We start from the raw sequence: 72089 nt of genomic DNA, 5'->3' as shown, positions 1-72089 counted from the left end.
TAAGTACTAACATTACTATTGAGGGTGTTCTAAGCTCTAAGTTTATTTGCACAAAGCCAATTTTATTTCATAAACACTTTTGTAAACAACTCCCCGAATGCTAACTAACTCAAGTGGGAACATTAGTGTCATTCCCACAACTCAGTTGTGATTCAAATTCAAAGTCACCATTCAAGTTCAAAAAGATATAAATTCTGATGACGAAAACAGAATGGCCTTTCCAATTGTCCATATCCGCGGACGCGGCTATTCGAATAGTTCTACACTCTGCAGAGATCGCACACTTGTGCCACAACATTTGATTTCATCCGTCAGGGATAAAACCCTGAATAATCGTAACTCAGTACGCGGATCATCAACCATTAACCTTTCACTTACGCACCCTAGTATAGGCACCTCTCCCCATGAGCTTGGCCTCCCGGTGAAAAACCAACTGTTAACCCGGAACTGCACAGGGCTTGGGCCGGACATTCACCTCATATTCACGTCATATCATATCATCTCTTTTGTTGTAGAGGCAGCTTTCGCATAACCCCGATGACGCTTGTTTAGAGGGAACCCATACTAAGACACATAAACTTCCGCTTAAGCCCTACCCATAATCAGGTATTGTGGGGGTACTTAATATTGGGAAGGTATCGCATCCAACTCAATCATCAGTTTTTAACCAAAGTCACCAAGTCAAACTTCAGTGTCATATTCACCTTCAAAATCTTTCAATGGAAATGACTAATCATTCCAAGGTTTTCACCATCATCATTTCATCAACACATGTTCCCATCTAGAGTAGTCATTTTAAATTTAGCACTAGCAACTATGTATGAGGGGTGCTAAGTATTTGCTTTGCTTCTAGGCTAAGTTTGATACTCTTGTACTAACTCCATACTAACCTAGTAAATCATAAATCAAAAAGTACTTTGATAAAACGAAAGTAAATAAAGCTTGTAAAGTAAAACTGGGGAATAGGCTCATAAGCATAAAGTAAATGGGGTAATGCCTTGCTCATGGTGAGCTTTGCACTTTGCAAGAGTATTATCTTGCCTTGGTTGGGAAACTGGTCAAAGTGGTCTTCTTCTTCCTGGAAGTAGACCTCCTCCTCCTCCTGATACTCCTCGGTACTAGCGTCTAAAATACGAATATGGAGTACACAATCATCACACCAAACTAATCTACTAAGCTATGCACAATCATGGTTCACACACTTAAACTAGCATCACATATTACTATTAAATTGGTGGATGGTTTCTTCTTATCAATTAAGAAAAATAATTTCCTCTCATTATCTTATTAAGATTTAATTTCTCTTATGCATAATATGTGACCTAGGTTGACCCAAGTCAACCTCTTCACACTTATCATTTGGAGAAAAGATTTAAATGAGGTGAGCACCTCATACCATTTAATTCTAGCATAACAAGGATTTAATATCACCAACAATTCCTATGGGACCTAAATAACCAGAGTCTCCACTTCACTTGGAATTGGTGGTGACAAGATTTAAATGAGGGAAACTCCCACATAAGATTTATTAATAGTTTTGGACAATATCTTTGACTAGAAAATAGCCATAAGGGCATTTAAATCAACTCAACCATGATCATTCAAAGTAAGCATGGCATATTTTTGTAGAAACAATTAGTATAAGTGAAATGTGAATTATTGGAGGTGGAATTAACTGAAAAGCATTTATGGTTGATTTTTAAGAATTATTATAAGGCAGAAAAGTCCCTGCCTTGTTTATTTTGTCATTTTAATTCTACAAAAGATCTAGGGTTCTATCCAGTGGCATTGTGTAGATAATTTCATAAGGTTTCCAGAAATATAAAGTTTGTAAAATTTGGCCGAGTAGATTTGTCACAATTGAATTTCAAAGTTTGCATCAGATTGGATATTTCATATACTCTGGAAAATTTGAATTCAAACTGGTGGGCTTGCGCGGGAAAAAGGAGTTGGGCCGGCCCACTTCGCGTCCAGCGCGAGCAGGCCGTCTGACGGCGGGTCCCACGCATCAGTGGGTTTTACCCCAGCGAAACGGTATGTGGAATGTGAGCCGCACGATTAGAAGAGGATCGCACGGCCCAGAGACGTCATCGTCTCCGGCGAGAGAGGAGCTTACGGGCGGCGACGGTGGACGGTGGGCGAGGTCGTCGGAGCTCCGGGGGTCGTCGGAGGGGTGCGCCGCGTCGTTGTCGAGGATGGGGAGGCGCCTGGAAGCAGCGGCGTCTCCAATGGTGGCCTCCTGCTCCGGCGGCGTCCGTGTACTGGCGGCGGCGTCGATCTTGCGATTGGCGGTCTCCGGCGGCTTTTCTATGAAATTGAGGTGGCAGGGGGAGTTCTGAGGAAGAGTGGAGGCGATTGGCGTGCTCAGTTTGGACGGAGGGGTCCTCCTTTTATAGCGGCGAGAGGTGGCTGTGGCGCCCGGCTAGGTTTGCCATGGTCGCCGTCGGTCCAGGGCCGCGAAGAGCCAAGTGATGGGCGCGGAGTGTTGGCGACGTTCATGCGGTGCTGACGCGCTTGACGGTGATGAAAACGAGGCACTACAGCGGCGGTGAGCTTGACGGGAGCTCGCGGGCAGTGGCGGATGGGCGTCGACGCGTTCGTCACCTGCGGCGTTCCCGCGGGCCAGCGAGCGTGTCCAGGCGTGTCACGGTGAGGTGAGGCGTCGATCGGCGGTGAGCGTGAGGGCTGAGGTGATGCGTGGACGCGGGCGTCGTCACGCTCGGGCGTCCAGGGTGCTCGCCATGCGCGCTCGGCGCGGCATGGGCGTTGCCTCGGCGCCACCGGGCGCGCTGTTTCCGGCGTGTGCGTGCGTCGTGTTGACCAGGGGATGGTACGGGCGTGTCCAGAGAGTGAGGGGAGGCTAGTGGACACGGTGGTGCAGGCCAGAATCGACCAGGTGAGGAGATGGCAAGGTGAGGCCATGCCATGCCACGGCATGGCATGTTTGAGGTGATTTAATCTAACCATGGCCAGTGCAAGTGGTGAAGTGATGTGGTGAGGTGAGAGGGAGACTCCAGGGTGCAGGGAGGTCCAAGTTGGACCAAGTCCAAGTAGAAAAATGAGGCATGGGCTCAAGATTTTACCCTGCCTGCAATGTGTTCGACAAAATGCCCGCAAGAAAATTATTTTCGAAATTTGAAATTCTTTTTGGTGGGTTGAAATCATATATTAAGTGGAGCATTTTGGTGGTGGTGGTTGTCAAAATGAATTTGATATGCAAAATCACATTTTGCATATGATCTTAAATCTGTTTCAAAGTCCTGACTTTGCTTGCTTGTCATTTCAAATTGGTGATGAATTTGGGGTGGTGACTTTGGGCAAAGTTGAAGTGCTTGATGTTGTCTTGGATGAGGTGTGAAGAGTTGACAAAGTTTAGAAGTGGAAAGAAGAAAACCAGGGGCTCAAAGTGGGCATCAGACTAAAAATGGCACAAGTGACCATATTTCATGTGACTTGGAAATTGAATTTGATTTTGGTTTGATTTGAGTTTCTTCACTTCCAATAGTGTTTAAAAGTGTTTAGTAACCATTTACACACAAAGGTGCAAGCCAAAGTGGGCTAGGTTAAGTATTAGCAAAAATGGCATAGGCCTTATGTGAGAGGTAAATGGATTTTTGGAATTTCTTTATATTTCCATTTTATTTGGCTAGGGGTGATCAAGTGATCATTGCTAGGTTTTTAGAGTGAGAGTAACACACAACAAGCATCATGGCAATTGCACACTCAAAATAATTAATAAGGTGATCTATATGCATAAACCTATATGATAAGAAAAAGTTTTTGTTAACCCTGATTTTTGGATTCTTGAAAATCTCCCTTGTTCATTTTATTGAAAAGTGGGATGTTACATAAAGAATCTTCATAAATTTTTTAACAATCATGACATTCCTTGGGTGCACCTGGTCAGAGAGTCTTATTACTCAAGTGGCAATTTACCCACTAATAACATGGGAGCTTCCTTCTGGTGGAGAGCACATATCAAATTATTGGATCTGTACAAAGCTATGGCTAGTTGTAATATTGGAAATGGTAAAACTGCTAGTTTCTGGACAGATCTGTGGGAAGAGAATTGCATGCACCAAAATTTTCCTCATCTAGTATCTTTTGCTAAACATACTGACTGGTCTGTTGAAAGAGTGATTCATACTGAATATCTGGAGGATCTTTTTCACTTACCCCTCTCACAACAAGCCTTTGGAGAATTCCAGGACCTTGAGGTTGTCTGTCAGAATGCTCTTACAGTGGTACAGGAAGGAAATTCAGATATTGGTCTTACATCTGGGGAAATGCAGAATTCTCTTCCCAGAAAGCATATCAAGCTATGATTGGCTTCTCTCCAGCTCCTAAGATATTCTCCATATTATGGAAATCTTCATGTCAAGCAAAACATAAGTTCTTCTTCTGGTTGCTTCTCCATGATAGACTTAACACAAGGAATTTATTGAGAAGGAAGAATTTCGTGTTGCAGTCATACCAGTGTGTATTCCAATGTTGTAATGAAGAAGAAACTCTAGTACACTTATTCTGGGCCTGCCCTTTTGCAAAGAATTGCTGGGACTTCATTTGTCCACAAAGAGACACAAGGTTATCTATCATTGAAGCGCTTGAGGATATGAGATTTAAAATGAAGTTGCCTTTTGCCATGGAAGTCATAATTTTGTCAGCATGGGGAATTTGGATAGTCAGAAACAACAAGATATTCAAAGATCAAAATACAGAGTTCAATAACTGGAAAGCAATCTTTTTTCAAGAACTGAGGTTGCTAGTGCATAGAATGAAAAAGAAACATGTAAATTCTTTGAAAGAATGGATCCAGTCTTTAAGCTAGTTCTAGGTTTTCTTTTCTTGAGAGTTTCTCACTCTCTCCTTTTGTAATACTGTATGATGTTATTTTAATTTAATAAAAATTGCAGGGGGCTTTTTGCCCACTGTTTTACCTCAAAAAAAGTCTAGGCAGCCCTCAACTCTCATGTTTCTGCAGCCTCCAAGTCTCGAGTGCAACAGCTCCGTGGTGCACTCAATGACACCAAGAAAAATGACCTTTCTGCCGAGAAGTACTTTGCGAAGATGAAAACCCTCGCTTCTGAACTTGCTGCTGCGGGAAAACCATTGGATGACGATGAACTTATATGGTATGTACTTAATGGTCTTGGCACCCCGTACAACAACCTTATCACCGCCGGTCGAGCAAACCCGGCCACTTCCCTGTCCGACCTCTTTGACCAGGTCCAATCATATGATCGCCTTCACAAAACCGATGACATCGGATTCTCATCTTCTGCCAATGTGGCACGCCGTGGTGGACCTTCCCCTCACGGCCAGGAACCTCCTCACCGTGGACAAGAGCGCTGGCGTGATGATCGTGGGCAGGATCGTTGGCGTGACAATGACCGTGGTCAAGATCGTTGGCGGGATGATCTCTTCAGGCAAGGCTATGATGATCGTGATCGTGGGTGTGGTGATGATCGCACTCGGCAAAAAGATCGTCGTGATGACCGTGACCGCGGTCGTCGTGATGGAGGAGGCTATCAAGGTCGGAGATATGACGATGACCGCCCACGCCATCGCAATGACGGGGACAGCAATGGGTGTCCTTGATGTCTACGGGTGCTTCTATTCTTGTAGACAGTGTTGGGCCTCCAAGAGCAGAGGTTTGTAGAACAGCAGCAAGTTTCCCTTAAGTGGATCACCCAAGGTTTATCGATCTCAGGGAGGAAGAGGTCAAAGATATCCCTCTCATGCAACCCTGCAACCACAAAGCAAGAAGTCTCTTGTGTCCCCAACACACCTAATAGGTGCACTAGTTCGGCGAAGAGATAGTGAAATACAGGTGGTATGAATAAGTAGTAGCAACGGCACCAGAAAAGTGCTTTGCCCAGGACAGTAAACAAGCAGTAGTAACGCAGCAAGAGTAACGATAAAAACAGTAAACAAGCAGCGATAGCAGTATTTAGGAACAAGGCCTAGGGATCATACTTTCACTAGTGGACACTCTCAACATTGATCACATAACAGAATAAATAAATGCATACTCTACACTCTTGTTGGATGATGAACACCATTGCGTAGGATTACACGAACCCTCAATGCCGGAGTTAACAAGCTCCACAATTCAATGTTCATATTTAAATAACCTTAGAGTGCATGAAAGATCAACACGACTAAACCAAGTACTAACATAGCATGCACACTGTCACCTTCACACTATGTAGGAGGAATAGATCACATCAATACCATCATAGCAATAGTTAACTTCATAATCTACAAGAGATCGCAATCATAGCCTACGCCAAGTACAAACACGGATGCACACACTGTCACCATTACACCGTGCAGGAGGAATAAAACTACTTTAATAACATCACTAGAGTAGCACATAGATGAATAGTGATACAAAACTCATATGAATCTCAATCATGTAAGGCAGCTCATGAGATTATTGTATTGAAGTACATAGGAGAGAGATGAACCACATAGCTACCGGTACAGCCCCGAGCCTCGATGGAAAACTACTCCCTCCTCATGGGAGACAGCAGCGTTGATGGAGATGGCGGTGGTGTCGATGGAGGAGCCTTCCGGGGGCACTTCCCCGTCCCGGCAGCGTGCCGGAACAGAGAGTCATGTCCCCCAGATCTTGGCTTCGCGATGGCGGCGGCTCTGGAAGGTTTCTCGTACCGTGGCTTTTTCGTATCGAGGTTTTAGGTCGAGGGGGCTTAAATAGGCGAAGAGGCGGCGTCAGAAGGTCAACGAGGCGACGACACCATAAGGCGGCGCGGCCAGGGCCTGGGCCGCGCCGGCCTATCATCTCTGGGCCCCCGTGGCCCCTCTGGCGGCTCTCGGGTGTTCTGGATGCTTCCGGGGATTCTAAGATGCTGGGCGTTGATTTCGTCCGATTCCGAGAATATTTCCTTACTAGGATTTCTGAAACCAAAAATAGCAGAAAACAGGAACTGGCCCTTCGGCATCTCGTCAATAGGTTAGTTCCGGAAAATGCATAATAATGACATAAAGTATGCATAAAATATGTAGATATCATCAATAATGTGGCATGGAACATAAGAAATTATCGATACGTCGGAGACGTATCAGCATCCCCAAGCTTAGTTTCTGCTCGTCCCAGTGTAAACGATAACAAAGATAATTTCTGGAGTGACATGCCATCATAACCTTGATCATACTATTGTAAGCATATGTAATGAATGCAGCGATCAAAACAATGTAAATGACATGAGTAAACAACTGAATCATATAGCAAAGACTTTTCATGAATAGTACTTTCAAGACAAGCATCAATAAGTCTTGCATAAGAGTTAACTCATAAAGCAATAATTCAAAGTAAAGGTATTGAAGCTACACAAAGGAAGATTAAGTTTCAGCGGTCGTTTTCAACTTGTAACATGTATATCTCATGGATATTGTCAACATATAGTAATATAACAAGTGCGATATGCAAGTATGTAGGAATCAATGCACAGTTCACACAAGTGTTTGCTTCTTGAGATGGAGAGAAATAGGTGAACTGACTCAACACAAAAGTAAAAGAAAGGCCCTTCAAAGAGGAAAGCATCGATTGCTATATTTGTGCTAGAGCTTTGATTTTGAAAACAAGAAACAATTTTGTCAACGGTAGTAATAAAGCATATGTATCATGTAAATTATATCTTACAAGTTGCAAGCCTCATGCATAGTATACTAATAGTGCCCACACCTTGTCCTAATTAGCTCGGATTACCTGGATTATCATCGCAATGCACATGTTTTAACCAAGTGTCACAAAGGGGTACCTCTATGCCACCTGTACAAAGGTCTAAGGAGAAAGCTCGCATTGGATTTCTCGCTATTGATTATTCTCAACTTAGACATCCATACCGGGACAACATAGACAACAGATAATGGACTCCTCTTGTATGCATAAGCATGTAGCAACAATTAATTTTCTCATATGAGATTGAGGATATTTGTCCAAAACTGAAACTTCCACCATGGATCATGGCTTTAGTTAGCGGCCCAATGTTCCTCTCTAACATTATGCATGCTCTAACCATTCTAGCGGTAAATCTCCCTTACTTCAGACAAGACGGACATGCATAGCAACTCACATGATATTCAACAAAGAGTAGTTGATGGCGTCCCCAGGAACATGGTTATCGCACAACAAGCAATTTAATAAGAGATAAAGTGCATAAGTACATATTTAATACCACAATAGTTTTTAGGCTATTTGTCCCATGAGCTATATATTGTAAAGGTGGAGAATGGAAATTTAAATGTAGCACTCAAGCAATTTACTTTGGAATGGCGGAGAAATACCATGTAGTAGGTAGGTATGGTGGACACAAATGGCATAGTGGTTGGCTCAAGGATTTTGGATGCATGAGAAGTATTCCCTCTCGATACAAGGCTTAGGCTAGCAAGGCTATTTGAAACAAACACAAGGATGAACCGGTGCAGCAAAACTCACATAAAAGTCATATTGTAAACATTATAAGACTCTACACCGTCTTCCTTGTTGTTCAAACTCTTTACTAGAAATTATCTAGACCTTAGAGAGACCAATTATGCAAACCAAATTTTAGCAAGCTCTATGTATTTCTTCATTAATAGGTGCAAAGTATATGATGCAAGAGCTTAAACATTAGCACAACAATTGCCAAGTATCACATTATCCAAGACATTTTTAGAATTACTACATGTATCATTTTCCGATTCCAACCATATAACAATTTAACGAAGCAGTTTCAACCTTCGCCATGAAAATTAAAAGCTAAGAACACATGTGTTCATACGAACCAGCGGAGCGTGTCTCTCTCCCACACAAGCATTTATTCAAACAAAAACAAAAACAAAAACGTACAGACGCTCCAAGTAAAGTACATAAGATGTGGCCGAATAAAAATATAGTTTCAAGAGAAGGAATCTGATAATTTGTCGATGAAGAAAGGGATGCCTTGAGCATCCCCAAGCTTAGATGCTTGAGTCTTCTTGAAATATGCAGGGATGAACCACCGGGGCATCCCCAAGCTTAAACTTTTCACTCTTCTTGATCATATTGTATCATCCTCCTCTCTTGACCCTTGAAAACTTCCTCCACACCAAACTCGAAACAAACTCATTAGAGGGTTAGTGCATAATCAAAAATTCACATGTTCAGAGGTGACACAATCATTCTTAACACTTCTGGACATTGCCCAAAGCTACTGAAAGTCAATGGAATCGAAATATCCATCGAACATAATAAAACAGGCAATGCGAAATAAAAGGCAGAATCTGTCAAAACAGAACTGTTCGTATTGACGAATTTTATTGAGGCACCATACTTGCTCAAATGAAAATGCTCAAATTTAATGAAAGTTGCGTACATATCTGAGGATCACTCACGTAAATTGGCATAATTTTCTGAGTTACCTACAGAGAATTTTGCCCAGATTCGTGACAGCAAAGAAATCTGTTTCTGCGCAGTAATCCAAATCTAGTATGAACTTTACTATCAAAGACTTTACTTGGCACAACAAAACACAAAACTAAGATAAGGAGAGGTTGCTACAGTAGTAAACAACTTCCAAGACACAAATATAAAATAAAATACTGTAGCAAAATAACACATGGGTTATCTCCCAAGAAGTTCTTTCTTTTTAGCCATTAAGATGGGCTCAGCAGTTTTAATGATGCACTCGCAAGAAATAGTATTTGAAGCAAAAGAGAGCATCAAGAGGCAAATTCAAAACAACTTTAAGCCTAACATGCTTCCTATGAAAAGGAATCTTGTAAATAAACAAGTTATGTAGGCATAATGCAATAAGCATAGGAAAACTAGACAAGCTCAATTTCAAAATTTTAAGCATATAGAGAGGTGTTTTAGTAACATGAAAATTTCTACAACCATATTTTCCTCTCTCATAATAACTTTCAGTAGTATCATGAGAAAACTCAACAATATAACTATCACATAAAGCATTCTTATCATGAGTCTCATGCATAAAATTATTACTCTCCACATAAGCATAATCAATTTTAGTAGTAATAGTGGGAGCAAATTCAACAAAGTGGCTATCATCAAATATAGGAGGCATATTGTAATCATAATCAAATTCACTCTCCATAGTAGGTGGAACCAAAAGACCACTATCATTATAATCATCATAAATAGGAGGTAAAGTATCATCAAAGAAAATTTCCTCCTCAATGCTTGCGGGACTAAAAAGATCATGCTCATCAAAACCAGCTTCCCCAAGCTTAGAATTTTCCATAGCATTAGCAACAATAGTGTTCAAAGCATTCATATTAATAACATTCCCATTAGCATGCATATAAAGTTCCATGGGTTTTTTAATTCTCTCTTCAAACACATCATGTCCTAATTCAAGATAAAGTTCATAAAGATCTCTCATATTTTTGTTGTTTTCCATTATGCCTAACTAGTGTAAACAAGAAACAAAAAGATGCAATTGCAGGATCTAAAGGAAATAGCTTCGAGCACACACACAATGGCGACAGAAAAGTACTATTACCTGGAACCGAAGTATGAGTGCCTTTTACCTTTCCTCCCCGGCAACGGCGCCAGAAAAGTGCTTGATGTCTACGGGTGCTTCTATTCTTGTAGACAGTGTTGGGCCTCCAAGAGCAGAGGTTTGTAGAACAGCAACAAGTTTCCCTTAAGTGGATCACCCAAGGTTTATCGATCTCAGGGAGGAAGAGGTCAAAGATATCCCTCTCATGCAACCCTGCAACCACAAAGCAAGAAGTCTCTTGTGTCCCCAACACACCTAATAGGTGCACTAGTTCGGCGAAGAGATAGTGAAATACAGGTGGTATGAATAAGTAGTAGCAACGGCACCAGAAAAGTGCTTTGCCCAGGACAGTAAACAAGCAGTAGTAACGCAGCAGTAGTAACGCAAAGAAACAAGAAACAAGCAGCGATAGCAGTATTTAGGAACAAGGCCTAGGGATCATACTTTCACTAGTGGACACTCTCAACATTGATCACATAACAGAATAAATAAATGCATACTCTACACTCTTGTTGGATGATGAACACCATTGCGTAGGATTACACGAACCCTCAATGCCGGAGTTAACAAGCTCCACAATTCAATGTTCATATTTAAATAACCTTAGAGTGCATGAAAGATCAACACGACTAAACCAAGTACTAACATAGCATGCACACTGTCACCTTCACACTATGTAGGAGGAATAGATCACATCAATACCATCATAGCAATAGTTAACTTCATAATCTACAAGAGATTACAATCATAGCCTACGCCAAGTACTAACACGGATGCACACACTGTCACCATTACACCGTGCAGGAGGAATAAAACTACTTTAATAACATCACTAGAGTAGCACATAGATGAATAGTGATACAAAACTCATATGAATCTCAATCATGTAAGGCAGCTCATGAGATTATTGTATTGAAGTACATAGGAGAGAGATGAACCACATAGCTACCGGTACAGCCCCGAGCCTCGATGGAGAACTACTCCCTCCTCATGGGAGACAGCAGCGTTGATGGAGATGGCGGTGGTGTCGATGGAGGAGCCTTCCGGGGGCACTTCCCCGTCCCGGCAGCGTGCCGGAACAGAGAGTCATGTCCCCCAGATCTTGGCTTCGCGATGGCGGCGGCTCTGGAAGGTTTCTCGTACCGTGGCTTTTTCGTATCGAGATTTTAGGTCGAGGGGGCTTAAATAGGCGAAGAGGCGGCGTCAGAAGGTCAACGAGGCGACGACACCATAAGGCGGCGCGGCCAGGGCCTGGGCTGCGCCGGCCTATCATCTGGGGGCCCTGTGGCCCCCCTCTGGCGGCTCTCGGGTGTTCTGGATGCTTCCGGGGATTCTAAGATGCTGGGCGTTGATTTCGTCCGATTCCGAGAATATTTCCTTACTAGGATTTCTGAAACCAAAAATAGCAGAAAATAGGAACTGGCCCTTCGGCATCTCGTCAATAGGTTAGTTCCGGAAAATGCATAATAATGACATAAAGTATGCATAAAACATGTAGATATCATCAATAATGTGGCATGGAACATAAGAAATTATCGATACGTCGGAGACGTATCAGTCCTCGGCGTCAGCCTACTCCCTTCGTCGACACTATCTGTCAAATCTGTACTATCCATGGACATCATGCAAAAGAGTCCTGGTGGCGCTATGGTGATGACCGTGGTGATAATGGTGACCGTAGAAATAAGGGCGCGAACTTTGCCTCTCATGGAGTTGATACAAATTGGTATTATGACACGGGAGCCATTGATCATATCACAGGAGAGTTAAACAAGCTCACTACCCATGACGCCTACAATGGACACGATCGTGTTCGTACAGCGGAAGGAACAGGTATGCATATTAGTAACATTGGTCATTCAGTTTTGCGCACTCCTCATAATTCCTTCACTCCTAATGACATCCTTAATGTTCCAAGTGCATCAAAAAATCTTTTATCAGTGCATAGGTTTACTCTTGATAACCATGTCTATATTGAATTTCATCCTTTCTTATTTTTGATCAAGGACCAAGCAACACGAAGAATTCTGTTTAGAGGTCCCTGCCATGGAGGTCTTTATCCCTTGATGCCCATCTTCAATGAGTCCTCCAAGCATGCCTTCATCACAATAAAGCCATCGCCCTCTACATGGCATCGTCGTTTACGACATCCGTCTTCATTTGTCATTCAACAAGTTCTTAGGAAAAAATAAGATAGCTTACACCCCAGAGATCACCCCATATGTTTGTGATTCCTGTCAGCTAGCCAAGAGTCATCAGTTACCATATTCTACTTCCACTAGTAGATCAACTGTTCCTTTAGAACAAGTTTTTTCTGATGTATGGGGTCCTGCTCCCCTCTCTGTTGGGAAACATTCCTATTATGTAAGCTTTATTGATGATTTTAGCAAGTTTACTTGGATATATTTGCTTAAGAAGCGTTCTGATGTTCATCAAGCTTTTGTTCAGTTTCAGAAATATGTTGAGCGCAAATTTGATAGAAAAATTATCACTATGCAAAATGATTGGGGAGGGGAATATGAAAAACTTAACACCTTCTTTAAGAAAGTTGGTATCTCTCATCATGTATCATGCCCTCATGCTCATCAACAAAATGGCTCCGCTGAAAGAAAACACCGTCACATAGTTGAAGTTGGCCTTGCTTTACTTGCCAATGCATCCATGCCATTGAAATATTGGGATGAAGCTTTCCTCACGGCCACTTTTCTTATAAATCTTCTTCCTAATAAAGTCATCAATTATGATACTCCTGTTGAATGGCTTCTTCATACTACACCAAACTACGATGCTCTTCGAATGTTTGGTTGTGCATGTTGGCCAAATCTTCGACCATACAATACACGCAAACTTGCTTTTCGTTCAAAGCGATGTGTTTTTTCTAGGCTACAGTCCTCTTCACAAAGGCGTCAAGTGCCTTGATATATCTACAGGTCGTGTCTACATCTCACGAGATGTTGTTTTTTATGAAAACGTATTTCCCTTTGCTTCCCTTCATCCAAATGCCGGTGCACTCCTTCGGAAAGAAATTCTTCTTCTACCTTCCGATTCATCCGTATTGTCTGAGGGTGTGCCACAAACTGATGATCATATATTTTCTATTGTGCCTGTTACTGATGCTTTACATGCAAAAGAACAAACAGAAAAAAAAATCGGGTGAAAACGGTGAAGAAATGATCTCAAATGAGCAAGAATCAAGTTCTGGGGAAGAAGACGAACTGGGCACGCACTTTCATGTAGATTTACCTCGTACCTCTTATGTCATGCAAACTGATCTCGAGGAGGATCCTCGCCCTGCCCCTGATGCCTCTCCATCCACTCTAGCGCGCTCCCGCCCGTTGCGTGTCTACACGCGCAGGCCCCGGTCCCTGCTGCGGGACCCGCCCCAGGACCACGACCGCGACAAGCTCTCCCCCACCGGCCATGTGGGCGACAGCAGCGGCTAGCTTTCTGCCGACATCAGCAGGGACAGCGTCAGCGCCAGCACCGAGTCAGCTACAGCCACGTCACCGCAATCATCAGGGCAATCATTGCCTCTGGATGGTCCCGAGGAAGATCCTGATGCACATGATTCTGATGTTGTTTTGTCTGGATCTTCTGTGCCGTCCTCCACTACTGCACCTCATGTGGCTCGTATGCAAACTAGGCTCCAAAAAGGTATCAAACACCCCCAAAATTTATACGGATGGTACTGTGCGATATGGTTTACTTGTATCTACAGATGAACCACGTTCTTTGGCTGAGGCTCTTGGTGATTCTCACTGGCGCAAAGCAATGGAGGAAGAGCATGATGCTTTACTGAGAAATAATACATGGCATTTAGTTCCTTCAAGTTCCAGTCGAAATCTGATAGATTGCAAGTGGGTTTATCGTGTCAAGAAACGTGCAGATGGCACTATTGACAGGTACAAAGCTTGTCTTCTTGCAAAAGGGTTTAAACAACGGTATGGTATTGACTATGAAGATACTTTTAGTCCTGTTGTGAAGGCTGCTACTATTCGAACAGTATTAGCAATTTCAGTTTCTAGAGGTTAGAATTTGAGACAGCTAGATGTCAAGAACGCGTTTTTGCATGGTGTTCTGGAGGAGGAAGTCTATATGAAGCAACCACCTGGTTTTGAAGATCCTAATGCTCCTGACTATGTTTGCAAACTTGACAAAGCTTTGTATGGTTTGAAGTAAGCTCCACGAGTATGGTACTCTCGCCTCGGTTCAAAACTACATGATCTTGGCTTTGTTCCTTCAAAAGCAGATACCTCTTTGTTTCTATTTCACAGAGGAGGGATTACTATTTACATTCTGATCTATGTTGATGATATACTAGTTACCCAACTCCTCTGATGGTGCTATTTCTGCTCTTCTTCGATAGTTGAATGAAAATTTTGCTATCAAAGATCTTGGTGAGCTACATTATTTTCTAGGCATTGAAGTGAAGAGATCACCTAATGGTTTGTTGTTAACACAAGAAAAGTATGCGTCTGATTTGCTTGGCAAGCTTGATATGACAGATTGCAAACCGGATCCTACACCATTGTCCACTACTGATCCTCTGTCTCTTGTTGTTGGGGATCCTCTTGGCACAGAAGATAATACTAAATACAGAAGTATTGTTGGAGGTATGCAATATCTTACTCTTACTAGACCAGATTTGGTTTTCTCGGTTAACAAAGTATGTCAGTTTCTTCATGCTCCCACCACTGCTCATTGGGCTGCAGTCAAGAGAATCATGCGCTATGTTAAAGATACAATTAGCATTGGTATAACTTTTCAGCCCTCGAGTTCTACACTTCTTAGTGCATTTTCAGATGCAGATTGGACTGGATGCTTGGATGATAGGCGTTCTACTGGAGGTTTTGCTATTTTTTTAGGACCAAACTTGATTTCTTGGAGTGCTAGAAAATAAGCTATTGTCTCAAGGTCAAGTACAGAAGCAGAATATAAGTCACTGGCTGATGCCACAGCTGAGATGATATGGGTTGAAGCTCTTCTTAAAGAACTTGGAGTGAAGTTAAGAGAAAAGCCATGTCTTTGGTGTGATAATTTGGGTGCAACGTTTCTATCTGCAAATCCAGTGTTTCATGCTCGTACAATGCACATTGAGATAGACTTTCATTTTGTTCGAGAAAGAGTTGCAGCAAAGAAGTTGGCTATCAACTTTATTTCTAGCAAGGATCGGGTTGACTCTTCCGGTTAGAAATCTTCATGAGTTTAAGCGTAATATAAATCTTGTACCAAGTTTAGATTAAGGGGGTTGTTAGAGATATAAAACAGCTCTTCTATATCATCTCTCTGTACGTTTCCCTGTATGTACGTTGTACGGTTTCTAGACTCCTGTAATGCCACGCTCGGGGCTTTTCCGATACTCCTATAACACGTAGCCCGGCCCTCGATCAAGGGTACGGTTCCACCCCAAACTTTTACAAGCCCAATGTTCTCTAACAACACTCCATAATAAAGTTGACCAAGAATGTTATACGTCAGAGGAATCTTTTCGGAGCGCACATAATATATCCCCGTTCTTGATGGAAGTGATAATTTACATGGTCCAATAATAAAAATATTACAGCTCACGATTACTCTCATTCTCTATTTGGAAAATGTATTTCTTTTTATCTCTCTAGGACTTTATAAGATCAAGAATGTACACGTATAATGGCGGTGTAGTGAAACATAGAGAATAGTGTACTGTTAACTGAAATAAAACTACTTCCTTCGTGCCATAAAGGATATCTTAGACGGTCCCGTAAAAAAAAGGATATCTTAGACGGAGGGAGTATCAGTGATACTGTTGTGAAATGTATATGTGGATTGCATAGCCTTTTTCATAAGTTCGGACTTTTGGTTCAAGTGGCTAGTGCATGAAGTTTAACATGATATCAGAGCCCCAGGTCTCGAGTTCAAATCCTGGCTTTCACATGGTTTTCGCAATTAAGCCTAAAAATTGTTGTTGCCCCCCTCTTTAACCACCGCTGTTTCGGTGTGCTCTTCTTCTTTCACGTGTTGACTTTCTCTTCTCCCGTCACACGCGAGTGGGGGTGTTGTGAAATGTATATGTGGATTGCCTAGCCCTTTCCATAAGTTCGAACTTTTGGTTCAAGTGGCTAGTGCATGAAGCTTAATAGATACCAGAGACGAAAGCTGACTAGCAGCACATGTTGTTATATCTCACTCCTGAACAAATAGCGGCAACCTAGTTAGCATCGTCGGTGCAAGCAGCAGCAAGCTAGCTAGCATCATCCACCAAGACGGATTTTTCTGCATCCACAGCTTTATGTTCTGTATCCTTTCACTGTAACGCCCCCAACGTCCTTTTTCAAGTAATAAAGCACCCTCTATAGGTAAAAAAACACCGCCCCAACACCCTAGCACCGCAGTGTCACAGCGACAGCCCTCCCTGCCAGCCTACTCCATCTTGCCTCCCTCGCCTAATCTCTCCTCTGTGTGCCCTTCTAGGCCTCGCCAGCCCTCTCGCCGCCTCCCATGATGAGCTCAGCAAACGAAGCAGGGAGCAAACATGCAAGGGAGGGATAGTCGATTGGTCTGGGGATGTGTAGGCGGAAAAGACATGCCAAGGAGGTCAAAAGCTTACAGGGAGGGATAGTCGATCTGGTTGGGAAGGTGACAGCAGGTGTACCCAATACCAGACATATTGACTCTTTACTCTAGGAACTCAGAGAACCTGAGAGAATTCAGTTTCACCCATGCATTTGTAATCCAATAAAACAAAGGAGCTATCATTACACTCCTCCGCTGTATCTTTGCAATCCGTAGTTCGCACCAAATCTGCCTCGAAGTGGAAATTAACTTGCACTGATCCAATCAGGACATAGTAGCAGCACCACCACCAGGTTGGGGAAGACTGTCTATGCAAGGATGGTGATGAGGACTAAGTCCTTGGATGTGCCCGATCTTCACGGATTTGGATGGGATTCGTGGGGGAGGTGGATGAACACGAAGAACGTGGGTGGATGGCGGGGTGGATCAAGGATACAAACGCAACACACACACACACAACCGGTTGTTCTTCGTTGGCCCGATACACCAACCCAACGGAATTGCAAGAAAAAGACCCACAAGGAGTAGAATCCCTCACAAAAGGTTGGCAATAGCAATCGATAGAGTTCCAAAGAGGAAAAGAGTGCAAATAGATAGAATTGCAAAAGCAAAAGATCCAAAACACTAGAATTCCTAGAATGGAAGAGATCAATCGCCTAGAAGAGTAGATAACTTCGTAGATTCGTAGATCTAGAAGGGTTTCCCGCGGGAAGGAGCATAGCTCATGTTTTCTCTTACATCAAGTCTAATCTCAGATCTGAGCCAACAAGGCTATTTATAGGTGGGGGCGAAGGGGTAAGTTACAAGCTGAAAAGTGCTGTCGTGCTGAAGTTCGATGGGGCGGAAGTTCCGGTCAACTTGAGCGGAAGTTCCGGTCAGGGGCGGAAGTTCCGGTCTGGACGGGCGGAAGTTCCGGTCGGGGCGGAAGTTCCGGCCAAGTTCCGGCCTTGTTCCGGAATTGCGCCAATGTCCCGCAAAGAACATCCAAGAAGGTTTTCGCCGACTTTCGGAACTTGGGCGGAACTTGGGCGGAAGTTCCGGTGGGCGGAAGTTCCGGTCTCCGGGGCGGAAGTTCCGGCACGATCCTCGTCTTCCGGGCGCCGGAAGGCATCCGGAGGGAATCCGCCGGAAGTTCCGGTCCCGGGGGCGGAAGTTCCGGCCTGGAAGCTGTAGCTCCATCTTCATCATTTCCAGCTCTCTCTCCATTGGCTTGGTCTTCATGGCTCGCCTCTTGGTCGATGTACCTGATTGAACATAGGGTATTGGCATGAAGTAGCAAGCCATCCAAAGGGGTGTCAAGAGCATACATGGAGAGGAGCGAATTCACCTCTTGGTGTATAGCTTGGGCTCGAGCTCGTGTCATTGGACCACGAGGAGGGCTTGTCGGTCTTGATGTAGTATCGACCTTGGGTAGGGCTACATCATCTCCCCCCCCCCCTTGGGAAAGAGTCGTCCTCGACTCTAGCGTTTCTTCATCTTCATGGTATGGCGAGAGGTCGGACACATTGAATGTGTTGCTCACCAAGTACTTGGATGTTGGTATGTCGATGACGTAGGCGTTGTCGTTGATTCGCTTGAGGACCTTGAAGGGACCATCGCCTCGGGGCTTGAGCTTGGAGTTTCTTTCTTTAGGGAAGCGGTCCTTGCGAAGATGTAACCACACTAGGTCTCCTTCATTGAAGATCCGTGCCTTTTTCTTCATGTTGAGGCGTGTTGCTTGACGAAGAACTTGTTGCTCGATTGTTGCCCTTGTATCTTCATGTAACTTCTTCATGTATTGTGCTCTCTTGTCGATGTCCATGTTCACTTGCTCGCGTAGCGGTAGAGGAAGGAGGTCAATCGCCGTAGGAGGCTCAAAGCCATAGACAACCATGAACGGGCTTCTCAATGTCGTAGTGTGCTTGGCTCGGTTGTAGGCAAACTCCGCATGTGGGATGCAATCTTCCCATGACTTCAAGTTCTTCTTGACAAGGATGCGTAGGAGAGAGGAGAGGCTTCTATTGACCACTTCCGTTTGGCCGTCCGTTTGCGGGTGCGAGGATGATGAGAATAAGAGCTTCACTCCAAACTTTGCCATGAGCGACTTCCAAAGATAACTCATGAACTTGACATCTCGATCCGACACAATGCTTCTTGGTACACCATGGAGTCTCACAATTTCCCTAAAAAACAAGGAAGCAATGTGTGAAGCATCATCCGTTCGGGAGCATGGTATGAAATGTGCCATTTTAGAGAATCGATCAACCACTACGAAAATGGAATCATGACCATATTTGGTTCTAGGCAAGCCTAACACAAAATCCATACTAATGTCGGACCAAGGAGCATGAGGAATAGGCAATGGTGTATAAAGACCATAGGGGTTGGAAGTTGACTTAGCTTGTAAGCATGTTGTACACCGTCGGCAAAGGCGCTCCACATCGCGCTTCATTCTTGGCCAATAATAGTGAGTGGAGAGCATGGCATATGTCTTGTCTCTTCCAAAGTGTCCCATAAGACCACCACCATGCGATTCTTGTAAGAGCAAAAGGCGAAGCGAAGACATAGGAATACAAAGTTTGTTGCCCTTGAACAAGAATCCTTGGTGCAAATAGAAATCATCGATGCCCTTCTCACTAGAACACTTTGCAAAGATTGGGCCAAAGAAAGCATCGGAAGCATATAAATCTTTGATTTCATCAAGACCCAAAACACTAATATCCAAGCGAGTGAGTAAGAGGGTGAGTTTGCGGGAAAGAGCATCCGCCACAACATTGTCCTTGCCCTTCTTATATTTGATCACATATGGAAAGGACTCAATGAACTCAACCCACTTTGCATGTCTTTTGTTCAAATTGTGTTGACTTTTCAAATATTTCAAAGACTCATGGTCGGAGTGGATAATAAACTCTTTTGGCCAAAGATAGTGTTGCCAAACTTCAAGAACACGAACCAAAGCGTAAAGTTCCTTGTCATATATAGGATAGTTGAGGCGTGCGCCATCTAACTTCTCGCTATAGTATGCCACGGGTTTTCCATCTTGCATAAGCACTCCACCAATACCGAGTCCACTTGCATCGCACTCAATCTCAAAAGTTTTGGAAAAGTTTGGAAGAACAAGGAGTGGTGCCTCGGTAAGGCGTTTCTTCAACTCATCAAAAGCATTTTGTTGGGCCTTGCCCCAAACAAACGGAACATTCTTCTTGGTAAGCTCATTCAAAGGGCAAGCAATGGTGCTAAAATCTTTCACAAAGCGGCGGTAAAAACCGGCAAGTCCATGGAAACTTCGGACTTGAGCAACATTGGTAGGAGTGGGCCAATTGTGGATGGCCTCAACCTTAGAAGAATCAACTTCAATACCATTAGCGGAAACCACAAAGCCAAGGAAAACCAATTTGTTTTGAGCAAATGTGCATTTAGGGAGGTTAGCATAAAGCTTTTCATGTCGCAAGATGCACAAGACTTCTCTCACATCTTGCACATGGTCCTCGAGGTTTTTGCTATAAATAAGAATATCATCGAAGTAGACAACCACGCTCTTGCCAATGAGTGGACGCAAGATGTGATTCATGAGGCGCATGAAAGTAGATGGAGCATTGGAAAGACCGAAAGGCATAACGAGCCATTCATAGAGACCGAGCTTGGTCTTGAATGCCGTTTTCCATTCATCACCAATAGCCATGCGGATTTGATGGTAACCACTACACAAATCAATCTTAGAGAAAATCGTGGCACCGCTCAATTCATCAAGCATGTCATCTAAACACGGAATGGGATGGCGGTATCGAACGGTAATGGCATTGATGGGGCGACAATCCATACACATTCGTTGCGTCTCATCCGGTTTAGGAACAAGAATCACGGGAACCGCACAAGGGCTTAAGCTTTCACGAACATACCCTTTTTCGAGGAGGTCTTGTATTTGGCGTTGAATCTCCTTTGTGTCTTCGGGGTTGGTGCGGTAGGTGGCGCGGTTTGGTAGAGGAGCGCCGGGTATGAGGTCGATGCGGTGCTCAATCCCTCGAAGCGGTGGTAGTCCATGAGGAAGCTCGTCGGGGAAGACATCTTGGAACTCCTTCAAAAGAGACAACAAAGACGAAGGAAGTGTTGTTAAGTTGTTAGTCTCCGAAGATGGCCCCTTGCAAATGAGCACGTAGTGCAATATGGTGGATGGGTTGTGGTGCAATTCTCTCATCTCACTCTTGGTAGCTATGCGGACACTCTTCATCTCACTCATATATGGCTTGTGGCGCTCACTTTCCTTTTGGTGGGTCACTCTCTCACCACTCATCTCACTAGTGATGGTAGCTTCCTTAGCCCTCGCTAAAGCCTTTGCATTGTCCGCAATTACTTGGCTAGGAGTCATTGGGCGTAGGATGAACGTCTTGTCGCCGACCTTGAAGCTATAGGCATTTGTGTAGCCATCATGGCTTGCTCTTTTGTCATATTGCCAAGGGCGACCAAGTAGCATGTGGCACACCGTCATGGGCACTACATCACAATCAACGGTGTCTTCATAGGCGCCAATCTTGAAGGATACGGAGACGGTGTGTTGTATCTTGACATTTCCATTGTCACTTAGCCATTGCACATGGTAAGGATGGGGGTGTTTCCGGAGTGTGAGGTTGAGCTTGGAGCATAGTTCGGTGCTTGCAAGATTGTGGCAACTCCCTCCATCGATGATAACCTTGATTGACTTGCCATTGATTCCGGCTCTTGTTTGGAAGATGTTGCACCTTTGATCTTCATTGGGAAGTGCATGGGTTGTCAACACTTTGGTCACCACAAGGGACGGGCTTGCATCATGCACACATAGGACTTGCTCTTGGTCTTCCAAGTCATCATCTTCATGATTGGTTGCGGCTTGTACCAAGGCTTCATATTCGCCTTCACTCAAGTACTCCACATCTCCATCATCTCGAGTTATCATAACTCTTGTGTTCTTGCATTCAAAGGATTTATGTCCTTGAGCTCCACACTTGAAGCAAGTTATGTTACTAGATCCCGTGGAAGCTTTGGAGGACATAGTTGATTGATCCGGCTTGAAGCTTGTTGTCTTGAAGGCACTCTTCATTTGCTTAGGAGGATCCTTGGGAGCGATAGCACTTGTGTTCTTGATGCTTGAGGAGGTATTTGTTGCATTTCTTGCGGCGAAGAAGGACTTTGTTTTTGCACTTGCTATGTCTTCTCGCACTTGGCGCTCGGCTCTTGTAGCTTGATGAAGCAATTCAACCATGTTGGTGTAAGGCAAGAATTCCACTATCCTCTTGACGGGAATGTTCAATCCATTCAAGAATCTTGCCATTGTTTGCTCTTCTCGCTCGTCCACATTTGCACTCATCATGGTCATGTGCATCTCCTTGTAGTACTCCTCAACGGACTTGTAGCTTTGCTTGAGTTGGGTAAGCTTGTTGAAGAGGTCGCGTTTGTGATGGTTGGGCACAAAGCGTTTGTGCATGACTTCTTGCATCTCTTCCCATGTAGAAATGGGGTCTAGATCTTCCTTGTCACGCTTCTTGTTCACTTCTTCCCACCAAACATTTGCATACCCTTCAAACTCTAGTGATGCCATAGCCACTTTCTTTGCTTCGGAGAAGTTGTGGATGCGGAAAATCTTGTCAACCTTGAGAACCCAAGAGAGGTATGCATCGGGGTCTTCTTCTCCGTGGAATTTGGGCATGGTGAATTTAAGCTTCCCAAAGATTTCCTCTTCATTGCGGTCATTGCGTCTAGGAGGTGGTCTTTCTTCATCTTCATCCTCATTATGGTTGCGAGGTTGTTGTGATGGATCCTCAATTCCATGGCGGCGGTTTGGAAGAGGAGGACGCCTTCCATGAGGTTGCCGGGGATGTGGCATGACACTAGCTTCACTTGAGGCGTCTTCTTCATTTTGGTGCCTTGCTTCACCTTGATGAGCATGAAGTGCTTGATGAGCTCGATAATTGAGCGGGTTGTGTCTTCTATTGTCCCTATTGTTTCTTCTTGCGCCATCATCTTGCGGAGCATCAATATTGATGATTTGGCATTCTTGGTTCACTTCGTGGTCGACGTCATGAGGTGGGTTCCTTGGAGCATTGGCCACTTGAGATGGGCGCGGTTGCCCTTGTTGTTGACGTGCCTCTTGCTCATGGCGAAGACGTTCTTGCTCACGTGCATGAAGGAGATCTTGATCATGACGAAGACGTTGTTGTTCCTCTTCGAATTGAGCTTGGTGATGAGCTTGTTGTAGTCTCTCTTGTTCAAGTTGAGCACGTGCTTGCTCCACATCTCGAGCTTGTTGTTGAAGTACTTGAGCATCCACATTATGGTGGCGTGGGTCTTCATTAGAATCATGGCGAGACGGTGTAGGAGCTCTTGACCTTGAACTATGAGAGCGCGAAGACCTTGAGTGTTGGCTTCGGTTGTTGGCGATGTTGGCAATAGCTTGCTCAAGGCGTGCCATCCTTTCTTCTTGCCTTCTCATGCTCGCCATGTTTTGTTGACCTTGAGTAGCAAGTGTGGCTCTCATATCATGAGCTTGAGCATCGAGCTTGTCATGGATGTCTTGCACTTGGACATTGAAGTCCCGTATTTGCACTTGAGCTCGTTCTTCATAGCGTGCAACGGTCTCATCGATCCTTGCCGTGAGGTCATGGATACTCTTGTTTACGGCTTGAGTAGCGATCCAATGTTGGTGCCGCGTCATCGGTAGTTGGTTCCCCTCTCCACTAGACATGGTTACAACTAAAACAAGAACTATGTTGTGGGGTTAGAGGAAAGCTCACAAGTAAGTCAAAGACTCACAACGAAATTGGAAAGGTGTATCAAGGTGAGGAACAACCGGTTACACACACAAAAACAAAATTCTATATGGTGTTAGGTACGGATGTGGAAAGCCAAATGGAAGAACCAAACGAAAAGTCTATTGTTAAAAGTGGGTAAGATCCAAAAGTCACAAGTCAAAAGCGGTGATCACAAAAGGCATACACAATGAGGAACACACGCGTGGGACAAAATGGGGTTAGCGCGACTTGGAAAATGAGCAAGAACAAAATGGTCCTAACAAAGACTACTAGCTCGGTGTCACGCTAACGCAAGAGAGACCGTGGCTTGGTTGCAAAATTGAGAAGCAACAAGATTTGCGCAAGACGCCTCTCTTCTCTTTTCTCTCTTTTGCTTAAAAGCTTTGGACTCTTTTGTGTATAGGTGTCACTCACACACTTTTTCTTTTTCTTTTTGTATTTTTCTTTTTCTTTTTCTCACTATGTAAGGATACTACTATCTATGTAAGTATGCCACACTTCTTTTGCTTATCTTTTCACACGAGCTTGCTTCAAAGCTTTGCTCAACACACGCACACCCTCACGGTCGGGACGCTTGCGCAATGCTTCGCAACACTAGAAAGCCACTCTCGATAGGAAAGGTACGCAAAAGAGGCTAGGGCTACAAGTTAGGAGCAAGTTATACCACTTGATGATGGTGGCCGACGATCTTGAACTTGCTATGGTGGAGGTGTCAAGTGAACCGCTTGGAGCCTCGGGGTGCCGTCGTCGTTGTCGATGTTGCGGAAGCTTTGTGGTAGCTGAAATGGCACGCAAACCGAAGTCCAAACACAAGGGGGTTAGTACCAAAACGAAAAATGAAGGTTGCTGTCAAAATTTCGGCCAGGCGGAACTTCCGGTCCTGAGGGGCGGAACTTCCGGTCCGGGGGCGGAACTTCCGGTCCTTCCGGGCGGAACTTCCGGTCGCAATCAGATCTGCGGGCTGTTCGTCGATTTGGGCGGAAAATCCAGGCCGAAATCCTTCGAATTCGAGGAAAATTTGGCACTAGAAGCTGTGGGAAGGTGGGGAAATTGCAGATCAACACCAAAGACAAGTTTCTATTGGAGCAAAACCACAAATAACTCAACAAATCGAGAGATCGATCCAAGGCCAATTTGGGGCTATTTTTTGGGAAAAAATTTTGGAATTTTTTTTTTTTGGGCGAAATTGGTGGAATTGGGGGATGTGGGGGTCAAATCCGTGGCAACCAAAGAGCTGCTGATACCATATGATGAGGACTAAGTCCTTGGATGTGCCCGATCTTCACGGATTTGGATGGGATTCGTGGGGGAGGTGGATGAACACGAAGAACGTGGGTGGATGGCGGGGTGGATCGAGGATACAAACGCAACACACACACACACAACCGGTTGTTCTTCGTTGGCCCGATACACCAACCCAACGGAATTGCAAGAAAAAGACCCACAAGGAGTAGAATCCCTCACAAAAGGTTGGCAATAGCAATCGATAGAGTTCCAAAGAGGAAAAGAGTGCAAATAGATAGAATTGCAAAAGCAAAAGATCCAAAACACTAGAATTCCTAGAATGGAAGAGATCAATCGCCTAGAAGAGTAGATAACTTCGTAGATTCGTAGATCTAGAAGGGTTTCCCGCGGGAAGGAGCATAGCTCATGTTTTCTCTTACATCAAGTCTAATCTCAGATCTGAGCCAACAAGGTTATTTATAGGTGGGGGCGAAGGGGTAAGTTACAAGCTGAAAAGTGCTGTCGTGCTGAAGTTCGATGGGGCGGAAGTTCCGGTCAACTTGGGCGGAAGTTCCGGTCAGGGGCGGAAGTTCCGGTCTGGACGGGCGGAAGTTCCGGTCGGGGCGGAAGTTCCGGCCAAGTTCCGGCCTTGTTCCGGAATTGCGCCAATGTCCCGCAGTAACATCCAGTAAGGTTTTCGCCGACTTTCGGAACTTGGGCGGAACTTGGGCGGAAGTTCCGGTCTCCAGGGGCGGAAGTTCCGGCCTGATCCTGTCTTCTGGGCGCTGGAAGGCATCTAGAGGGAATCTGGCCGGAAGTTCCGGTCCTGGGGGGCGGAAGTTCCGGCCTGGAAGCCTGGAAGCTGTAGCTCCATCTTCATCATTTCCAGCTCTCTCTCTATTGGCTTGGTCTTCATGGCTCGCCTCTTGGTCGATGTACCTGATTGAACATAGGGTATTGACATGAAATAGCAAGCCATCCAAAGGGGTGTCAAGAGCATACATGGAGAGGAGCGAATTCACCTCTTGGTGTATAGCTTGGGCTCGAGCTCGTGTTATTGGACCACGAGGAGGGCTTGTCGGTCTTGATGTAGTATCGACCTTGGGTAGGGCTACATCAGATGGGGACGATCAGTGCCTACACATGAAAGAACGGATCAAGTTACGCCTGCCCTTTTTTTTTGCGGGTAAAAGAGGATATATTAAGCAGCAGGGATTACATCTTGGTCGTAAACCAGAGCCTGAGCCAAACAGTCAGGTCCAGAGCCGATCCAAACCATAGTTCTAGATTCTGTTCTTGCAAAATTTGCAAGACAGTGGCTAACCCTATTCTGCGAGCGATCCACTTTTACAAAGGATACATTTGTAGTGCCATTAGCTAGTAGTTTGATTTCAGAGATAATATGCCTGATGGAGGAGCGGTCTTGAGACCCGTTGTTAATCGCCGTGATGAGGCCAACACAGTCTGTCTCCACTATGATAGGAAGATTACTTCGTTGCAAGGATAACTTCAAACCTTCCGCGACTGCATACGCCTCCGCCTCCAAGGCATCCTCACAATGCAAAAGATGGCGACATGCGGTAAAAATCACTTGACCATTTTCATCGCGTAGCACCATTCCAAAGACCAAAGAGAGCCATCCTCCGCTTTAACCGAACCATCACAATTGAGCTTAACATATCCCAAGTGCTGGTTTCAACCAGACTTTAACTGGAGGTTTCATGGGCCGATAGACAACACGGGCGTGAGGAAGGTCTAGGACAGATGTGTGCTTTCCTTTAATCAGCTCTTCTGTACTTTGGTCCTTTATGTTACGCAGGATCTTGATATAGCTGCACAAGAATCGCTTTGATCCTTCGACTGACGGGAGGGGCTTTGCATGGGTTACCTCGTTGCGAGCATACCATGCCCGCCATAGAACCAACAAGGTCGTGTCAATCATTTGGTCTGGTAGATTTTGCAAGATAGTTCGCAGCCAAGACTCCGGGTTCACCTGAAGGTCAGCGTCTGAAGGGAGGCACCATGTCTCACGCATGGTTTCCCATAGTCTGTGTGCATGATTGCACTTTAGCAAAGCATGAGCTATATCTTCTCTCTCTGAACCACAAATGGAACATATTCCTGTGACTTGCATACCACGGTTTAGTTTATTTGCTTCTGTCGCCAAAGCGTTCGATGCTGTTTTCCACGCAAAGACTTTAACCTTAGGAGGTACTGCAGCTTTCCAAATTTTTGACCAACATGGATCGCGGCCATCTGGACAAGTGCTAGCAGCCGGGAAGGCACATTGTTCAGGAGATTCATGCAACGCAAGCTTATACGCACTACGGACAGAGAAGTGTCCTGACTTTTCTGGCTGCCAAGCAAGTATGTCATCCCCAAGCCGCTGAGAAGGTTTAATTTTCATGATAATATCTGAATCCACTTGATAAAAGGTCTCACGTACAAGAGCTTCATTCCAGTTTCCTTGAGCATCGAGCAACTCGCTGACCCGCCGAAGGCGATTTTTCCTTCGCGGCGTCAACACCTTCATGTATGATTCACGCGGTAACCAGGGATCTCTCCAAATCCGAATACTGCGGCCGTTACCGACCCGCCACACCAGTCCTTTCTTTAACAAGTCGAGACCATAGGAAATAGCTGTCCACGTTGAGGATGGATTCCCTGTGAAAACAGTGTCCACAAAATTTCCATTGGGGTAGTATCGTGCTCGTAGAACTCGCGCGCAAAGACTGTCAGGGAAGGCCACGAGTCGCCAGGCCTGGCGAGCAAGTAGAGCCTGATTGAAAAGGCGCATATCGCGGAATCCCATGCCTCCTTGCTGTTTAGAGCGAAGGAGCTTGTGCCATCCTACCCAATGAGTTTTCCTCTTTCCATGATCAGAACCCCACCAGTAATTGCGAATCAAACGAGTAAGGTCATCGCAAACCGACATTGGTAGCTTAAAGACACCCATGACGTAGGCTGGAATAGCTTGTGCTATGGCTTTGATCAGCATTTCTCTTGCACTTTGCGCTAATAAGCTATCACCCCATTCAATTAGCCGCTTACTTAGCTTCGCTTGCAGGCTCTCGAATTTTCCTTTGTGCATCCGACCCTCCGGAGTGGGTAAACCTAGATATTTGGCCTCAAAAGTTTGTTGCTCCACGCCAAGGATTTGGCGCACCGCACCTTGAGCCTCCTCTGAACATGAAGCACTAAATATTATTGAACATTTAGAGGGGTTAATCAACTGTCCAGTACCAGCCGCATAAACATCTAGGACATGTTTCACATGATGTGCTTGTGCATCATTAGCTCTGAAAAATAGCATAGTATCATCCGCAAACAATAGATGAGAAATCCCCGGGGCATTGCGACAGACTTTGATGGGGGAGATTCCGCCTCTTTGTACCTCTTTTTGCAATAATGCTGATAGACCATCCGCCACAAAAAGAAACAGGAAGGGAGATAGAGGGTCTCCCTGTCGAAGGCCTCGTGTTGGAGAAAAAGCTTCTAATAGGGTTCCATTAAATTTGACTGAATACCTCACCGTGGTCACGCAAGCCATAATCCATTGCACCCACCGGTGAGAAAACCCCATCTTATGCATCGTATTCTCCAGAAAAGACCAGTCCACCCTGTCATAAGCTTTGGACAAATCCAATTTGTAAGCACAAAAATCTGAATTTACAGAAGTACCATGTTCCATATAATGCAGACATTCAAATGCCAAGAGGGCATTGTCAGTGATCATGCGTCCAGGCACAAAGGCACTTTGATTCTCCGAGATGACTTCACCAAGCAGGGGGCGAAGTCGATTTACTAGGCACTTAGAGACAATTTTATACAGAACATTGCAAAGACCAATAGGGCGATATTCCTTTAGATCAATTGGGTTATCCACCTTTGGTATTAGAACAATGGAAGTGTCATTTACACCTTCAGGCATATGTCCTGTAGCAAAGAATTTCTTCACAGCAACAATAATATCTGGTTTGAGAAGTTCCCAATTCCTTTGATAAAAACGGGCGGGAAATCCATCCGGCCCTGGTGCCTTAATGGGCCCAATTTGGAAGAGTGCATCCGAGATCTCCTTCTCTGAAAAATCTCTGCATAATTGTTCATTCATTACATCCGTGATTTGTTCTTGTAACAACTCAGTAATACTCCCATGAACAAGAGATGGATCCCGAGCATACAAGGATTTAAAATAAGACACTGCCATCCGCTGCATATCAGTAGGGACCGTCTTGATCACTCCATTTTCATCGCGAAGTTTAGCAATTTTATTCTTGCGAGCACGCCACACGGCTTTATGGTGAAAGAATTTGGTATTTCGGTCTCCTTCTTTCAGCCAATTAATCCGAGAGCGTTGAAGCCAGATCATCTCCTCCTTGTATAAGATTTCATTCATAACATCATTGGTGGCCCTAATTTCCTCTTGGGGTGCACCATCAGCAAGCAGTTTTGATAATTTGTCGCGCAGGCGAGCCAACTCACGACTTATATTCCCAAACTTATGTTTGCCCCAACTCTGCAGCTTCTCCATTACCGCAGCCAATCCTTGATTAACACTGCCCAGATCAGCCATATGTCCCTGATCCTTCCATGCATGGTCAATAACTTCCTTTAGCGCCAAGTCCCTTTCCCAAAAAATTTCATACTGCATGCATCGAGAGCTTCTCTGTACCCGAACCTCCTTTTCTAGCTGTAGCAGGATGGGACAGTGGTCCGAGCAAGGTGACGTGAGATGAGTCACAGCAGAGTCGGCATAGATATCTCGCCATGCATCGTCGGCGAGTGCGCGGTCCAATCGTACCCGCACATTATTCCGACCAGCCCTACGGTTGTCGTAAGTGAACGGTAGGCCGGTAAATCCTAGATCATGCAACCCACAGACTTGAAGGCAGTCACGGAACGCAACCATTTGCGCTTCACCACGAGCACATGCAGAGAAATGTTCATAAGACCATAGCGCCTCATTGAAGTCCCCAAATAAAACCCATGGTAATGACGACGTAGCTTTGAGTGTAGCTAGTTTTGTCCACATCATGTGTCTATTTTCTGTCCTGGGCTCCCCATAAACAAAAGTTGCATGGAATAGTGGTTCACTAGGAGCTGTTCGCATCCACACATCAATAAACCGATCATTTTGTTCTTTCACTTCAACATATATGCTCTCGTGCCAGAAGAGGGCAAGCCCACCACTCAATCCATCGCTATCAACACCAGTAAAGCCTCTAAGACCAAGACGTCCTCGGAGCCGCTTCATACGACTGCAGCTCTGTCTAGTCTCAGACAGAAAAATAACTTTCACTTGGTGTGTTCTTTGAAGAACTCCCAAGTCATGAACTGTCGCGGCATTACCACAGCCACGACAGTTCCATCCGAGGCAATTCATTGGGTCGGGCGGTCATCCTCGAGGGATGCCGCCGATCCAATAGATGCACTAGAGGTAGAAGTACCATCAGCCCTCTTATGTCTCTTCTTATCTTTCTCAATCTTTTCCCCAACATCCGTTTCCTCCTCTATTGCACCACCATCAACAACGTGCATAGAGTTGGTAATTGCCAAAACTTCAGTGGCTTTATTAGCATCCTGCTCAAAAGCTATTCTCTTCTTCACATTTTTCTCAAGGTCAGTCATATGAGTATCAGTTTGCTTCACGGGACTAGATGCGGTGTCCGCTAAATCTTTATCTATATCGGGAACACGACGCTCCGGATGCAAGCGCCAGTCCACAAACTCACCTCTTCCACGGGCAGGGAGTACACCCGTATTGTCACGACTATAGGCTGCATCTTCAAACACAGTATTACCTTGTCCACCGGCGAAAGGAGGACCGCCTCTTCCTCCCCGAAGGCCGCCACGCATGGGACCTGAACCACGTCCACGACCTGGGGCATAAGCATGGATCCACTCCCCAAATTTCAATTCCTTCTCTTCAAACACTCCAATCCCGCATTCTTTGTGAACGTGACCGATGCGTCCGCATGCAAAGCACAGCATGCCAAGCTTCTCATATTTGACAGCAAACAAAGATCGTTTGCCTCCAAAGGAAATAGAAACAAATCGTGTTAGCTATTTCCGAACATCATGTTTAACCCGCACTCGGACAAAATCACCACGGAAGCCACCAGCAGGATTCATCTCCACAGTGATAATCTCTCCGGCCGATCGGCTAACAAGCTGCCTCACGACCTTGTCTTTCCGATAAGCCTCTGGTAGCTTATAGACCCGGATCCATACTGGCATAAATTCAAGCAACACTGAATCAGGATCGGACAGACCATCATAGGGAGCAATCAGTAGTGCCCAATCACGGAACAGCCACGGGCCTTTTTCCATCACTTTTTCCCAGTCACCCAGACAGTAACATTGGATCACAAACTTGTTCTCTCCCACAGGTCTCATCTTGATCTCCCGAGCAGGGTTCCAAGCCGCCTGCATCCGTTGAAAAAGAGCCTCGTGACTAAACATTTTGGAGCAGTGTACACGGGCAACAGCCAGCCAGCGCGTGCTCTCAGAGATTTGCACATCATCCTCATCAATCACCAGGTCGTCGAACTCATCCTCGCCGATCTCCAGGCGGTCAAACATGGAGTCGAGGCCCTGATCGCGAGGTGCAGAAGAGCTCGCCATTGTATCCACAGAACCTTCCCCATGGGGAACAGGCGGTTTCCCCTGACTGTCAGAGGCCTTCTCAGCATCCGTCAATGGCACAGATTTATTATCCGCCATGGCAGAGAAACAAAAACCCTAACCCTAGCTGCGGAAATTGCAAGCCAAGATAGGTGGAAAGGGACTGCTCTTAAAGCAGGCAGAGAGGCGATCGACAAGAGAGGGGCTCGAGACGGAGACGGAGGCGGACAAGAGTCCGGCCGGAGGCGGTGGGGGATACTGGAACTCGCCGCCAGGTCGCCCTAGCGGGAGGAGAGGAACCCAAGGGGTACGGTTATTACGCCTGCCCTTACCTTCCCTCTCCTCCTCAGGCTGCTACCATCTCGCATCATTATAGGACACAGAGGGATTGAGAGACGACAGGATAGAGAGAGCGCATCATGATTCAGCAAAGTAGCACTCACACCAAACTGGGAGATGAACGAGATGGTGCTATTGCTCCTTTCTCTCAGATTATCGTGAGAAGTTCTATCTTTTGATAATTTGCAAAGTCATACTCCCGGTGTGATGGTTGAGTTTACCTTGACTCTGTAGTCACGATTTGACCAACATTAGGCACACAAATTTCGATTTGGCCAACATTAGGTACAAAAATTTAACTGGAGCCAGCAAGCTGGCATGTACTCCATGCTTTTCTAACCAAAAGGAGTCACCAGCATAAAAAAATTAGCAGTCATCCAAACAAAGACCATAAATTTGGCTATCAGCAAGAAACTGGTAAATGTTGGTTTTAGACACCAACAAAACATAACCTAGAAGACACCCATGACCCACTGGAAAAGAGGTAGAGGAATAGAAGACAACGGCTGACAAACAAGAGCAACAGAAAATTCTAAAAACAAAGTAACGCAAGGTTCAACAAGAGGCTCCCCAACAATCATAGCCTGATAACCAACCCGCCAAGCAGCTAGGCTCTGCAACCTTCCCTATCACAACATAAGGAGCCTCCAAACCACAAGGACACTACAATCTATACTGAAGAAAAGACAATCCAGAGCACATTGAAGTGTCACTCGAAGACACAAGAACACAATAGTTCAAGTCTCCGGGCACATAGACCACGTTTACTGTCCATCCCCAGATTCACCCTTAGGAGCATCCTTGATTTCTTCAGCAGCATCCTCCTGCAGCCAAGCACGAGAAATTTACATATTTAGAACGACTAGAGAAAAGAGGATGCAAGTAAAAATTCTTGGGACTAAGGAATACCGAGATGTCAGAAGTCCACAGCGTCAGGTTATCGCGCAGCAGTTGCATGATCAAGGTGCTGTCCTTGTAGGATTCCTCGCTCAGAGTGTCCAGCTCTGAGATGGCCTCATCAAAAGCCTGACATAAGCATAGCAGATTAAGGCTAAAATGCAGTTATACTATATTTGAAAATATTAACAGGACTAATGAGGCTTCAAAAACTATTGAAGGCATGACAAAATAGACCCCCTCTCCCAACACTAATGAAACAAAAAGAGTTATCTTTGCAGTGACACGAATAGCATGATACCACTATAAAAGTGAGCAAGTCGTATAGAAAACAAGAAAACAAGTGGATGACATTCATCCTTACAACGTGAGAAATACTATAGAAAAGGTGAATGGGTACAAGTGAATGATATTTGATCTCCTATGGTTCTTTGATCCAATGAATGGGACCTGTACAATGGCAGATGATGCACTTACATTGAATGCAATCCACCATATTCTAAACATGCTAAGTTGCTATCTTGCAAGTGTTTCTTCCACGTTATGAATCTTGTCTAAGGTATTGCTCGACAATTAGCCTCTAACTTCAGCACTTAATTGATTAAATGGGCATTGAGAAACATACATTTATTGTTTGATTCAATTAATATTTTTATCTGAACTTAATGGAGGCTAACATCTCCGCAACTAAGTCTGCCTATTGGCTTTGAGAAGTCTACATCTGTAATTCTATTTATCATGATATCTGGTGACCTTTTTGCACTCTGCGGAACAATTATTATTTCCATTTAGTATTTCAGGTTCAACCACACATGATATTTGCGTAAAGAACAGTATAGCACATGTCAGTGATGACTTGTTAGCTTACATGTTATTAAGTTGTTGATATTTAATCCCAATTATCAAGTCAAAGTTTTACATAAAAGCTGCATTCACTTCAAATATTCTCAAATCCACATGGTCTATTCAGTTTGGAACTACTGATAAGTCATAGTAGACACAACAAGTTATTGTAGAAGACAAACCTGCTTGGCGAGGTTGCAAGCACGGTCAGGAGAGTTGAGGATCTCATAATAAAACACTGAGAAGTTGAGTGCCAGACCAAGCCTGATAGGATGAGTTGGGGGCAACTCTGCCAGTGCAATATCCTGAAAGATTTAATAAAAAACTAAACTGAGCAAAACTCACCACCAGATGATACAACTGGATAAATCACACATGAAACAGATTCCCTGTAAGGGAAATTAAATGTTACATAAGTGAAATCCAGGGCAAGCAAACCACCTGGGCAGCTTTGTATGCAACCATGGTGTTCTCAGCAGCATCCTTCCTCTCAGATCCACTCTTGAATTCCGCAAGGTACCTATTGAATAACATAAATTCAACCAAATCATTTAAGTAATTCCATTAAACAAAACATGCAGGAATTCAATGATGGTCATTACTGTAATACCTGTAGTAATCACCCTTCATCTTGAGGTAGAAGACCTTAGACTCTGGAGCGGTTGATGAGGGGACAAGGTGGGAATCCAGAAGCTTGAGGATACCATCACAGATCTTAGTGAGCTCAGTCTCGATCTTTCCGCGGTAGTCCTTGATGAGTGTGACACGGTCCTCATTGCCACGACTCTCTTCCTTCTGCTCGATGGAGGAAATGATGCGCCATGAGGCACGGCGGGCACCAATAACATTCTTGTAAGCAACTGATAGAAGGTTGCGCTCCTCGACGGTGAGCTCCTCAGAGTCAACTGTCTTTGCCACCTTCTCCATGAACTCAACCATCTCCTCATATCTCTCAGCCTGCTCTGCAAGCTTAGCCATGTACACATTCTCCTCACGAGAAAGCTCAGCCATCTTGAGTTTCTGTGGGTTCTAGTCACCGATGGTCAAATCTGGAGTATTGCGATAAATTCAGTTAGCTAAGTATTGGATAACATCTGATTATGACCACCACAAGCAAGCCCGAGTACAATAGTATTAAACCAATATACTCCTTACAGTGACAATTTAATCACAAGATTCACAATTTCAGTTCAAATCTTTCAACCTAGAAATTCAGAGAAGACTCCAAACCAACGCAAGCTACATATCTAGGGGAATAGTACCTAGCTATTTGTTCTACTGTCACTAGCTTCAGAATATTATGAATACACCTCTTCATACCGTAAAAAAGAAAGCATTTCCTTTACGTACACAATATTTCTAGAGCAGGCAATCACAATATTTCTTAATTTAAATAAAAGATGAAGTCGTAAAATAAAACTAGCACAGAACAATATGTAAGATCAAGATATCAAAATATAAGCAAAGATTAAACCACGATTGATGGCAGTATTCAATACCTCAATTCATTCCTCACATTGCCCCAAGCTTAATCCATGATATTTCCCCACTAAGAGATATTTCTTGTGCTATGGCACCAATTTGTCCATGTGACTCAACTAAACCACCACTCATCCCTATACATACACTTATCGACGTTCCTATAGATCCAAGTAACACTATACATAGACCTGTCTCTTACCAACCCACCCCCAGGCTTTGTGCTCTCTCTCCTTCACTCTCTAGTAGCTCCAGTCAGCCAAGAAGGTGTCCAAAACTCTAGGCCACACACACACAGCAACAGACGGGGATGCTGCTGGAGAGATAAGCTTTTGTTTTCTTGCCAGGGAGAGATAAGGTTGTTAGGCAGAGACCAGATCAGCCGCACTGCCCACCTCCACCCTTATCGCTGCCATCACCACCCTTGTCTTTCTTAGGCAAAGGATGGTTAGGCATGTTCTGGAAGAAGCCAATCGAGAAGAGGGACAGCGAGAGCTGAACCTGGTCCCTGCCCAACCTCACAGGCAACTGCCTCCTCCCCTGCCTGTGCGGCGCCCCGGCACCACGCTGCTGGAGCGGGCGGATGTAGACGGCGTGCAGGCGGCGGAATCCCCCGAGCGAGAGCACGACCGCGCGGAGCTGCTGCTGGGAGAAGCCGAGGTTGGCCCACTCCCGCACGCACGCCGCCTCCCACAGCCGCTCGTCCTCCGCCAGCTGCCGCCACCCCTGGCTGACGCACGCCGCCGCGGCCAGCGTCCGGGCCTCCGCCCGCCGCAGGATCTCGAATATCGCGTCCTCCCCGAGATCCGGCACCCTCGGCGGCTCGCCGTCCGGCGGCGGCGGCGGCTGCTGCTGCTGTGGTGGAGGATGGGAAGAGGAGGAGGACGCCTCGGCCTGGGTTGAGCTCGGGGGCGGCTCCGTGCGCTGCTTCTTGGCTGGCTCGTTGGAGCCGCCGCCGCCGCTGCCGGAGGTAGGTGGAGGAGCCCAGGGATCATCGCGGCCGGAGGAAGCGGAACCGGACTTCATGGCGGCGGAAGGAATCTAGCCGCCTTGGCCAGAAGCAGGAGCTGCACGAGCGAGCGAGCGATGGATCACCTGTAGACACGACAGCTTTATCTATCTCACACCGGAATCATCCCACGGAACCAACTCAAAACGCCCCCAAAATTCTACCAACCCCAAGGCTAGAAATGAAGCACGGATTCGCCCGATTCAGCTCTCTGAACCCCGACCAAGCCCCAGATCTGACCTAAATCGAGCTACTACCAGCGGACCAAAATTCGGGTCGGAGCAACTCGAGAGGAATCAGTGAGGAGTGGTAGGTTACCTGCGCTCCGGCGGCTGCTCGAATCTGGGGTCGGGAAATGTTTCCGTTTCTGTGCTCCGTTCTCGCGGCCGGGGCGCTCCAGCCCTATAAAAAGGGGGTGGACGCCGTAGACGCCGACGACGACGCCGGGCGCCGCCCGTCCAATCTAAGATCGACACGTGGCGCGCCTGTTCCCGTCTGTCGCGTGGCCCCCGGGAGCAGCTGTGTCTGCCAGATGCCGTGGGGTGTGCTTACAGGTGGCCCTGACTCTGCGGTGGCGTGGAGGCAGACAGGCTCAGGGCATGAGCAATGGAGGAAGTAGTATGTCGCTGCTCCATGAACTCCACGTAGGAAAAAATACTTGAGGCAGCCATCTAGAAAGAAAACTCCCAACGCAGTGAAGTGAGGCCACTACCTTGCTGGGACCCACCCCTTTCTCTATCTTCATATATTTTGTATTCCCCATCTACCTTATCCTGTTCATTCATCCTCTTCATCCTAACCTCTCCTGAGCTCCTCTTTCTCCCACAAGATTTCTTTCAAAATTGTCTCCAAAATTGGTAGTAATCCAGTAAATCGAAGCCCCAATCCATCAATACATCCATTTTCTCAGCCGTTCCCCCCTCTATCTTTGTATTATTTGAAGTTTGAGGTTTGATTTAGGCCAAGAGGAGGCAACGGACGACTATGGTCGTCGACTGGCCTAGCTATTTCGAGTTTTCGTGGATGCCCCTGTTAGCTTGTTGCAGCTCTCCATCTCACTTTCCCTTCATTTCTATTCTCTCTCTTGCCTTTCTCCCCTTTTCTTTCTCTTCCTTCTACCTTTTTCTGCCGAGGAAGCGACCTCTCCTGCAAGAGACAACTTGGTCTGCGGGGCAGCGAGTTGGAGGTTCGGTCTGACATCCGAGCCTAGTTGGCCTGCAGGGCAGCGAGTTGAGGCGACGCGTTGGCCATGCCCTCAGCAACGGCGCTACGACCGCGACGCATGGACAGTGGATGATGTCATGATGGTGTTCGCCTCGTGGCGTGTCGGCTGCATTGTGAAAGACTACCGAGAAAAATTGAAATGCTGGGGCGGGCCGGCCCTGACGTGCGGTTCCGGCGCAAAATCTATATCTCTACTTTACTAATAGAGAAAGTAACGTTTTTTCTCTTAATTTTCGTCCCTTTTAGATCTATTTATATTTTTTACAAATATTTACTAACAGTGTCACCGCTTTCACCACAACGGTTCGTTCAGAATCCTAAAATAGACGAGCGGCACGGCAGGTGGCACACAAGGTGCGTGTTGGGCCGGCGAGGAAAAACCATATCGTAGAGAACCAACCTGAGGTTGGGTGGTTAGGAGGGTGGTTGTACCCCTAGCCCACCAGAGTTCAAACCCCAGGTTTGACATCTGTGTGTCTCATAACGGCGGAATATTCATTCAGTGGGAGGCGACGTTTCCGTCGACAGCGAGGCGCCTGTGGTGACTTCGTCAATTTCAAGATCCAATCCGCCAGCTCAGTCTTTCGGAGGTGCTCATAGGGGTAGGGTGTGCGTGTGTGCGTTCATAGGGGTGAGTGTATGCGCGTGTATGTGGGCGTCTACGTTTGTACTGTGTTTCTCAAAAAAAAAATATTGGATAGGTTAAATCGGATGGATCGGCCGAGCCCAGTTCACGTACATCGGGCCAGAAGCTTTGCGTCCCTTGTGCGAGGATTGGGAAATAACCGTGCTGAACTATTCGAGTATTGGTACGAATTACCCTCGGGTTTTAGTCCCGCCTTGCTTCCTTGCACTAAGTGCCACCCGTTTATATACGTCCACGAGTTGCTTGAACACAAGGTGACTAGGAAATCAACAAATAGCAGCAAAACAGGATGGATTATGGGCTGGCTGCCACCTGAATTGATGTGGGTATAACCCTTTCGTGGGTATAACCCTTCCGGTACCCGGCGTTGCTATACCCGATATAAATTATCAAGATGGACAACCACAAGAACTCGACAAGCTGGACCTGCACGCGCCTCAACTTGAACTACAAGGAAAGAAGACTCCAACCCTTAACAAATCCGAATTTTCTCAGAATTTTGGTTTACTTTGCTGATTACGCCATTTGCTGACACGTGTGATCTGCTGCGTCCAGTTTATTTCATGTGCACGTATTGGGAGGTCTTGCATTTCTTTTCGATTTGGTCTCTATCTGTTTTGCTATTTGGTGCATTCGGTCCGTGTGTGCCTAGCATTTTTCGTTCTGTTACCGTGGGTCCCGACTGTCTCCTACCGCTGTTACGCTCTGGGTCCCTCGATTAGCGGTGGAGCAGCGGTTTTCCAGTATCACAATTTATCCACCGCTTTGACCGGTCTTCTCTCCTCTTACAACCCCCTCTAGAAAATTCTAATATCCCAGGTAATGGGGTTACAAAATTAGAGGAAACAGATGTGTGCATTGCATTCATGCATAGAAAATCTGGGGAATTTTCGCGCTTTAAAGTAAAACAGTCATAGTAACTGAAGTTTCACTTGACCTTGGTGGAATTGAAGTAGCTCATCAAGTCAAGCGCTATAAACCTCAATGTGACTTTGTTAAAACTTTGTTTTGGGTAGAGATAATTTGATCTAAGGGGTTAGATCAAATGGAACTAATAATCAACACAACAACACTTTACTCAATGATCAACTACCTGATCTTATTAAATATCACAACATGATATTACTAGCCATAACATGTGAACATCCATGTAATTGGAAATCAAGTAACAATAATTGAAGAAACTATTCTCCACTTATCTTCTCCATGTCTTAAACTAATCCATGATCCTACCATGAATCTCATGGTATTTATTTTACTTCATTCTTGGAAGCAAGACAAGGAGATAAACTCTAGAAATATATAATCCTCTCTACTACATATTAATATACATCAAACCTAGAGAAGTGAGAGATCTATGTTACTTATTAGAGGATCAATGATAAACCTTGAACTAAACCTTGAATATACATCCATGTATTCAAATCATCATCTCAGAGAAACCCTAGGATATTATTGAAGACATTTCCTAGAGAGAGAACCCATTTATGTTAACCATAGATATTGGTGACCACATCATTATCTTTGGAGAATAATCTTAGGTTAGCATTGAAGTCCTTTCCAAATGAGAGAGTCCATTCATATCAATCCTAGCTTTACCTAATTAAGAATAAAGGACAACCTGTGAACTAAAAGTATTAGGAGATTAACCATTACATCTTGGAGTGGTGAGACAACCTAGTATCACATGGAATAATAACATATCCATGAATTGATAAAGTAAGGAGGAGATTAATTCAACCAAGATAGCCAAGTGGAGTTTAGACTAGATACCTATTGAGATATGGTGAGTACACCATAAACTCTAGGATAAACCATTCCTTTATAAGAAAGCCCCAAGCTATGGTGTTACACTTAAGTAGTTAAGGAAACAATTGAATATGAGGGAGATAACTATCCATACACTTGATGATTATATCATCATTGATTAAGTAGAACCTTAACATAATATCTCAGACATTCTCCTGGGATATAAACTTTAGAGGCAACCATAGTAGTCCCATTCAAGAAGGTAAATTAGAAGTATTATACCCTAGTTGATCAAGACAATGCTTGATCATGGAAGTGAGAAACCTATTTAATGAGAGATAACTTAGAAGCCAAACCTTGATCATTATAAATTGAGTAATGATCATAAACCCTAAGAACTTGAGATAAGGATATTAAGAACAAGTGGATCAAGCCTAATCCATGACCATACTTTGGAGAAATAGGAGAATAATCCAAATGCTAACACTTATATGACTAGTAGATCTTATTCACCACATGAAATCATAGGGGGATCACTAGTAAGCAAATCCAGACTTATATCTCAATCCCAACTTGTGGATCACTAGGTGATCATAAGTAGGACTATAGCACATCTATAATCCATTTATTCCTCAATTAAAGGACCTAAGAAAACTTGAGTAAAACTCCATACTTTATATGGTGAGAAATCATTAGTCCATATAACCAAAGTTAACTATAAAAAGAACCATAATCATTCTAGTTACTTTAATGATAAGTTGGGGAAAATAATAGAAGTTAATTGGTAGAAGATAAAAACCAATTCTCAAATTCTTAGTAATTAGAGAAGCACATAAGGTATTAAGCAAGTAACCTTATCATAGATAGGGAGATTAAACTTTAGCCAATGCAATATGGGTCACCTCATTCATACAAACTAAAATTATATCTCAACCCTAGTTATGGTATCACTATGGTGATTACCATATAAACCTAGACCATAATTGAGAATTAAATCAATGGCCATTAGGTAAATATCACTAGAACCCTAGTGTGGCATATTAATAAAATCTTATGCTTCAATTATTAAACCTGAGAAAAACCATTGTGATACATCTTATAATTAAAACCATAAGTGTAATTATCAACCACTTATCTATTTAATTAAGACCCAACCTTGAGGAGAGTAATATCTACTCTAGGTATTTCAAAGTGTTAATAGACCATAACACTAATGTTAATTTAATATGGGTTATCAACAAACCTACAAAACCTTAATAGAAATTGCTCACATAAAATAACATGCAAGTGATTAATTAGTCAAATAGGAACTAAGATATAACAACAACTTCAGAAATACCTTGAGAAGAAAGTATCAACTCTTACATTTTTTAAATTAAAGGGAATTCATAATAAAAGGGAAATCAAAGTGAGAACATAATTCATGTTTAATTGCTATTTTGAATAAGCCAACAATATGCAATATAATCCAATACAAAATAATTGTTTCAAACGAAATAGTGGTGTAATAATCATTGCACCAGATCTTAATAAAACTCACAAATGAAAGATCTGCAAAAATAAACAGAATTCAAATATGAAATTCAAATAGGAAATATAAAACAGAAAATGAAAACAGAAAAAGGAAAAGAGAAGAAAAACCTTACCTTGGCTCACCTGGCCGTGGCAGCCCAACAGGAGCCCAAGGTCCAGCCCACCTCGACCCAAAGAAGCAGCTGCAGCCCAGCCCGGCCCAACATACCCCTTCGAGGAAAAATCCACGCCAGGAGATCGTCCTCATCCTCTTCCTCGCATGGTGGACAGCACGACGGCGTGCTCCTCTTCGCCTCAGCGCTGGCGCCTCCTCCTTGCTCGATGGTGTGATGAGGCATGCTCCCGTGCAGTATAAAGACCCCTGGACGAACCCTAGTCTCCCTTTCTTCTTCCTCTGCTCCATTTCGCCCCATGCCGAAACCCTGGCCACCCCAGTCTCCATTACCGCCGACGACTGAAGCCTTCCCGAGCCAAGCCGAGCACACCACCGTGACCACCGTCCTCGACAAGCTACGCCCACGAGAGGAATTGGCCCGGGGTGATCTCAGCTAGGCGAATTCCATCGATTTCATCCGAGGCAGTTCGCCGGGATTCGCGACGGTAAGCTCACCTCCGGCCATCATCGACTTCGACGATCACACCAACATTATCAGGGTGAGCTTGCGCGTCGATTGAGCCCTTATTCATTGCCTAGCATGCATCCTAGCTCCAATTTGATACCTCACCGTAGTTCGCCGCCGCAGAGACACTCACCGGAGTGATCTCCGGTGACCATTAGCCAGCGGCGCCGCCGCCATAAGGTTCACCTGGTCACGGCAAGTCGATTGATCCCTATAGCGCGTCCGCGGGAGCACCACATCGCCGTCGTCGTCGACGACTGGATCACCGGCAGTGAGCTCCAGCGCCTGGTCATCGATTTTGACCCCGGTCAATGACCGCGTGGCGTGTGACGTGGCTAGGACCCCACCAGTCATGGACTGTGGGTGTATCCTGGCCGGGTAGCTTTAGCAATTATTTTTTTATTTTGAATCCAGAAAAGATCTGCAACTTTGAAATAATTTAGAAAATTATTTATAGCTCAGAAAAATATAAATAAGATATCAAAATTCTTAGAAAAGTAAACTCTATCCAATAAAAATATAAAATAAAATTTTTATTCTTAATAAAAATTCAATTATTTAATACTTGTTATTTAAGCTTTTTATTTTAAAATCATAATACAATTAAAATTCAGAAATTAGGAAAACTATCCAAATTAAATAAAAACCAATAAATAAATAAAGAAAAAACATGAAACCTTATTTTCTTTATTTATTATTTGTTAAATCTTTATTAGAGAGATTTAAACCCTGATTAATAATTACCTAATTATTAATTGTTTAAAAAGAATAAAATACCAATTTCAATATTATTTTTATTTTCAAGTTACTAATAACTTCAACTTTACCATGAAGTTATTAATCATGGAACCATAGGGTAAATAGCAAACCCTAATTCATTATGAAATGATGTTACAACCTTATCATTTCATGTGGAACCCTAAAACCCTAATTCAACTAGGAACCCTAGTTCAACGATTACATGTGAACCCTAAATTGCTCCTAACCTAAACCCTAGGTTAGAGCATGTGATCATTGTACCTTATTACAAATCAGGGAACTATAGTAGCAACTAAATACTTGTCTTGGACACATAAAATGTAGAAGACCTATCACTAATATATGAGTATTCCATGTGTTCATCCTCTTCAGACCTAAATGATCAAATCAGGGCAACCAAATGCAAACCCTAACTCCTATCCTTAGAGATATCAATTTTAATTAACCATGCTTAGCATCACACCATTGTGATGAAAACCAATAGCACATAGGCTCAATATTTATCATTACCTAACCATATTCCACTAAACCCTACTAATATTGGATATTTATCAATCATCCTATTTAGGAGCCAATTATTCTTTGCTTAATATAACCAATAGTAAAACCTAAACCACCTCAACCCAAATTGATATACTTCTTATTACCTAAGAAGTATGTTCTTCAAAAGTTATTCTTTTGAAGAAAATAAGGGATCATCATCAACCCTGCTTATAAGGACCTATAAACCCTAGCCAGCTATCACAAGCAAAATAAACCAATCTTGATAGCACCCACGTGTAATTAATTGCTTAGGATGCCTAGGCATAACTCCACCTGGTATTGACGAATCCCAACCTTGTTAGGATCCATCTAATACTTACTCCAGAAACTAAATGAAACCATAGTCAACCATAGAACCCCATCAACCTAATTATCATACTTGTTCTTTATTTAAGAACATGTTCTTCAAAAGTTATTCTTTTAAAGTATATGATAATTAATCATTAACCATGCCATATAGTACTAAAACTGACCACCGTCCTTTACTTGTTAACATTATGCCAATTAGCATTCTTTGTGTGCTCAATTGATTATTATGCTTTATTATCTACCTGTTTATAATACAAAATAAATCACATCTGAATAAGAACCTTGAATGTAAATCACTCTAAAAGTGCAACACACCCTGAATCAATTATTACCACTCACTAATCCTAAATCATCGGGGTTAGGTCACGCTTAGAGCGATTGCATCTCATAATTATGCATTATTGCATCCTTGCCAATCTTTTAAACATCGTCCTTACCGGACGATGATGCTATTTCAGAATTTGGAGTTATTGCGTATCGAAGACCTTGCCTGCATAATCTTGCAGTCAAGAAAGGCAAGTTCATCACTTGCTCATGTCATTTGATTATTTCTATCAAATTACTTGCAAAGTACTATGGTTATCACTATCGCATAAAAACCAAAACCACTACTTTCATAACTATGAATATGACTATGTGGTGGGCAATGGAACCATGGATTGTGTTGATATGGTGGAGGTTCCATTGCACGGGTTTATATCCATCTAGGATTAAACAACAAATGTCGCCAGTGATTCTTGTGCCGTAATACCCGTGTTAACCATAAGATCCGGAGTGGGACGGAGTAGTCAAAAGTGTTTCCACCTCTCGTTCATCAACGGATGCTCATTACCGGGTGCTCATGATCTTGCGAGACTTGATGCAGGGGTGGGAACCCGTAGAAGTCCCAACGGTAATGAGGTCTATGATGGGTTGCATCTGCCGGCGTAGGAATGTATGGTAGAGCCCTGCATTGACGTCGTGGTCGGAGTCCACCCTGAAATATATGGGAATAATGGGGCCGGCGTGGACCCAGGGTCGGAGTATGCAACAAAGGGTGGGTGTTCGAGGCAGCGGAGGAACATGATTGGCTAGACCTTATACCGGGCCTCACACCAAAGGAAGTGTGGACGAGCCTGCAACTCGGTTGGCACCAAGGTTAAGATCTCTTATGGGTAAAGCAACACACCTCTGCAGAGTGTAAAGAACCGTGACCTGTCACTCCCTGTTCCGGGATATGGAACTGCGAACGCGGCCGGAAAGGAGCTCCATGAAGTTCTAGTAAACCGGTGAAGGCTGACGGACATAGTTCTTCTGAATAAAAGCAATCTTTTGAAGAAATGATTATGAAAACCTGCATTGGTATTAGACTTTCTGGTCTAATGCCGTAGCTAGTGCATTAAACACCTCTTTCCTATAATGAACTTGTTGAGTACGCTCGTACTCATCCCACTCTTAAATCCCCTGCTTAGATATGGAGGCATCGAAAGAGGATCTACAGTGCAACTCGAAGGCCGAGGAGTCAACAGCTACTTCAAGAGACAGGACCCTGTCAGAGGAGTCAGATACACATCCAACAAGGAAAAAACCTAGTTTAGCCATAGAAGGGAACTAGCTTCCGATACCTAGCTCCTACTTAGCTAGAATCTATTCATAGCCTCTATAGCTAGTCAAATACTCTACAAATAGAGTTCGTGATAAGATTAGACTACGAGTCGTTCTTCTGGAGTTTATTTGCAGTTTTACCTCATTGTAAAGTAGGAGGCTGTGATGATCTTATGTAACAGAGTCAGTGTTGTAATTCTATAGACATGCCTTGGACCCGCATATGTTTCTGTTGTACCACTCTGAGCGATATAATACTAGTGGAACGGTGTTTCATTGGTGTTATATCAGACTTGCATACTACACCATGCAGTGGTATGCCGGGTCACCACAAAAATTCTGGCCCTCCTCTACGATCTAATCCTCCAATATTCTCTTCGTTTCCGTGACCACGCCTCACCCAGCGATAAGAGAAGACGAGATGAAGTAGGTCGTCGGGCATGGTGGCTTCGGATTGGCCAAGATCGAGAAGCAATGGCTCATATGCTAGATCTTCTTTTCGTATGGGGGATTTTTTTGGAAGATTCACGTGCCCTCCTCTCTCCACAACTCCCAAATCTCTCCTGTTTCATCCCCTCCCCTTGCATCTTATCCTGTCTCCTCTCTCCGGCCTACCAGCAGCAAAACAGGGGCAGCCCTCCATGGCAGCCCGGGGGTGGACAAGATGGACGAGCTCCAGACCCCCCATCCCGTTCCTGCCTCTCTTTCTCTCTGGTTGAAGGCGAGCATGCTACAGCGGGGTGGTCCGTCACGGTCCGCCATGGGAGACGGCAAGATGTGCCTCTGTTGTTCTTTATGTTTTTTCTTTCTCTGATCTCTCTTCTTCTTTACGTGTAGATCATGTTTTGTTCTATGAGTTTTCGGAGTCCAGTTGAGGCTCCATTGGTGGCTGATTGGATTGGTCTTCAGGTTGGAGTACTCGCTCATTGAGTTAACATGGCTGGATTTCCCTGTCTTGGTGAATTTGTGTTGTTGTGTAAATACTCTTACTATCTATTGATCTCTTTAAGTGAAAAACCAAATCTTAATTCTTGACATGTAGGGGCTGGCAAGATTGAGGTGAGGGAGTCATCGACGCGGGACCCGGACATCTTTGTCGCTCAAGGCGGCAGCCTGCTGAAGGCGTTCTAGGACCGTCAGGCAGGCTGCCTGAGCCTCTCGCCCGGTCTTCTACTTGCTCTGGTCTCTCCCCTCTCCGAGCCCCAGTGGCCCCTCTTTTATCGGCCAGTCCATGATGTTGATCCCACTGCCGCCTGGGTGACGACCTTGGAGATGCAGGTGCAGTGCAGCGCTCTCTAGGAACAGGTCGTGAGGCTGGGCTCTAAGAAAAGGCGAGCGGCGGCTGTGGCAGGTTCAAGTGGACCACGCTCTCCATCGGTGGTGGCATGCGCTCCGGTGCCATGAGGATCGAGGAGCGGCATGGAGCGGTGGACGCTGACGAGTCCGGCCAAATCAACACACTGATCATTTCTCACTGGCCATCTCCTGTCAATAATGCTCCAAACTGAGTCCTAGGTATTTCTTCTTGCTTTGGCCTTTTACATTTCAGTTGGCAAAGAATTGAATCCAAAATACTTTTTTCTTAGTTCCATATCTACCCTGCAGCTGATACGATTCTCTGTTTTTTTTTAATGTTGAAACCATGCTTACAAGTCACAACAATATCCTCCTGATTGATATGCTGCTAGATCGCTTGCATGATTGAAGGTTGTAAGGGTATTTTACCCTTATCCATTATTTTGGTAACAATGACACCGTGCTAGAGTACTTGGCCTAATATGTTTATAAGGATAATCTCAGGTATTAGGCAAAGAGGCATAAATGATGTATCAAAGGAACAAGAAGGCTAAAGGAGACCCCCCACTTCAACAACAATCGAAAAGGGGTCTACAGCAGAATCCGTCTGCAGCCTTGGTCCAACCGGACACAGATCGCGATCCGGCGTGTCGCTGGCCAACCGGTCGCCAACCGGGGTGAGTCCGGCGCACGGCCCGGTCGACCGGTCGCCAACCGGGCTCCATACGAGGAACCAACAAATCCGGTTGCCGCCCGGCCAACCGGCCTACCAACCGGAGTGTCCGGCGCGTGGCCCGGTCGACCGGTCGCCAACCGGGCGCCAACCGGATGAGCTCCAGGACGACGCAAAGGGCATCCGGTCGCTGGCCCGGTCCGACCGGCCTCACCACCGGGCAGTCCGGTCTATGGTCTGGTCAACCGGGTTTGTCGAGAGAAAAGCTGAGGTGGCAAGTGACCAACGGCCATATTTCGAAGAACACTATAAATAGGCCTTCTCCTACCTCTGAACAGCTAGGCACTACACTACAAACTGTTCTTGAGCTCTCTCTCTCTTACTCCATTGCTAGAAACACCAAAAGCCTCAGATCTCCCTTCTCCTCCACCCAAACTCAAATCCCTCCGGGGAATCGTTAGAGGAGGACCCGATCTACCGTTCTACCAAGCCAAATCTCATTCCCCCTTGTATTCATCGAGAAGCTTGCTTCCTAGGGTTCCTTGGAAACCTTAGGTGGGCAAGAGGAGTCCGGAAGCATCCGGGCTGTGGATTTGCTCCGGGCAAGATTGTGAAGGTTTGGAGGCTACCTCAAAGTCTACCACAAGTGAGTGAGCTATTCCTTCGTGGGATAGGCTCCGGAGAATAGGGTGAGCCTTCGTGGCGCGGGGAATCCTTCGTGGGACCTCCACTCCTCCAAACGTGACGTACCTTGTTGCAAAGCAAGGGAACACGGGAATACATCCTCGTCTCCGCGTGCTATCGGTTATCTCTAACCGAACTCCTTACTTGTGATTTAACTACCTGTGAGAGCCTTCGTGCTCGAGTTAGTTGTATCCTCATATAGGTTGCTTCACCTAGTTTGCATTAGGCTCACCTTTATATTCCGCAAAGCCTAATATTGCAAACAAAGAATTAAAATCTGTAGAAACCTATTCACCCCCCTCTAGGTTTACCATCTCTATACTTTCAATTGGTATAAGAGCCTGGACTCTTATTAAGGGCTTCATCGCCTTAAGAGTGAGATGGAAAAACTATTTGAGGGTCTAGATGAAGACTCTAACCTTTCGGTTAGAGAAATGAAATCTAGATTCTTGGCATATGATGCCGAGAAGAAGAAAAAGGAGGATGACCTACAAAGCCAAATGGCACAGATGACTGCCATGCTTAAGAACTTGACTAATGGGAATCCTAGTGGGGCTTCGGCCTCTCAAGAGAGTTACCATCAAGTCAACCATGACTATCCCAAAAACACTTCACCCATGCCTCATATAAACCATAGTGGGACCGTTCCCCATTTTGATGGAACTCACTTTCCTTTTTGGAAATCTGCTATGGAATCTCATATTCGCAGCTGCAGTGTGGAGCTATGGGAGATCATTGTTCATGGACATTGGGAGCCACAAGATCCTATTCGGTTGACCTCCACCGAGTTCTACAACCGTCAACTCAATGCCTCCGCACGTGACAAGATTAGAAGTGGCATCAACCGCAAGCTCCTTGATCAAGTCGATGACATTGTCTCCGCTAAAGAGTTGTGGGATCGGATCATAGTACTCCAAGAGGGAACCGATTTGATCCAATCAGCTCTTTATGAGACCGCAAAGCAAGAGGCTCACCAGTTCATGATTCGAGATGGAGAATCCGTGGCCGATGCCTATGCTAGGCTTGGTTGCTCTTAGAGTAAGGGTCAAGGGACTTGGTGTTGAGAAGTACAATGACGGCTTCGAGATGAATGAAGCATTCATAAAGTCCAAGGTCATTGCTATGATTGTCGTCAATCAAGAAGACACCAACCTTGCACTCAACTTGCAAATCATGACCAAGAGTGCCGATCTCAACTCCGATGATCTAGTCTCCTATGTGGCCGCCAATGAAAACATGGCCAAAGCAGGAAAGAGGCTCAAGGCAATGAACCGTATTGATGAAGCCTCACACAACCATGAAGCGTCACTCAACCTTGCTCTCAAAGCTAGAGCCGACCATGGAAGCAAAGAAGACTATGAAATTGAAAAAGATGAAGAGATGACTTCAACTAGTGACATTGCTACCGACTTTGCTTTCTTTGCCAAGAAGTACAAGGCAAAGTTCCCAATGCTCCTCAATGACAAGAAGAAGAAGAGAACTTGCTACAATTGTGATGAAGATAGCCACTTTGCAAATGAGTGCCCTTATGAGAAAAGGGTAGACAAGCCAAAGTTCATCAAAGGGGTCAAGCCAAGATTGAAGCCGAACCCAATCAACGATCGATACAAGAAGAACAAGGGAAGAGCTTTTGTTGGGGCCGAGTACTTGTCCGATGAAGAAGAGGAAGATGAGGAGAAGGAGGCCGGAGTGGCCGGTTTGGCTTTCTCTAAGCCCGGGTCACTCTTCACATATGACTACTCCAAGGATAACTCCACGGAGAATGACGTTGGCTCTTCCTTCATGGCAAGGACAACTCAAGATGATGACTCCGATGACTCTCCCTCCTCTACAATCGTTGGCTCTTGTCTTATGGCAAGGGAAACCAAGGTAATGGAACCTCCACCTTCCCTATCTAGTGTTCTTGATGATGAAAACGAAAATCAAGAATAATTAATTGTGCTTAAGGAACTTTATGATGTTAGATGCACCCTTCGTGGTGAAGCTCTTGTCAAGTTTGACTTCTTGATGGACTCACTCAAGGAAAAGGATGAGTCCATTGAGGAATTAGAATATCATTTGAATGAGAAGGAACGGAGATTCAATCTCCTAAGACAAGAGCTAAAAACCGAAAGGTGCATATCTCAAGGCCTTAAGCAACAAATTGAAACTTATCAACTTGATAAAGTTAAGGACCTAGAAACTATTGATAGGGCTCAATCTTTGACTCAAGTGCTCCATGCCTCAAAGGAGGAACTTGAAGTTGCTCATGCTTCTCTCACTAGGGATCTTGACCACCTTGAAAGAGCTAACAAGCTTGTTAAGGATGAGCTCAAGAAACTTGGAGAGAACCATGACCTACTCCAAGAAACCTACACAAAGGCTCTTGAATCAATGAAGGATCCCATTGTAGTTGAAAAGCTTGCTAGTTCCCCTACTTCTTTTACTAGTGAGCATGCTAAGCTTGTTGAGGAACATGTTCATTTACAAGAGGAACTCTCTCTTTGCATGTTGAGACCAATGCATATCTTGAATCCTTGGTGACTAAATATGGTCTCAACTATCATCCTAATGAATCTTCTTGTGAGCAAGCATCTATTCTTGAGGAAAATGTTAGGTTAACAAAGGAACTTGCAAAGTTCACCACCGCCAAGAACAAGATGGGATTGGATGACCTCTTGAGTAAGCAAAGGTCAAACAATCAAAAGTTTGGACTTGGATATGTTTCCAAGTCTCACAAGAAGAAGAACTACAACAAGGAGAAACCCGCTCAAAATAAGAACAAGAAGATCACTAATAATGGCAAAGCCACTAGTGGTGACCGCACGGGGCCAAACGATCACTATACATTATTTGTTGATTATTATGGTGATGTCTATGCTAACTATGTTGGCCCTCCTAATGGCTATGCTTATAGAGGGTACTGAATTTGGGTACCAAAAGATATTATTGCCATTGCAAAGGAACCCATTAATCGATGGGTTCCTAAATCCTCTACTTGATTTTGTAGGGGTATTCCTCCGGTGGTCCAAAATGGGTGTTTGATAGTACTTGGGTACGGCAAGGTGGCAATCTCTAAGGACTTGTGCCTTGAGACGGTCATGCTTGTTGAATCCCTTGGCTATAACTTGCTTTCTATATATCATCTTGCCGATGCCGGTTGATACGTCTCCGACGTATCGATAATTTCTTATGTTCCATGCTTGTTTTATGACAATACCTACATGTTTTGTTCACACTTTATGATGATTTTATGCATTTTCTGGAACTAACCTATTGACGAGATGCCGAAGTGCCAGTTCCTATTTTCTGCTGTTTTTGGTTTCAGAAATCCTAGTAAGGAAATATTCTCGGAATTGGACGAAATCAACGCCCAGAGTCTTAGAATTGGACGAAGCTTCCAAAACACCCGAGAGTCGCCAGAGGGGGGCCACAGGCCCACCAGATGATAGGCTGGCGTGGCCCAGGCCTTGGCTGCGCCGCCTTACTGTGTCGTCGCCTCGTCGACCTTCCGACTCCGCCTCTTCGCATATATAAAGGTCCCTGACCTAAAACACGATACGAAAAAGCCACGGTACGAGAAACCTTCCAGAGCCGCCGCCATCGCGAAGCCAAGATCTGGGGGACAGGAGTCTCTGTTCTGGCACGCCGCCGGGACGGGGAAGTGCCCCCGGAAGGCTTCTCCATCGACACCACCGCCATCTTCATCAACGCTGCTGTCTCCCATGAGGAGGGAGTAGTTCTCCATCGAGGCTCTGGTACATGCCGTAGCTATGTGGTTCATCTCTCTCCTATGTACTTCAATACAATAATCTCATGAGCTGCCTTACATGATTGAGATTCATATGATGATGCTTGTAATCTAGATGTCATTATGCTAGTCAAGTGGATTTTACTTATGTGATCTCCGGAGACTCCTTGTCCCACGTGTGTAAAGGTGACAGTGTGTGCACCGTGTGGGTCTCTTAGGCTATATTTCACAGAATACTTATTCACTGAGTTATGATTTGAGTTGGATGTCTCTATGAAATTGTGGTGTGTTAGTACCTCCTGTGAATGCTCAAAGTGACAGCGTGGGGTGTTCATTAGTACTTGGGAATGCATCTTTAAGGTTTGCCTACATGATGAATTAGTGTTCGTTATCTTGCCAGAGAGTAATTCAGAGTAGCATAGTGAAGTGCTTATTTATATCTCTTTATGATTGCAATGTGTTTTGTATCACAATTTATCTGTGTGCTACTCTAGTGATGTTATTAAAGTAGTTTATTCCTCCTGCACGGTGTAATGGTGACAGTGTGTGCATCGTGTAGTACTTGGCGTAGGATATGATTGTGATCTCTTGTAGATTATGAAGTTAACTATTGCTATGATAGTATTGATGTGATCTATTCCTCCTTTCGTAGTGTGAAGGTGACAGTGTGCATGCTATGTTAGTACTTGGTTTGGTTATGTTGATCTGTCATGCACTCTAAGGTTACTTAAATATGAACATTGAATATTGTGGAGCTTGTTAACTCTAGCATTGAGGGTTCGTGTAATCCTACACAGTTAGTGGTGTTCATCATCCAACAAGAGGGTGTAGAGTCTAGCATCTATTTATTCTGTTATGTGATCAATGTTGAGAGTGTCCACTAGTGAAAGTATGATCCCTAGGCCTTGTTCCTAAATCTTGCTATCATTTGCTTGTTCTTGTTTCTTGCATCTTTACTTCCTGCAATATTACTACCATCAACTGCACGCCAGCAAGCACTTTTCTGGCGCCGTTGCTACTGCTCGCATTTATTCATACCACCTGTATTTCACTATCTCTTCGCCGAACTAGTGCACCTATTAGGTGTGTTGGGGACACAAGAGACTTCTTGCTTTGTGGTTGCAGGGTTGCATGAGAGGGATATCTTTGACCTCTTCCTCCCTGAGTTCGATAAACCTTGGGTGATCCACTTAAGGGAAACTTGCTGCTGTTCTACAAACCTCTGCTCTTGGAGGCCCAACACTGTCTACAAGAATAGACTACAAGAAAAGTTGCCATGGCCGACGAAGTTGAAGTCGCGCCGTGGTTGCTGGTGCACCATGGCCGACGATTTTTGGTCCCTCCGTGGTGCATGTCAAAACTTTTTTTTCTCGTTTTTGAGGCCACCTAGCCCGACGAAAGCGGCCAAAACGTCGCGTATGGTGGCCCGGGACGTGGTGCATCGCGAATTCTCGGGTTCGCCAGCCGAGTCAACGCAAATCCGCACCGCCCAGGGATGTAGGGCCCAGATGGCAGCCTCTCTAGCATTGTTTTTTTTCTCGATCGCGCCATCTCGTTCAACGCTCTCCGATCGAGCCGTTTACGATGCAGGATCATGGGTCCCGCTTGTCATCCTCTATGAACCAAATTTCTTTCTTTTCTTGGAATTTTTTGACCCTGATTTACGGCTACTTCCTTTTTCTTTTGATCCCTTGCCGCCTTGGAAACGTTGAGACCGCTGCAGCTAAATGGGACCCGCATGTCATCCTCTATGAGCAATCAACTTTCTTTTCTTGGAGTTTTTTTTGGCACCTCATATTTGGTCACTTGCCTTTTTCGATCCTGCCGCCTCTCAAACAGTGATACCGCTGCTGCTAAATGGGACCCGCATGTCATCCTCTATGTACTATAAAACTTTCTTTTCTTGGATTTTTTTGGCACCTCATATTTGGTCACTTGCCTTTTTCTTTCGATCCCCTGCCGCCTCTCAAACAGTGAGACCGCTGCAGCTAAATGGGACCCGCATGTCATCCTCTATGAGCAATCAACTTTCTTTTCTTGGAGTTTTTTTGGCACCTCATATTTGGTCACTTGCCTTTTTCTTTCGATCCCCTGCCGCCTCTCAAACGGTGATACCGCTGCTGCTAAATGGGACCCGCATGTCATCCTCTATGTACTATAAAACTTTCTTTTCTTGGATTTTTTTGGCACCTCATATTTGGTCACTTGCCTTTTTCTTTCGATCCCCTACCGCCTCTCAAACGGTGATACCGCTGCTGCTAAATGGGACCCGCATGTCATCCTCTATGGACTATAAAACTTTCTTTTCTTGGATTTTTTTTGGCACCTCATATTTGGTCACTTGCCTTTTTCTTTCGATCCCCTGCCGCCTGTCAAACGGTGATACCGCTTTGCTAAATGGGACCCGCATGTCATCCTCTATGGACTATTAATCTTTATTTTGTTGAATTATTTTTGGCTCCCGATATTTGGTCACTTGCCTTTTTCTTTCGATCCCCTGCCGCCACTCAACCGGTGAGACCGCTGTGACTAAATGGGACCCGTATGTCATCCTCTATGAGAAATCAACTTTATTTTCTTGGAGTTTTTTTGGCACCTCATATTTGGTCACTTGCCTTTTTCTTTCGATCTCATGCCACGTTTGAAACGTTGAGGAACCTGCTGGCTCATGGGACCCGCATGTCATCCTCTATGTGCTATAAAAGTTTCCTTTGTTGGATTTTTTCACCCTCTGATTTTTGGCTTGCCTTTTTCTTTTGATCCCCTGCCCCCTTTGAAACGTTGAGTAAGCTGTTGGCTCAAGGGACCCGCATGTCATCCTCTATGTCCATAAAATTTGATTTGGTGGATTTTTTTTAACCCCCTAATAACTAGGTACTTTCGTTTTAATTTGATATCAAGCCGCATTACAAACATTGAGACCATTCTTTGCAAAAATGGGACCCACATGTCATCCTCTATGTACAATAAATCTTGGATTATTTTTGGCTCCTGATATTTGGTCACTTTCCTTTTTCTTTCGATCTCATGCCGCCTTTGAAACGTTGAGTAAGCTGCTGGCTCATGGGTCCCGCATGTCATCCTCTACGAACAATAAAAGTTTCCTTTCTTGGAGTTATTTTTGACCCCTAATTTCTGGCTTTTTGCCTTTTTCTTTTGATCCCCTGCCCCCTTTGAAACGATGAGGCCCATTTGTTGGCAGGTCGGTCCCACATGTCATCCTCTATGAACAATAAAAGTTTCCTTTGGTGGATTTATTTTTGACCCCTAATTAATTTCTGGCTATTTCCTTTTTTTTTTCTTTTGATCCCCTGCCGCCTTGGAATTGTTGAGAATCTTTGCCGCCTCATTTTTCTTTTGGTCCTGTGCCGCCTTGGAAACGTTGAGACCGCTGCTACAAAATGGGACCCGCATGTCATCCTCTATGTACAATAAAGTTTCTTTTCTTGGATTATTTTTGGCTCCTGATATTATGTCACTTGGCTTTTTCTTTCGATCTCTTGCCGACTTTGAAACGTTGAGGATGCTGCTGCCTCATGGGTCCCGCATGTCATCCTCTTAGAACGATAAATGTTTTCTTTTCTTGTATTTTTTTACCAACTAATTTTTAGCTTTTTTTATTTTTGATCCCCTGCCGCCTTTGAAACGTTGACGACGCTGCTGGCTCATGGGTCCCCGATGTCAGCCTCCCCGTACAAGAAACATGTGATATTTTATTTTGCAGACAATAAACGTTGTATTTCGCTCTGAGCTATTGCAAACGGATAAATTAAATCTTTATATCTACATAAACAAACTTATATGTTGAATCTCCTTGTTTTTTGTTTTTGCGAAGCATAGGACTTTCCTGTTTTTTTTTTTGAGAAAAATCCGACCTTTCCTGTTTTGGAGTGGGCTGAAATTGTATGAGTCAAAAGGCCCAGCAGGATAGTTCGAAGGCCCAGATGTCCAGATACAACCCAATTGAAATCTTTCTTTTCTTGGATTTTTTTCACACCCTGATTTCTGGCTACTTCATTTTTCTTTCGGTCCCGTGCCGCCTTGGAAGCGTTGAGACCGCTGCTACAAAATGGGACCCGCATGTCATCCTCTATGTACAATAAAGTTTCTTTTCTTGGATTATTTTTGGCTCCTGATATTATGTCACTTGCCTTTTTCTTTCAATCTCATGCCGACTTTGAAACGTTGAGGAAGCTGCTGGCTCATGGGTCCCGCATGTCATCCTCTATGAACAATAAAAGTTTCCTTTGTTGGATTTATTTTTTCCCCTAATTTCTGGCTATTTGCCTTTTTCTTTTGATCCCCTGCCCCCTTTGAAACGATGACGATGCAGCTGGCAAGTCGGTCCCACATGTCATCCTCTATGAACAATAAAAGTTTCCTTTGATGGATTTATTTTTGACCCTAATTAATTTCTGGCTATTTCCTTTTTTCTTTTGATCCCCTGCCGCCTTGAAATAGTTGAGGATGCTGCTGCCTCATGGGTCCCGCATGTCATCCTCTCAGAAAGGTAAATGTTTCTTTTCTTGAATTTGTTTACCAACTGATTTTTGGCTTATTTCTGCAAAGGTTGTATTTCTAGATAGATAAGGTGGATTCGAATCTACCATGGTTCGAGCGGCTCAGTAAGCCTTCTTGCACTGATTAATGGAAGTAGTGTATAGCAAGGTCAAGACATGTGGCTCGGTGTAATGAATCTATTTGAATCATGTTGTGGGTTCAATCGATAGTTCTCTAACAGTCGACCAAAATAGAAATTAAGTTTTTTTCTAAAACGGAAATGCAAATTAAGATGAACACAAACATTAGTTATCATAATAGCTGATCATACATACATACTTGCTAAGAGCAAAAGCTTGCCAGAGTTTTACCACCCATACAATTAATTAGCAGTTCAGATAAGATAACCTTATATAAGTATAACTACAAATGCATTTGCTAAGGGCTCATGGGACAACAGAACTAGACAACCGCGAACTTTATGACTAGCATGTCACAGCGGCATCGAAAGATCTTGACCTTCAACTTTGATCCAATGCGAAGTTTGGCACCGTCAATGAACTTTTTCCACCTGGAAGTAATAGCCAAGCGGCCATCTGTGGGACTGACGGAGTACCGTCCCTCCACGGTGAGACCTTCACTCTCCATGACGAGGGATATCTTGCCCCTTCGGCCAGCATTGAGATCCTTGGAGATACTTTTAGGCAATTTCTGATTCAAATCAAGAGATACCACCAAAAATTAGTCAATGGCACCAATGCACTGAACCATGTGAGACTTTGAGCAGAGAAGACATCAAGATAAGAGCAGTTATGCTGTCATATACTCACGAACATAGCCTTCAGATGCGTCCTGGTAACCACACGGGTGGCCACAGCAATGAGCTGAGACCTCGGTGATCCGGGTGGGCGGTGCGGAGCCTCGGGCTGGTACACGAGCCGGTGCTTGATGGCAGGAGACTCGGGCAGGTGCAGAACGGTGCCTCTAGAGGAACCGGTGCGATGCAGGAGACTGTTGGGCAGGTGTGCAGAAACGGTGCACTAGAGGAACCGATGCTGATGCAGAGCTGGGCAGGTGTAGTATATGGGGCCTCTACAGGAACCAATGCTGATGTAGGGGACTGCTGGGTAGATGCAGTAAACGGAGCTGGTACAGGAACCGGTGCTGATGCAGGAGAGTGGGAAGTTGGTGCCGGTGTTGGTGTGGTTGCCCTTTGTGACATCCGCTCCTGTTCCATCAGGGGATCTGTAGCTTTGATCATGTTAAACCCAGCAAGCTAGAACAGAGGGAATGGTTTAGAACAACTGCTCAGAATGCAGTTATCAAAAGATATGAGTAGAAAAAAGTTACATATTATATATTTGGAAGTGTCTCCAACTCTGTAAGCAGTTACGTATATCTGCCCGTTTGAGTTTCTGATCCTCATCTTGTCGCCCTTCTTCAGACCGTAGTCAAAAGCAAACTTTCTCCAATCATGTCCATACAAATATGTGATGGCTTGCGTCTTGTAGACATACACCTCATAGACCGTGTAGGTGTTCATCAATTTGCCATTGCCATGCATAGTGAAAGACCCTTCATGCGGACACATCTGGTTAATCATTGGACGAAGTTCACAAGGTACAGTCTGCATGTGAAAATTGATACAAATGTAAGAAGCAGGAAGACTAAAAACAAGACTTTACTATATGCCAATTCATGCTAAACCACTGAGAATACATACCTGTAACTCTGTGAAGGAGCTACTAGAAAGGTAGATAGAGCCATAGGAGGTGTTATATGCGGGGTATGTACATGGGCCCGCCATATTCCCGCAAGCTCGGCATCGGGATGGTGAAGGAAACATGGGAGGTACTACTGGTGCGTAGCGCTGAATGTAAGTGGAAGAATTAGGTTGTGTAAAGTGCATAGTTCAGAGCAATGCAAATGTTGACAAGCGAGTGCATAACACTATGTTACAAACTGAACAGTGAAAAATTAGTGTATGATGAATATAAGCATGCTAATTTGGTGTTTCCGAATTCCAAAAAGCATTAGACAGAGCTGGTGATAATATCAGACATAAATCATGGCATGTATATGTGGCTTAAGAAAATATACCCGAACCCTTGGATGGTTACGGCCCGGCTGGTCCTTGGACTTGAGCTTATATAAGCATCCAGAAGGTGGGTGATACGTCCAATTTGCATCACTATTTTATATCATAATTTGCTGTTATTCATTGATATATTTCATATTGGGACACAATACTTATGTTATTTCATCTATTTTGCATGTTTCATCATTATTGGAGGATCGAACACCGGAGCCAGGATTCTGCTGGAAAAAGCACCGTCAGAACGCAATATTTCGGAAGATCAACTCTGGAAGGAAATTATACCAAAAATCCTATTTTTCAAGATGACGAAGGAAGCCGAAGGAGGGAGCCGGGGAGGAGCCAGGGTGGGCCCACACCCTAGGGCGGCGCGGCCCAGGCCCTGGCCGCGCCGGCCTATGGTCTGGGGGGCCCACGACCCTTTTCGCCTCCTTTTCTTCGCCAAACCCTTCGTCCCGAAGACCTAAGCCACAGAGGGTACCTCGCGAAGAGTTACAGCCGCCTCTGCGGGGCGGAGAACACCAGAGAGAAAAGAGCTCTCCGGCGGGCAGGAATCCGCCGGGGAAATTCCCTCCGGGAGGGGGAAATCGACGCCATCGTCACCGTCATCGAGCTGGACATCATCGCCATCACCATCATCATCATCTCCACCATCATCACCGCCGTCATCACCGCTGGACACCGCCACCGCCGTAGCAATTTGGGTTTGATCTTGATTGTTTGATAGGGGAAACTCTCCCGGTATCGATTCCTACTTGTTGTTGATGCTATTGAGTGAAACCGTTGAACCAAGTTTATGTTCAGATTGTTATTCATCATCATATCACCTCTGATCATGTTCCATATGATGTCTCGTGAGTAGTTCGTTTAGTTCTTGAGGACATGGGTGAAGTCTAAATGTTAGTAGTGAATTATGGTTGAGTAATATTCAATGGTGTGATATTTAAGTTGTGGTGTTATTCTTCTAGTGGTGTCATGTGAACATCGACTACATGACACTTCACCATTTATGGGCCTAGGGGAATGCATCTTGTATTCGTTTGCCAATTGCGGGGTTGCCGGAGTGACAGAAACCTAAACCCCCGTTGGTATATCGATGCAGGAGGGATCGCAGGATCTCGGAGTTTAAGGCTGTGGTTAGATTTATTCTTAATTACTTTCTTGTAGTTGCGGATGCTTGCAAGGGGTATAATCACAAGTATGTATTAGTCCTAGGAAGGGCGGTACATTAGCATAGGTTCACCCACACAACACTTATCATAACAATGAAGATTATTTAGCCGTATGTAGCGAAAGCACTAGACTAAAATCCCGTGTGTCCTCGAGAACGTTTGGTCATTATAAGTAAACAAACCGGCTTGTCCTTTGTGCTAAAAAGGATTGGGCCACTCGCTGCAATTGTTACTCTCGCACTTTACATACTCGTACTTTATTCAACTGTTACATCAAAACCCCCTGAATACTTGTCTGTGAGCATTTACAGTGAATCCTTCATCGAAACTGCTTGTCAACACCTTCTGCTCCTCGTTGGGATCGACATTCTTACTTATCGAAGATACTACGATACACCCCATATACTTGTGGGTCATCAAGACTATTTTCTGGCGCCGTTGCCGGGGAGTGAAGCGCTATTGGTAAGTGGAATTGGTAAGGAAAACCTGTACTGTTTGTGCTGATTTTATTTCTACCTGCTGCTATAAGTCATTATGGAGAGATCTTCTCTTCAATTTTTATTTGGGAAATCTACTACTACTGCAACGGTAGTGGATGAGGCGCCAGGTGAGGAAGTAATACCATATAAAATACCTATGAAAATTATTGAACGTGTTATGGATAACCGCTATGAAGGGGATGGAACTGTCCATCCCGGTGATCATTCTTGTTTTTGCATGAATTATGCGGGTTATTCAAATGTGCAGGTATTGCTATGGATGAAGTGAGGAAGAAACTATTCTCTTTATCGCTGTCTGGTAAAGCGGCGCATTGGTATAAATTACTGGATAATGGGGATTCTCTTGAATGGAATAATATTGTGCCCCGGTTTTATTCTAAGTTCTATCCTCCAAGTGAAATTCATAAGGATCGGAATCGCATATATAATTTTTGGCCTCATGACGGAGAGAGTATTGCCCAAGCTTGGGGGAGATTGAAGTCTTTAATGCTCAAATGCCCCATTCATGAGCTTCCTGGTAATGTTATTATTGATAATTTCTATGCAAGACTTTCTTTTCAAGACAAGACCTTGCTGGATACTTCTTGTTCTGGATCATTTACACGCAACAAAGAAGAGTTTAAAAGGGACCTTCTTGATCGGATCCAAGAAAATACTGAAGGATGGGAGAACGACAAGGATAGAGAATTAGGTATAATTTATGATTATAAATGCATTGAAGCTTTTATGGATACTGATAAATTTCGTAATATGAGTGCTATATATGGTCTTGATTCTCAAGTTGCTGTAAATCTTTATAAAGCTTTTGCCTCTCATTATGAATTGCCAAAGAAGAATTTTGATAAGTATCATGAACCGTATAAAGATAAAATTGATTCATCTATTAATAAATGCGTTGTAGTTGAAACTGCTGATCATGTTATTCCTGAAGTTTATATTGAAAAAACTCCTTTCCCTGCTAAAATGAAGGAGTACTCTGTTATAAATAGTGCGGTTCATAAAAGTGAAAAGAAACCTGAAGAACAAATAAAAGTTGAACCTGCTGTTGCAATAGTTAAAGATCTTGTGACTGAAAATGTGGAGGATGGTCATATTATTTTCTGTGAAGATGCTTCTAATATTGTCTCACATCCTAATAAACCCAAACAAGCTAGTGTTCCTATGCTATCTGTTAAAATTGGTGATCATTGTTATTATGGATTATGTGATATTGGTGCAAGTGTTAGTGCTATTCCGTATGAGCTTTACACGGAGATTATGCACGAAATTGATTCTTGTGAACTTGAAGATATTGATGTGGTTATTCAGCTGGCTAATAGAGAAACTATTTCTCCAATTGGTATTGTTCGAGATGTGGAAGTTTTATGCGGTAAGATTAAATATCCAACTGACTTTTTGGTACTTGGTTCTGCTGCTAGTGATTATTGTCCTATTATTTTTGGTAGACCTTTTCTAAATACTTGTGGAGCTATTATAGATTGCAAGAAAGAGAAAATTTTGACTAAATTCGCTGGTGAATCTTATGAGTTTAACTTCTCTAAATTTACTAAAACTCCTTATAAAGCTGATTTGCCTAGTAATGATTTTAAAATGGAGCAATGTGCATCTATTGTTCTTGTTCCTAATAATCCTTTGCAGCAACATTTGGAGGATAGCGAGAGCGAAATTTTTAGGAAAGAAAGAGATGAGCTTGAGGAAATTTTTCTTCGCCAACCTATTCTCAAGCATGATTTACCGGTGGAAGATTTGGGTACAACACCGCCACCAAAGGAAGATCCTGTTTTTGATTTAAAGCCTTTACCTGATAATCTTAAATATGCTCATATTGATGATAAGAAAATATATCCTGTTATTATTAGTTCTAAGCTTTCAGAGATTGAGGAAGAAAGGTTATTGGAAATATTGAAGAAGCATCGAGGCGCTATTGGCTACACTCTTGATGATTTGAAGGGGATTTCTCCGTCTATATGCCAACATGCTATTAATATGGAAGATGATGCAAAGCCTGTTGTTGAACCTCAGCGTCGTCTAATTCCGAAGATGAAGGAAGTGGTAAGGAATGAGGTATTACGACTTCTTGAAGCTGGTATTATATATCCTATTGCTGATAGTAGATGGGTTAGTCCTGTGCATTGCGTTCCCAAGAAAGGAGGTATGACTGTTGTGCCTAATGATAATGATGAGCTCATTCCTCAAAGAGTAGTTGTAGGGTATAGAATGTGCATTGATTTTCGAAAAGTTAATAAAGTTACTAAGAAAGATCATTACCCTTTACCATTTATTGATCAAATGCTAGAAAGATTGTCTAAAAATACTCATTTTTGCTTTCTTGATGGTTATTCGGTTTTCACAAATTGCGTTAAAGCTAAAGATCAAGAGAAAACCACTTTTACTTGTCCCTATGGAACTTATGCTTATAGACGCATGCCTTTTGGTTTATGTAATGCTCCTGCTACTTTTCAAAGATGCATGTCTGCTATTTTTCATGGTTTTTGTGAAAGTATTGTAGAGGTATTCATGGATGATTTTTCCATCTATGGGAATTCTTTTGATAGTTGATTGCTAAACCTTGATAAAGTTTTGCAGAGATGTGAAGAAACTAACCTTGTTCTTAATTGGGAGAAATGCCACTTTATGGTTAATGAAGGAATTGTATTGGGACATAAAATTTCTGAGAGAGGTATTGAAGTTGATAGAGCTAAAGTTGAAGCAATTGAGAAGATGCCCTATCCAAGGGACGTTAAAGGTATTCGTAGTGTTCTTGGTCATGTTTGGGTTTTATAGGAGATTTATTAAAGATTTCTCCAAGATTTCAAAGCCTCTTACTAATCTTCTTCAAAAAGATGTACCATTTGTTTTTGATGATGATTGTAAGGAAGCTTTTGAAACTCTTAAGAAAGCCTTAACAACTGCTCCTATAGTTGAACCTCCTGATTGGAACTTACCCTTTGAGATTATGTGTGATGCTAGTGATTTTGCTGTAGGCGCTGTTCTTGGACAGCGAGTAGATAAAAAGCTGAATGTTATTCATTATGCTAGTAAAACTCTTGATGCTGCTCAAAGAAATTATGCTACGACTGAAAAAGAATTATTAGCTGTAGTTTTTGCTTGTGATAAATTTAGATCTTATATTGTTGATTCAAAAGTTACTATTCATACTGATCATGCTGCAATTAGATACCTTATGACAAAGAAAGATGCTAAGCCGAGGCTTATTAGATGGGTACTTCTTTTGCAAGAATTTGATTTACATATTGTAGATAGGAAAGGTGCTGATAATCCTGTTGCTGATAATTTGTCTAGATTGGAAAATATTGCTTATGATCCTGTTCTCGTTAATGATAGTTTTCCAAATGAACAATTGGCTGTAATAAAGGTGAGCTCATGAGACAGTCCTTGGTATGCTGATTATGCTAACTTTATTGTTTCCAAGTACTTGCCTCCAACCTTTTCAGCTCAAAGCAAAGGAGGAAATTCTTTTATGACTTGAGGCATTATTTGCTGGATGACCCACACTTATATAAAGAAGGAGTGGATGGTATTATGCGAAGATGTGTTCCCGAATATGAACAACGGGAGATATTGAGTAAATGTCATGGTAGTGCTTATGGAGGACATCACGCCGGAGAAAGAACCGCGCAAAAGGTTCTACAATCAGGTTTTTATTGGCCAACTCTCTTCAAGGATGCGAGAAAGTTTATTTTATCTTGTGATGAATGCCAAAGGGTTGGTAATATCTCCAGACGCAATGAAATGCCTATGAATTATACTCTTGTTATTGAACCGTTTGATTGTTGGGGATTTGACTTCATGGGACCTTTTCCATCTTCGGAAGGTAACACTCACATACTTGTTGCTGTTGATTATGTTACTAAATGGGTGGAAGCTATACCTACAAAAAGTGCTGATGGTGAGACCTCTTTAAGAATGCTTTTAGATATTATTTTTCCTAGATTTGGAGTACCTAGATATATTATGACTGATGGAGGTTCTCATTTCATTCATGGAGGTTTTAGAAAAACTCTTGCTAAGTATGGTATTAATCATAGAATTGCTTCCGCTTATCATCCTCAAACTAGTGGTCAAGTAGAATTATCAAATAGAGAGATTAAATCTATTTTGGGAAAGACCGTTAATAAAACTAGAAAGAATTGGGCTAGTAAATTGAAGGATGCACTTTGGGCTTATAGAACTGCTTATAAAAATCCCATGGGAATGTCACCTTATAAAATGGTTTATGGGAAAGCTTGTCATTTACCTCTAGAACTAGAGCACAAAGCTTATTGGGTCATAGAGAATTAAATAAAGATCCTAAACTTGCCGGTGATAAGAGGTTGTTGCAATTGAGTTCTCTAGATGAATGGAGAAGTGAAGCATATGAAAATGCTAAACTCTTTAAAGAGAAAGTTAAAAAATGGCATGATAGGAGGATTATCAAAAGAGAATTTAATATTGGGGATAAAGTCCTATTGTATCGGTCTCGTCTCAGATTCTTTGCAGGGAAATTACTCTCGAAATGGGAAGGACCATATGTTGTCGAGGAGGTGTATCGTTCAGGAGCAATCAAAATTAGCTCTCTCCAAGGCAATGCTACGCAAGTGGTGAATGGACAAAGACTCAAGCATTATATCTCGGGTGATTCTTATAATGTTGATGTTGATATTATTCAAGTGGAAACACCGGAGGCCTACATCAAAGGGCAAATTGACAGTCCGCTAACTTCGACTTCGAATAGGTAACGATCGGTAATGAAAAGTACGCAATTTACTTTCCGAACTATATTTTCTTTGTTTTTGGAAAATATGAGAAATTACGAGTTCGAAACGGAGTGGAAAGGACGCACGAGGGGTGCCACCATAGGGCGGCGCGGCGACTGGGCCCGCCGGCCTATGGTTTGGCCGCCCCGTCGCCCCTTTCCGACTCTGGTTCGATCTGGTGCTTTCCTTTTGACGAGAAAAATTTTGCTATATAATCCCCCGGACCCCTGGAGGTCCGTATATCGTTTTCTCGACGTGTTTTGTTTCGAGTTGTTTCTGCCAGGATTTGCTTTGGATCTAGAGCCATCATGTCTTCGTCGGAAACTCCGAAGGACAGCTCCAAAGAAGGATGTTGGCAACTTGTACATGGAGGAGCTGAGGATGCACCCCAAGGAGTTGCTGCTCGTTGAAGGAGAACTGCAGGTCAAGGATGTCCAGAGTCCTAAAGGAGAAGGAAGCCTGGAAGACAGGATGGAGAAGCTAGAACAAGAGGTTTTCAAATACAAGAAGATGGCTGAGCGTGAGGTGGATATTTTCCACAGGATTGTGTCTGAACTCATTGCTGAACATGAGAAGGAAACTGCAAAGCTTTGGAGCGATATCCTCTCACTTCACGACACCACCAACAAGCTCCAAGCACAACTCTATGATTTTCAGAATCGGAATCGTGAGTATGAAAACAGGTTTAAATACATAAGCCGTCTTTGCTAGTTTCAGGATCCCCGAGACCAAGATGTCGTTTCTTGATGGAGAGCCTCTTCCTTGGAAGTTTGATGACGGGAGTTCATCACCATCATCGCCAAAGGAGTAATTCATCATCGGTATTGGCATCCCCTTGGTTTGTTCCAAGCTTGGGGGAATGCCGCGGTATCACATTATCACTACCTTTTACTTTTATTGTCAAGTAGTATCATATCATGAGTAGGGAAGTTATCATATAAGATGGGTTGCGTTTGGAAGTATCTCTCCTTTAGTTGGTTATCTATGTATCCCTTGGTGTGAGTTATCGTTATGGAATATTAATGAGAAGTCTTATCATTTACATATTGCACATCTTATTTTAGTTTGCAATCTCTACTATATGATTCACCTTGTTGTTAGTATTGGTATCACTTTGGGAGCATTGAATAAATCTATTTGGTTTTGGCAAACTTAGCATTGGTCAATAGCAACAACACATTGAGGTTTAAATAGAAAAGAGAAATACATGTAGATGTTTCATTGTCTTTCTTGTTAGCTCATAGCTTATTATTCTGAAGTTAAAATTGTTTGTACTTACAAGGAAGATGCATGATTGTTTCTATCACATGTATATTTGTTTGTTTCCCTCGACTCTTATGCTTGCTAATTAACCTTGCTAGCCAAAGACCAGACCGAGAGGGAATACTTCTCGTGCATCCAAACCTTAACCAAAACCTATGCCATTTGTGTCCACCATACCTACCTACTACATGGTATTTTCTGCCATTCCAAGTAAATACTTCATGTGCTACCTTTAAACAATTCAAAACTTAGTATCTCTTATTTGTGTTAATGTTTCATAGCTCATGAGGAAGTATGTGGTGTTTTATCTTTCAATCTTGTTGGGCAACTTCCACCAATGGACTAGTGGCTTCATCCGCTTATCCAATAATTTTGCAAAAAGAGCTGGCAATGGGATTCCCAGTCCCAAATTAATTAAACTAAATAGACACTCCTCCATGGTATGTGATTGATGGACGGCACCCGAAGGTTTCGGTTAGCCATGGCTTGTGTAAGCAAAGGTTGGGGGGAGTGTCATCATCATCATAAAGCTAAAATAAAAAGGCACTCCTTCATGGTATGAGATTGTTGGCGTGCACCCGAGGATTCGGTTAGCCATGGTTTGTGAAAGAAAGGTTGGAAGGAGTGCCACACAAAATGAAAATAATATGGGAGCCGCTCTTAGGAGGTTGTCCGGCAAGGGGTTAGAGTACCCGCTACAATGCGTTGACAACAACAAACACCTTTCAAAATGTTACTTTTATTCTCTTTATATGATTGCAAAACTGAAAAAGCTCTAGCACATGATTTAATCCTGCTTCCCTCGCGAAGGGCCTGTCTTTTACTTTATGTTGAGTCAGTAGAACCTATTTCCCTCCATCTCAAGCAAGCATTTGAGTAGTTGTGATCAAACCATTATATTGTGATTTGCTACATCATGTCTTTTATTCTTCTTTGTTTAGTACAAGTTTTATCTGAATGAATATAGCTTTGCAAGTTATCAATGATCATGAGAAAACCATTATGATTGAGTATGCAAGTTGTGCCTTATAAACTTTAACATGGGAGCGCTGCTCAATGAGATATAATCTGTTAATTGTTCTCTCGACCAAGAACGAAGTTTGCCATCACCAATTATGATTTCTTATGCACCTTTACTTGTGATTACCTTATACTTGTTTCAATATGAGTTATAAGAGATTGTTTACTATAATGTCTGTGTGAATGAATATGATGCTTCTTGTCCGTATTTTATTCATCGACTCTTCACTCCATAAACATGTGGTCATGTCTATCGAGCTCAGTTTCGCTTGGGGACAAGCGAAGTCTAAGCTTGGGGGGAGTTGATACGTCCAATTTGCATCACTATTTTATATCATAATTTGTCGTTATTCATTGATATATTTCATATTGGGACACAATACTTATGTTATTTCATCTATTTTGCATGTTTCATCATTATTGGAGGATCGAACACCGGAGCTGTGGATTCTGCTGGAAAAAGCACCGTCGAACGCAATATTTCGGAAGATCAACTCGAAGGAAATTATACCAAAAATCCTATTTTTCAAGATGACGAAGGAAGCTTAAGGAGGAGCCAGAGGAGCTGTGGTGGGCCCACACCCTAGGGTGGCGCGGCCTGTGCCCCGGCCGCGCCGGCCTATGGTCCGGGGGGCCCACGACCCTTTTCGCCTCCTTTTCTTCGCCAAACCCTTCGTCCCGAAGACCTAAGCCACAGAGGGTACCTCGCGAAGAGTTACAGCCGCCTCGCGGGCGGAGAACACCAGAGAGAAAAGAGCTCTCCGGCGGGCAGGAATCCGCCGGGGAAATTCCCTCCGGGAGGGGGAAATCGACGCCATCGTCACCGTCATCGAGCTGGACATCATCGCCATCACCATCATCATCATCTCCACCATCATCACCGCCGTCATCACCGCTGGACACCGCCACCGCCGTAGCAATTTGGGTTTGATCTTGATTGTTTGATAGGGGAAACTCTCCCGGTATCGATTCCTACTTGTTGTTGATGCTATTGAGTGAAACCGTTGAACCAAGTTTATGTTCAGATTGTTATTCATCATCATATCACCTCTGATCATGTTCCATATGATGTCTCGTGAGTAGTTCGTTTAGTTCTTGAGGACATGGGTGAAGTCTAAATGTTAGTAGTGAATTATGGTTGAGTAATATTCAATGGTGTGATATTTAAGTTGTGGTGTTATTCTTCTAGTGGTGTCATGTGAACGTCGACTACATGACACTTCACCATTTATGGGCCTAGGGGAATGCATCTTGTATTCGTTTGCCAATTGCGGGGTTGCCGGAGTGACAGAAACCTAAACCCCCGTTGGTATATCGATGCAGGAGGGATCGCAGGATCTCAGAGTTTAAGGTTGTGGTTAGATTTATTCTTAATTACTTTCTTGTAGTTGCGGATGCTTGCAAGGGGTATAATCACAAGTATGTATTAGTCCTAGGAAGGGCGGTACATTAGCATAGGTTCACCCACACAACACTTATCATAACAATGAAGATTATTTAGCCGTATGTAGCGAAAGCACTAGACTAAAATCCCGTGTGTCCTCGAGAACGTTTGGTCATTATAAGTAAACAAACCGGCTTGTCCTTTGTGCTAAAAAGGATTGGGCCACTCGCTGCAATTGTTACTCTCGCACTTTACATACTCGTACTTTATTCAACTGTTACATCAAAACCCCCTGAATACTTGTTTGTGAGCATTTACAGTGAATCCTTCATCGAAACTGCTTGTCAACACCTTCTGCTCCTCGTTGGGATCGACATTCTTACTTATCGAAGATACTACGATACACCCCCTATACTTGTGGGTCATCAGTGGGGCTGACAGTAACTTGGTGGCAGCCTCTGCAGATGCCTCATCAGCAGCAGTTGCAATCCTTTTGACCAATGAAGGCTTAGTAGTTTCAGTCTGCATATGAAAATTGAAGAGCAACAGACATCAGCAGTGATATATAAAATGAATCTATAGGCACTGATGCATATAGTGCTGGATGTAAGTGGAAGAATAGGTGTGTGTGTTTCTGAACTATTGGTAAGCATTAGACAAAGCCGGCAATAAACAGACAAAAATCAAATCATGTATGAGGATTAAGAAAATATACCTGCTTACTGAAAAGGGTACCACACAGCTGGCCCGTGGCCTTGTGCTTGAGGAGGTTTTCAGAAGATGGTGGCGGCACCATCGTCTTCACAGCAGCCTCATCAGGATCATTTTTTATCCATTTGAGTAGAGGCACAGAAGTTTCATCCTGCATATGAATAGCAACAGAACTCATCATTGATATTTAATAAATCTATGAGATAGACTGATGCAAATAGTGCGGGGTGTAAGTGGAAGAATAGGGTTGTGCATAGAGAACAGTTGACAACAATGCAAATGATTACAAAAGAAGCCAATGGAAATCAACCGTTTATATCCAGGATGAGACAGACTGAAAAGTGAAAAATTAGTGTATGATGATTGTAAGCAAACGCAGTGTTTCTGAACTTTTGGTAAGCATTAGACAAAGCCAACAGTAATTAAACAGATAATAATGAAATCATGTATGTGGATTAAGAAAATATACCAGATTCATTAAAAGGTCACCACCCAGCTGGCCCATGGCCTCGTGCTTGTAGAGGTTTTTGGATGATGGTGTTGGCACCATCGTCCTCACAGCAGCCTCAATAGCCTCATTTTGCATCCACTTGAGTAAAGGCGCAGCAGTTTCAGCCTGCATAAGAATGGGAACAGATCTCAGCAGTGATATTGAATGACTCTGAGACAGACTGATGCATATAGTGCTGGATGTAAGTGGAAGGGTATGGCCGTGTATGGACAACAGTTCACAACAATGCAAGGGTGTGTTCGGTTCTGAAACAGCGTGGAATGGAATGGAATGGTTCCATTTCAGAGGAATGGAATGGTTACATTTTTGTTCGGTTGGGAAAAATGGAGAGCAGAAGAGATCGAGGTTAAACTAACCATTTGTCTCAAAATTGTAATTAACAATTGCAAATGACATTTTAATCTCAAAGTCGTAATTAACAGCGCCTAATGGTGCTCTTTTAATCTAAAAATCGTAATTAACATCATTTTTTGTTGGGTTAGGGGAACTGGAGTAGATGAAGATTACTGTATGATGATTGTAAGCAAACGAATTTGGTGTTTCTAAACTGTTGGCTTCGAGATCTTATGGGTTTCAACTCTAGCCTACCCCAACTTGTTTGGGACTGAAAGGCTTGGTTGTTGTTGTTGTTGTAAACTTTTGGCAAGCATAGAAAAAACCGACAATAAACAGAGAAAAATCAAGGCATGTTTTGTGGATTAAGAAAATATACCATATTCATTAAAAGATCACCACCCAGCTGGCGCGTGGCCTTGTGCTTGTAGAGCCATTTAGAAGATGGGGGCGGCATCAACATACTGGCAGCCTGATCAGCCGCAGTTTTGATCTTCCTTTTGAGTAAAGGCCCTAAAGTTTCAGTCTGCATATGAATAGCAAAACAAAAGGCAGACCTCAGCAGTGATATTGAATTACTTGTATGAGATAGACTGATGCATATAGTGGATGCTCTTAGCATATTGCAGCGTGATCAATAGCTATGTACAGACAAAAAAACTAGTTAACTCAGCTTTGTCTAGATATGAATGTACTACCACCATCCAAAAGCTTAAGCCTTATTTATTTTTGAGAAATCAAAACAAGCAAAGTTTGACCAAAATTTTAGAACATTCTATCAACAAATATAATACTGTAGATACCGTAGGAAAATATTTTTTATTATCAATATAATGATATTAATTTTGTATTGTGCATGTTATCGATTTTTGGTAAAAGCTTAGTCAAACATGGTATAGTTTGACTTTCTAAAAATAATATAAGCCCAAAGCTTTGGGATGGAGGCGTAGTATCTAGAGCTAAAACACATCTAGATACATCCGTATCTACAGATAGTTGAGTCAATTAATTTGGGATCCGAGGGAGTATCGATTCAGACTACATCATGGTAAGTTGGTTAAAAAAAATTACCCTCAGGGCGGTCCCCGCCCACTCGGCGATGGCATTTCGCTTCTTGTGCTGCAGATCGGGCCATGCTCCTGCAGCAGGTGGGGCGCTATTCTCGTTCCCCATAGCCTCAACACGGAACCTGGAGGTACCAACCTGATACAGAGAATATAGAGCATGGTGTCACAGAGGCTTTACGCACAAACAGCTGAAGACATGTGCTACTTTAAGCATATTCCAGAACAGGAACAGATTGAGGATGCAGAGAGACACTTTAAAGGTAAAGAGTGGATAAGCAAACGGAGTACCGCTTTCAAGGGGTCGGGATGCAGCTCAAGCTCAGCCAATCGCCCACATGCGTGGTGGCCTTACGCTCCATTGCCCCCACCGTCGAGGTCTTACCTTTCTGTACAAGCCGACAAAAGATACGGTGAGGATCGGCGAAACTACAAAGGTTGCAAATGTCGACAAATAAAGGAAGAACACCCCATCCAAGCCAAGGTAGCCCCCGCCCCCCACCCCCATCAATCACTCCCAGCTCGAGGGTGACCAGAAAGACACCCCTTCGCCCAGAATAGGAAAGAGATGCGCAAGATATCGAGGAGAGGAAAAAAGAACCGATCTCGAGAAAGGAAAGAACATTACTAGTCCTACCTAATCCGCTTGGTCTAGATGCAGCTTGCCCCTCCAAGCTGGATGCCTGGACGGTGGAGGCGAAAGGAGGGGATCGAGCTAGCGGCTTGCATCCGTCGGCAATCGGCACTCGATCGAGAGAGAAGGGGTGCTACATAAAGGGGAGGGGTAACATATTTTATTACACAGTGAACTTACTGATGTGACTAGTCATTACATGTCTCACTGAAACTAGGGCCCATAGTGTGGCACCCCAAATTCACTTGAAGCTGCCCGGCGGGACGCATTGGCGCGTCAAGAAACCCCGAATTGTAGCGGGAAATGAAACATGTCACAAAAATTCGAAATTCAAGCACCCCGCCACGCGCCAAGCACGCGGCTGTTCCTTCCTCTTCCTCGGTTCCTCCTCCCCTATGCGAAAAAACCCCACATCCCAAGCTCAAACCAAAAACCAAATCCCCTGGCCACCATGCATGTCCTCGTTAACCCGCCGGAGATCGTTCCCGGACGATGCGGACCCCCGCCCTGAGATCCAGAAGTCCGTCCACCTCGAGGCACTGCGTGCTGTCTCGCAGCA

The 72089-nt window shown here is 43.9% G+C and overlaps 3 protein-coding genes across 4 annotated transcripts; all 3 read right to left on the bottom strand.

Moving 5' to 3' along the window:
• Window positions 1-30778: 30778 nt before the first annotated feature.
• On the bottom strand, window positions 30779-31982 carry LOC127326575 (uncharacterized). The gene has a single exon (XM_051353426.1). It carries the CDS (start codon window positions 31766-31768, stop codon window positions 31109-31111), a length of 660 nt encoding a protein of 219 aa, XP_051209386.1. The 5' UTR covers window positions 31769-31982; the 3' UTR covers window positions 30779-31108.
• A 533-nt stretch (window positions 31983-32515) lies between these two features.
• On the bottom strand, window positions 32516-36712 carry LOC127326573 (14-3-3-like protein GF14-E). Of its 2 annotated transcripts, none has more exons than XM_051353423.2 (6): window positions 36555-36712; window positions 34359-34797; window positions 34190-34268; window positions 33931-34053; window positions 32918-33034; window positions 32516-32832 (listed from the first exon to the last, which is right to left on the bottom strand). In XM_051353423.2, the coding sequence occupies exons 2-6, from the start codon at window positions 34757-34759 to the stop codon at window positions 32773-32775; spliced, it is 780 nt and encodes a 259-aa protein (XP_051209383.1). In that variant the 5' UTR covers window positions 34760-34797; window positions 36555-36712; the 3' UTR covers window positions 32516-32772. The 2 variants fall into 2 exon arrangements, with proteins under 2 accessions (XP_051209383.1, XP_051209384.1); XM_051353424.2 differs by lacking the exon at window positions 36555-36712 and adding an exon at window positions 35248-35543.
• Window positions 35245-36547, bottom strand: LOC127326576 (F-box protein GID2). Its single transcript, XM_051353427.2, has one exon. It carries the CDS (start codon window positions 36251-36253, stop codon window positions 35606-35608), a length of 648 nt encoding a protein of 215 aa, XP_051209387.1. The 5' UTR covers window positions 36254-36547; the 3' UTR covers window positions 35245-35605.
• Window positions 36713-72089: the final 35377 nt, after the last annotated feature.

The sequence above is a fragment of the Lolium perenne genome, chromosome 6 (assembly GCF_019359855.2).
Source record: "Lolium perenne isolate Kyuss_39 chromosome 6, Kyuss_2.0, whole genome shotgun sequence".
Taxonomy (NCBI): Eukaryota; Viridiplantae; Streptophyta; class Magnoliopsida; order Poales; family Poaceae; genus Lolium; species Lolium perenne.
The sequence above is the reverse complement of the archived record's forward strand: the minus strand, read 5'-3'. Positions and strand labels throughout refer to the sequence as shown.

Bases quoted from the DNA above. Each gene is read 5' to 3' on its own strand.
- LOC127326576 (XM_051353427.2), bottom strand. From the start codon at position 36,253: ATGAAGTCCGGTTCCGCTTCCTCCGGCCGCGATGATCCCTGGGCTCCT.
- LOC127326573 (XM_051353423.2), bottom strand. From the start codon at position 34,759: ATGGCTGAGCTTTCTCGTGAGGAGAATGTGTACATGGCTAAGCTTGCA. The intron at 33,035-33,930 runs GTTTGTCTTCTA...TGCTTATGTCAG, and splicing joins CTTGCAACCTCGCCAAGCAG to GCTTTTGATGAGGCCATCTC. The intron at 32,833-32,917 runs GTATTCCTTAGT...GCTTGGCTGCAG, and splicing joins TGTGGACTTCTGACATCTCG to GAGGATGCTGCTGAAGAAAT.
- LOC127326575 (XM_051353426.1), bottom strand. From the start codon at position 31,768: ATGGCGGATAATAAATCTGTGCCATTGACGGATGCTGAGAAGGCCTCT.